The sequence below is a fragment of the Serinus canaria genome, chromosome 4 (assembly GCF_022539315.1).
Source record: "Serinus canaria isolate serCan28SL12 chromosome 4, serCan2020, whole genome shotgun sequence".
NCBI lineage: Eukaryota > Metazoa > Chordata > Aves > Passeriformes > Fringillidae > Serinus > Serinus canaria.
The window spans coordinates 47,711,632-47,772,579 of record NC_066317.1 but is presented as its reverse complement, the minus strand read 5'-3'; the positions used below and the strand labels follow the sequence as shown (position 1 = coordinate 47,772,579).

Below are 60,948 nucleotides of genomic sequence, written 5' to 3'. Positions count from 1 at the left end.
TCTTCTTCTCTGCCAGCCTTCCCTGCTGGGTTCCTGCCTGTACTGCTCCTTCACCCTGTTTGGTTTGCACACAGCCCATCCCTGTTCCCTCCTGCCTCCAGATCTACCCTCAGATGTTTCCAGCCATTGCCCAAAAGTCTGGGAAGTCAAAGTTTTTCAGAGAGAAGCTAATTATAATTGTTTGCAGATGGATTAATACGGGTTTTTAACCTACATTTCTCAGAGTTACCTGAAATTATTTTGGTGGGGAGATGAGTAAATGGTTCTCACTAATTGTGATCTTCACCAAAAAAAAAAAAAAAAAAAAAAAGCTGTAGGCTGAAGCCCCTGTCCTAGAAAATACTTGCCCAACCCCAGGTAATTTTGCAGGATTACAGGGACCCAGAAGCACTGTTTTATGATGGTACTATTTGGTACCATTATAAAATGTGTCCCATTTATACACATGGGACACATTTATCTATATGTGGTTATACTGGTTATTTCCATTCACATGTATCTATACGTGTATATACCATATAGATACATGTGAATGGAAATAACCATTTCAAGTGGCTGACACCAGCTTGTGGGCTGGCCCTGGCTTCACAGCCCAGCAGCAGAGGTTTGTCATGGTGAATGTTTGTCACTGTAATTCCTCTACAAATTATCTGGAGCCAGGATTTTCTAAAGCGTTTAAGAGAACAGGATACATTCAGCCATCACTGGATTCTGAATTAAAATGGGATTTAAACGTCACTGCTTGAAAATCCAGGTTTTAGGATTGCAGATGGGTACTTTCTTTTAATAGTCTTTCTGTTTAACCAGCACATAAATCTATGTGGCTGTACATTGAGGTGAAAATGATTTATATTATATCCATACTTGAATTCGTCATAATCTTTTCCTGTGCCTTCTAGTGCTTCATACCAAACAAGCATTTCATGCAAAAGAAAATGCTCTAGCCCTTTATAGAAATCTAAAACTTTCAGTATATATTTATAGTGAGACCCAGGTATCATGGCTGTCACACTGACACAAGATTGCCTCTAGAGAAAGGAAGAGACAGGTTAACCAGAGACTAACTTTTATTGTGCATTTTTTTATGCAACAGAACAAATGGAACTGGAGGTATGTAGTAATAAAACCAATATTTAAATTAGAATTAACACCTGAAATAGTAAACTGTAGGTAACAAATGTCTTTATAATTAAAAATATTGACTGTTTAAAAAATTCTCTAAGATTTTATATTCTTTAAAAGAAATGTGTGTTGCCACATAGAAAACAATTCACACATCCTATAGAAATCATCACAAAAACCTTACTAGTCTATATTACACTATGCACTTTTCTTTTGTACAATATCTGATAAAGGTCTATCCCTAACCTGTACTTACTCTACACAGTACAATCATCATAAGAAAGTATTCATAGAATTAACTACACCATAACAATAAAAATATCAGGATTAATGTTTTTTTTTTAATCACAGTTTCTCCACAAATATTTGTCATAGAAAATATAGCGAAGGCATGTTGGCACAGATGGGCGTGCGGTGCTGCTACACAAAGTTTGAGAGAAGGCAGATACATAAATGACAGTAAGATTAAAGCCCATGGAAGGATAAGACAAGAATCTCTGTCCTCCTGGGACTTCCTGGAGTGACATGATAGATAGCAGTTCCCTTCTGTTGCTGGGAAGGGATGTGCTGGCTTATAAAGCACACTGCCTAAATATGGATATCTCCCTCTGCAAGGGCTTATGTGCTATCTATTATTTCAGGTCCCATATCTAACATATTGCAGATATTTAGATGCTCCAATGTGTATGAATTTGTAACACCTAATGAACAAATTAACTGGAATAAGTTGTTGTGCAAGGTTTGGGATTTTAAAAATGAAATGTGTGGGTCAAGTGGCCACAATGGCAATTGAAAACAGATAAATCTCAAAAGTTTTGATACTCTATTATTTTAAAACAAACCATGAAAAAAAACATGAGCTGGTGTCTGTTAATGCCTGTCTGCGACCATGATTCATGTCACTGGCCAATGCACATAAGCAATTGAGGCCAAAATTTAGTTCATAAAGAAAGGTCCAAACCTGCAAAGCCATTTCTACAGCCAAAGTGGCTTTCAGGATGAAATTATTCTTTTGGTTATTTTGCACAATGAGAGTAGAGGATTGTGAGTGGCTCCAGGATGCTGGCTATGCTTTTCACACTAAAAATAAAGCTAGGCTTACTAGTTATTTCAGCAAATCTTTCAGTTATTAAGTGAGAGGTCTGTCCAGTCCAGTAATTCTGTTCTGCGACTGTTAAAAAGTGTTTATATCTTAAACATCATACAATTAAGCATCTGAAAGGAAACCATCACAATGTTTACAAAAATACAGCATGATACATATCGCTGTGGACAAATTTACAGTATAATGTTGACTCACACGTTCTGACATGTTTTACCAAATAGTTCTGGCATGTGTCACCACATTAAACATAGACCAGCAAGACTTACACCATCTGAGCAATGTAACATCTTCTATTATAGTTCTTTTTAAAAAAGTGTAAGTTCAACACCGAAAAGCTACTATAGGATATCTGTACTGTGACATTTCTATACACTGAATTTCTCCTCCAGAGGCCACCACGTGGTGTGACCGCTCCAAGAAAGTCACCTCCTGCCTGTAATGAAGGAATGCTGTACTAAACCCCTTGGTCGAGTGAGGTCCTGTGTGGCTAAACTTCTAGTTGACTATAAGAAAATAAAATAATTATTTTGGGGCCAGTGAGTACCTTTCAACCCCCTTTCAAAAAAATCACCAAAATTAAAGTGAGCCGAGAGGTATCGGACATTTGAGGGCCTAAAGCACACGGGGACTGAGCAAGGTCCTCTCTATGGCAGTGCATGGTGAGCCCGTGTCCCGTGCTGCCCCATGGGCCAGGAGAGACCTGTCACAGCCACAGGCAGAGGGGGCAGAGGGCAGGAAGGGGCTCCTGCGTGGGTGAGCTGAACTTGGAGAGATCGCCCCCAGCCCTGCAGCCAGGCTGGGTCTCCAGGAGCACTGCACCCCAGAGAGCCCTTCCTGGTCTCTGAGGAAGGAACCTGGCCTTGCCTGGTGCACGGGGAGAAGGTGGGGAAGGGGAGGAGAAGGGCAAAGGGAGCCATCAGTAGCTATGCTCGTGGCTTGCCCAAGGCGGCGAGGAAAGCTGGGGGCGTATGAGAGACGCGTTCAGGAGAGCCAACGCTGATGAGGTAGCACTAAGGATGGCCAAAAGTGAAGTGAGCTTTCTTCCCAAAAAACAGCTCCCTGTACCTGCCAGTGGGGAAATGTTGCCTCAGGAAGTGCTGGTTCAGGCTGTGGAGGATGCCAACACTGGCCTGAGTGAGCACACAAAGGTAAGGAGATGGAAACACCCTGACAGGGTGGAAAGGAAAGGGCATGGTTTCTTTGGCATTGCATGTTTCTGGTGTGGATCAATTTAGAAGGACAATGGACTCCTAAACCTTTAAAATGAAACATTTTTTGTGGAGTGACTTTTGTTTTTAAAGCTAGTATCTGCTTCCAGTGTTGTGCACCATTGTGAATTCTGCTCCAACAGCTCTTTTCTTACAGCTCTCAGACTGGATCTCATGTCTACCTACTACAGAACACTAAACCAGATTCTTCTAGCCCAAACCCCTCCCTGAATGCAACATTGAACAAAACCAGCACATTGCCTCACCCCTTTCAAGGAATGGATATAAAGCACAAATTAAAGTGAAAACAAGAAAAGGCAATTTAAAGCCTCTAAAGCTGCATAATATGGCTGCAGAATAGGAACAGACAGAGGAAAATCTGTCTTCTGAAATGGCAATTTGTTTTTACCAATCTTGTTTTAATGAAAACTGTCATGATCAACTCTAATCCTCTAAAAATCTAGATAAATATACTGTCTATCTGATATACAATGCAATTTTTATCTGTTAGAAATGCCTGTTATTGTTCTGGGTCTTTGAAGGACTCTGCTGTTGATGAGTGCTGCTGTTTTACTCGGGAAGCTTAATTTCCTGACAGAGTTGGCTAAGGAAGTCCCTGGATTTTCTGTCTTGTGTGGTACTTTAAGGTAGCATTCATAGTTATGTTCTTTTCCGTTAGCAAGTGGGAAACCACTCTGTTTTTTTTGTTTTGTTTTAAGTGTGCAGACTCGTAAAAATCTTCTAGTCAGGGAAAGCAAATAGCACCCAGCTGTTCTGAGTCTGGGCCTGGGATTGTTATCAACTGGCTGAAGAGACAGTAGCTGCTGTTTCTTTTGACACTTCTATAGTTTTTAAATGACCTTTCCTCTACAACTGGATGAAATGGACTGCACGTTCCCTTTGAGTGAGCTATGAAGGAAATAATAGGCACTGAGAAGTCCCATAAAGCAGGTCTTGAAATGGATTTCTTTCTGTTAACTGGGCTATGGTAGGATGGAGAAGCTGAAACGTATACGATATGTGCTCAGACATGCTTTGGACTCCTACATGACAGCAGGGCTCAGTATGTTTAACAAACAGTCTCTCCCAAATTAGGTGGTTGCTACTGTAGCACGATGTGGTTCTCAGTGCCATCAATCTCCGGATCCATCCTGCATACCTCTGTTGAAGACTTCGTCCTGTGAGCCGGGGTGCTCAGTCCCCTCGTAGTAGGAGGTGCCGTTGTGCAGGAAAGTCCCCACGGCGCGGCCCTGGCGCGCGTGTCCCACGGCGTCGCTGAACACCTTGTTAATCTGCTCCTCAGAGGGCATCCACCAGTCCGGGTTGGAGGTACAGTGCATCCTAATGAACTCTGCAGGAAAACAGGCAGGCATTAAAAGCAACTTGTCTTTGCAGCGACTGGTACTGCCCAGGTGTCAAAAGCTCATGGGAAATAAGAAAGGAGGTATCGCTGCTCTGCTTAAGCAGAAGTAAAGCCTTATGGGGGATGCCATGATAATGCCACTTGGACCTATTTTATTTCTGCATAAGTGTGCTTCTCCACATGCAGTGTATGTTGTTACGCCTGAGCTACCTAGGTGACTCGTGGGACCTGCATATAAAATCCTTTCTTGTGGAAATACAAAGAACTAATTCGAAGTGAAGGCTGTGATTCAGCATGTGCAATGTGTGTGGAAGATAACACCAGCCAGGACATATTTCATTAGAAACCTGTTGGCATCTATACCTCAAGGTGATTGCTGTTGGATCTTTCTGACCTCCCTCTGCTGGCTCCTTCAGCACCTGCAACCTGCAGGAGCCCCCAGCCTGCTGGAAAATGTCACTGCCATTATTTCAGTTTGATGCTCCTATCTGTTTGGGAAATCTTTCTTCTAAGTTTTGCTATTTTCATCTCTCTGTATTTTACACCTATTTTTTCAGAGACTAATTTGGCCTTAGAAATAGCTAAATGAGATCAGAGAGCTGATTTGGGGAGCCTTGCAATAGTTTTCAATGCAGGAGAAAATGAATTGTACTGCATGCATTTTAGCTATTTAAATAGCTGCTGCTGCCACATACAGCTATTTGTATGTGATGATTACATTTTTTATAATTTATTTTTCAGATTCTTTGACGTGCTATATGCTAGACTTGCAGAAGGTGCCCTGCCAAGTCTGGAGCTGTAACTGCTAGGCATAGCTCAAATAGGTGTATTTGGATTTTGAAACATCCAAATATGATTTTAAATGTGCAGGCATCTTATTAGAGATACTGGATACACTGTACCTCAGAGAAATGGAGCTGCTTATTTATTCTGTAACATTAGTTATTCCCTCATGCAGCATTGTGTGTCCCAGGATATTTTTAAATTCTATTTTCTACTGTTGACAAGCCAACAGCACAATAAGTGGTGTAAGGTAACTTCATTACTGTCACCACATCTCCAGACAGGGAATGCTGTGCTTTTACATGAGTTCCCGTGCCTGCAAGGTATCTCATCTGTTGGACAATTAGAATGTGATTTTTGCATAGCTCCTCCAGCAGTGTGTCTGCAAAAGTGATAGCAATCTCTGTTTTAAATTCATTTCCCTGGAAATCCACACAGGCATCAGTAATTCCAACCTAGTTATGTTCACATGTGCCCCCACACTCGTCTTTTTCTCAGAGAAATGGTTACCATGTAAAGAAGTAATGCTATAATTTAAGCATGCCAGGATGTTTTAAAACTGGTTCCAGACACCAGTCAGTTGTAGGAATATATTAAAAATGTTTATATATATTTAAACTCTGAGTGCAGACAGAGAAGCAATTTGCAATCTCTCCTATGGTGGAAAGGCATAATTAGCTGGGTTGAGAATTAGTCAGACACTTGTTACCTTGGCTTGTAAATGAGTAGGAGCTAGTGGCCAACTCTCAGCACTGAAGAAAGTTGTCATGTTCCCACCTACACACAAAGGCCCAAGGGGAGAGCTGTCTACTCTGCTTTCTTAGCTGGTCATTACATATTGCTTGTTTTGGCTTCCTCTTCAAGCTTCTGATAATTAAAGAAATTACCCTTTCTCTTTCTCCCAAGGAGAGCTCCCCATGTTCTGTGTGTCCAGGACCTCAAAAGGAGAGTGGCCACAAGCAAAATTCCATGTACAGGTGCATTTACTATTAGTCCTGGGAGGCAGGTGAGGGAAAGGGGAAGAAAAGGGCATCAGCACTGTGCTTGTGCATAAATTATTAGATGATACTTAAAGCAACCTAGTAAATGCTAAAGTACTTGTTTCCAGCCTGCATTTTCCAGAAGAACTTCTGGGCCCCTGCTCTCTCTAGACCTCTGCAGCATGGTGTATTCGATGGATTTGCCCTCCAATTTAGCTCTGGTAGAGTTCTGGTAGAGACTCATACAGCAACTTAAAAGATTATTTTGCAGTACAAAAAGTGCTTGTTTGCCTGATTTGTCTGCATGTTAAATCTGAGCTCATTACCTGGTCACATCAATATTGTACCCTAACCTCAAGCCTTGTCTACTTAGCCTTGTTGGGTTCTACCCTACATGGGAAGAGTCCCATATATGTGATGTGTATAACCACTTTGGACTCCAGCTTGAATGAGTGAAGATATTTTTATCACTGACTGACCACAATATAGCTTTTTACATTGCATTGATTAGTAAAACATTCTTGAGGTTAGTTCAACCAAAATTTCATGTATATGCTCAAAAAATGTTATAAAGCTCACTATGAGTTAATTAAAGAAATAATAAGCATATGCATTTACACAATGCAGGTGTCAAAATTAAAAAATGTATTTTTACTTTGGCTTTAAAAATTCCCATTTTGTATGTTTTATTATAAAGCTTGCTACCAACCTTTTAAAACAATTTTAGGAAACCAAAATACACAACATTCTTTTCAATCTGTATTGTTTCTGTGCAATATCCTCACTCTCTAACATTGTGAAATGCTTGCAAAACTCCCCTCCCTTTTCAGGCTAAACATGGGGGAAGGTTGCTCCTTAACATTTTCAGGTGATGTTGCATCAGTATGTCAAGAAATAATTTAAACTCTGGACAAAATGCTTATGTATACTTTGTAATTAACCTGAAGATATTCTTGATCCTAGAAGATGTTTTCAGATGATCCTAGAAGATGTTTCCTACTCTGAAACTCAGCTTCTAACTCCAATGATGCACTGTGTTCTTGTGAATCATATCCTTATTGGACATTAGACTGTAACTATTCTTTGGTTAGTTTTGCTGTGTATTGCTGTTAACAAATTACCTGAGCTTATTATAAAATAGTGTAATCAGGAATGTCTGGTTTTGCTTCACTGCTTTTTAAAGTGCATTGGTGTCATGTGCCCTTGCATTTGGGTCCTCTCTTAAATAACAGGCCTCCTTTTTTCCCAAAACACATATATTATACATACATACACACCTGTATGTATGTATGAAAAGGAAGTGGAGGGTTTCTGGGTGCTTGTCACCTGCCTGTGAAACCCCTGCTAGTTCTGCAACTGTCAGCCAAAAACGCTTCTACTGAGCCAGAGCCAATGTGGTGAAATGAGATCACATATGGTGGACACTGAGCGAAAGGATGCAGTACCTCTGAGACATGTTACTTTAACTGGATCCAGAGGACGTCTTTCAGGACCTGTCTCTCCTGACTGCACTGACCTTTTCCTTTTCCCAAGGCCGCATGAGTACTTAAGCTCATCGGTTGTGAAAACAAATCTGATGAGATAGCGGAGGAGCCGTCGTCCGTCTTTCTTGGAAGAATTTACAGCCTCATCCCACTGTTTACTAGTGATGTAGACAGGGTAGTTGTTCAGCAACTGCTTACTCCCCTGAAAAAGTGAAATATTTCTGTTGCTTATTTTACAAGGCAAATAAGTTGCAATAAAAGATATGTTTTTAACTATACACGATACTGACAGTGAAACACAACCCAAAGTGAACACCTAATTACTCTTACAAAGAGTGAGTTCTTCTAAAATTACATTTCCCTTTTCTAGAACTCAGATTGCGTGAGGTACAATGAATACATTTTGAGAGGTGTAGCTATTGATAATTTCCACTTTCACAAACAGGTTAAAAAGAGTTAAGAACCAGCAACTGGGCACAGTATTTAAGTGTAATGTTTCTTCTTAATATGGTGAATTGCATAAAAAGGGTCTTTGAAGAGCCTGATCAAATGGATCACTTCATCATAGCTGATAGTTTCCTTCAGAGGCGACTCTTTTGGTCTATTTTTATAATAAATTTATTACTTCTGTAGAACACACCTGAAACTTGACAGCAATTATGTTACTGTGAAAAATGTAAAGAAAATAAGTAAAGCAACTATGAAAACTAAAAGCTTCATTATTATTAATGAATGCTGTATTAACTCAAATTATAGCTTTAGAGAAATGCCACTGTGTCAGCTGGAAAGAAATTTTGCTTTTAACCTTCATAATTTGTGTGCTTCGATATTCCAACATTAAATGAATGCTGTGGGACTGATTATGGGGATTCCTGTAATCCACACACATTTATAAGCCCTCTTAAGTCAATTGTACCTAAATTGTATTTAATTCTTGTTGTCCATAAAAAACGCTATAGTTCAGGATTACCCAATTAATGTAAGATGGTACTGTTAATATACTTGAAATAATTGAACTACACAATAAACTCAAACCACACCCTCCTAGAGACTCATTCACTTTTACAGCTGCACCTCTTTATCTAAACACATAAATCTGGTAGCCCAATTAGTGAACTCTTAGTGTTGCCCTCAGGTTTGACAGGAGCTTGCAGTGAGCTAGAGAAACCCAGGTCTGATGCACAGTGAGGTGCTCAGCCACATGCCACACTTGTGGGCAAGTGCTGCAAAGTTCTCACTTCCAGGCCTTTGATATCTGAAAACTGTTTTAAGGACTACCCTTGCCTTTTTTCACATAGTTATTATAGCATCCTGGGAGACAGCTTGAGAGCATCTTTGAAGGTTTTCCTCAGGTATTTGTTTTTAATTTTTTTGCGAGTTTGATAAATATATGGAAGATTGAATTTAGTGAAGACTGTGCTGAGATTATCATTAGATAATCCCTATGATTTGGAGTCACACCACATCCCAGTGGGGTTAGCATCACTGGGGGCTCAGCCTGTGTGGCTGTCTGCTTCTTGTTTGCCTTGCTATAAGCTGCTGGCAAAGACAGCTACAGACAAACCCAAAGGAAGCCAAAATGTAAGGGAAGAGATGGGCTTTGTCTGTCTGAAGGGCCACTCCTCCCCAAACACCTCAACACTTCATCACTCCCCTGCAGCTGTAAATTCAAGCTCTCACCCCTAAGAGAAAAGCCCTTCCCTTATAGTCCAGCCTGTTAAATTTGGGGCTTTCTCTTTGCACTTCATTTTCTCCTCACGTCACTGCACACAGGTCAGGGTCAATTCCTGCCCCTCCATTCCTGACACAGGCAGCTGCTTTAGTTTTTGCCCAGTACATGATCCCCTAAAAGCCAGTAATATGTCTGAAGAGCTCTGCCATGGAAGAACATTACAGTCCAGCCCAGCTCCCTGTCCTCTTCCAACACTGTGAAGGAGCTGGGGAAGGAAGAAGAGCAGAGGAGCAGCATGGAAAGCTCTTTGGAGGTAATATACTCTTGTGCTGAAGTAATTGTGACCCCTCCGTCCCAGGGGGAGCTGGCACGAGTACTCCCTTGGCTTGTTCCACTACATCAACACAAAGGACTGTGTGATCCTACCTTGGATTTCTGAAACCTATTTTTTTCCTATTAAAAAAACCCTTTAGTGAAGCAATGACCATTCTTACTGATACCACTGCAAAGTATAAGCTGCAGGTGGCTGCAGGTACTGCCTTGCTTTTAAGCCCTGCCAGCCCAATGCCATGCAAGCCCATAATGGCAGGCACAGGGCTGGGCTCCAGGCTTGCTCATGTGCATTAGGGACAGATGCTCACGTGTGGCTTTGCAAAGCAGTGAGTTATCCTAGAAGCAATTCTGTGTTTATATATATAGTACTGATGGAAATAGGGTGCAGAAAGGCCCAACATTGAGATTTCATGAGAGCTCACGTTGCTATTAACTGAGTGAGGAGAGGGTGATAAATTGTGTGTAACTCCTCAGCCTCAATTTTATAACACTTCTCTCTTGTTCCCCCTGAAATGTTGGATATTTTTCCTCATTCTTCTCCAAGGCATGATATAGTGTTATGCTACTCTGTTAAACAATTACTGGATTCCTGCCACAGATACACTCTCAGAGAGTAAAGCACTTCTGGGCAAAACATTATTGGTAAATATATGATGGGGTTTGGTGTGTCCAGCAGTCATTAAACTAAAACAAACACAAAACCTCCCAGCAATGAAAAAAGCAGACTCTGAAGGAAGAACCAAAAATACAAATGCATCTCTGCTTATATTTGTACATGATAAAATTTATGAATAAAAGATTAATATCTGTGTGTTTAATTGAATAAAAAATTCTGACACACTGTGACAAGCTATTCCTTGTGAGACATTACAAAACAGCCTCAGTTTTTACAGTACTTGAAAATTTTAGTTAAGCAAAAGAGCATTAAAAAAAGGAAAATGAATCCTTGGAATATACTTGAATGATAACAGCTAGTGATAAATATAAATATATATATATATATCAATTTGCACAGGATAAAACTGATTGGAGGAACAAAGTGATAGACACCCTGAACTGCTGCATGGCACATGCAGCCACCCTCAGTCACGTAGCTACAGCTGTCACCAGGTAGCCCTAGCCCAAATTCTACCCACAAATGTGGCATTTCTGAAGAAAGAGGAGAGAAAAACTACCCAAAGCAAGGCAAGCACACCTGGTGCTGATGGGGGGAGTTAGGTGCTGCTCAGTAATTCTAGATTATACTAATGATGTGTTTTCCCCATTTAGGGGATTACTGTACTTAAGAATGACAGTTTTTACCTGTTTTTGCTACTAAAGGCCCACTGATTTATCTGCCCACATGTTTGTAATGACTTATCCAGCATAAAGAGATGTAGCTTGTTTTCACTGTACACTACCTCGGTTGGGTGGTCTGTTGGCTGTGGTACCATGAGCTGGTTGTGATGCTGGAGTACAGTCTTCAAATAATCTAAAACCGTCTGGCAGGGCACTGCATGAAGCAAATTGCAATTACTGTACATTAGTTATAAAGCACACAATAGAACAACAACATTAAATCAAGCAGTGTTCCTTAGTATCTCTGTCTGTTAGATTTATTTCAAATAGGAAATACTTCTCATTTTGATTTGTGAAGATATTTCATTTAATAGATGTACAGGTATTGTATTGCCTACACTGAGATCTCTGAAATTACTTTTATTTTTCTGTCCACTAGTTTCCAAAAGGTTTTTTACCCGAGTTAGAAATTCTAGTTACTCCAAATACAAATTAGGCCAGCAGTAATGATAGAAAGAAAAAGAATATTTGTAAATACTGTAAAAATCCCAAACCACACAAAGAAGGAAACATTTATTTGACTTAAATAATGCATTGATTAACACATAAATATGCTTAAATGTTTTTGAAACTACAGTCTGATACTAAAGAGATTCAATGACTCATTTACTCCAATTTCTACCCACTCCCTCCTCCCAAATTTATTATAAAACTAGGTGTTAGGCAAATTGCTTTATTTCTCTTTGCCCTCATCCTCCCCCCTTTCCAGTCCCATCACTCTTATCCATTTCAGTAGTGGTACCAACAACCTATTCCCTTCTGCTGAGGTGATAGGTTAATTAGGGATGATTCAATTATGGGTCTCTCTTAAGCAGATGCTGCCACATCCCTGATTAACTCTGGAGTATTTTTGAAATACAGCTCTTTTCTCCTGAGCCTGAAACACCATAGGAGAATTAAACAGATATTAATCCAACATTACAACTGACTTGTGCAAGACTAAATAAGCATAGTTTTTAAGGTACCTTATGACTTTCACATTTCGAATGGGTTGTTTTTGTAAAGTATTCAGATTTAATCATAGCTTCAGCTCAAAACCCAGAAGAAATATTTACATTCTTTTCTTTATTATTATTCTTACTATTTTTTGGCATTTTATTATTTATTTTCTGAAAAAATGTGGTGTTTTGGGCTTTATCTTAAGCTGGCAATCTGGAAGCAAGCACTGAAATATCTGAGAATGTCTGAAGGTAGGATTTATGGGTATTTTGCCCTCTTTCCTTGGCATTCACACCACACAGCTCACTCTGCCCCTGTCTAGGCAGACAGGGTGCAGAACAAAATTACTCTGTGCAAAACAGACCCTTTACTGTGGGATAAGAGGAGTTACATCCAGCAGTCTGCACAGGGAAGTCATGCAAAGTGCCTGATATGATGAATAAATTTCTGTGTTATTGCACCCTGCATTGACTTCTCTGTAAAGACAACCCATCAGTCTATTTACTCCTGCTTCTGTTTTTTCACACAGTAAGTAATCTCACTGCAGGCTATCCAAGGATGTGTTTACCTATGTACTTCCAAGGGGATGGGGCTCAATTGAGGAGACAACAGGAAATTACTTAGCCTGTTGTGTCCCCAGCAGATGAAGTGCAGCTCTACTTGAACTCTATGCTGCTGATAAAATGCCTTCTCATTACCACTAAAGTACTAAAAGCTGGCTGAAGCTTATAAAAACTTCTATCCTCATAAAAGCAGCAATGTTTTGAGCACAATATTGTTTGATTTTTTTAATCATTGTAGTGACTGGAGGATGCTGATCACTTCTGACTTTAAAGCCATGACACAGCAGAGTTTGCTGTTGGTACAAACAACCTCAGCCTTTCAAACACCAAGTGCTACTTGCAAATCCAGACTTCTTGGGCTGCAATATTAAGTGAAGCCTAGAAGAAACCACAAAGAGGGCAGCACGAGATGGAGAGTCAAAGCTTTGGTTTTTCTGCTGTGTCTCTCTTATGGCTCGGCAAATATTCTCTTTGCTGAGAACTTTTTCCTGAAAGAAATGTAACTTTGTAAGAGCCTGGGGGTCCCAGCTGGGAAGATGAATAATCATTCAAGTCTACTAGTTTATTTATTCTGTTTATCTTTGATGGGGTCTCTACAGGGTTAACAAGATCACAGTCCCATGGACTGATACTCTGCATGCTTATGCAGGTATCCACTATCAGGACATCACCAACAGGGATTTGTTCTTCCTGTAAGGAGTGGGAGAGATACCAACATTGACATAACACTTGTTATGATTTAGTAGAAAGCCTGTGGGGAGGCAGTAATTTTCCTGCCCATTAGGGAAAAAGTTTCCACAGCCTTTACTTTCTGTGCCAGCATCTCAGAATGGACCCTGGAGATGGCAAAGTAGCCTGGCCTGCAGAGAATGAAAGGGCAAGATCTTTGCAGGAGCTAAGGAGCAAGGAGGAACGGGGCTTTCAGGGATCCTGGTGTGCCAGGGAAGGCTGGTCTGGTGAAGATGTTGACCAGGACACATGCAGGAGGTGGCAGGTGTTTGCTGCCATTGATCCAAGTTTAAGATGCAGTTGTTATTCTAGGTATCTGTATGTTGTAACAGGTGCTTATTCAGCACAGCTTGCCACAGCTTTCTTTGCAGAGAATCCTAATTTCTAATGAACAGTTGAACAGTGACTGTGATGGTCATGCACTGTGCCAATGATAAAATCCAGGCTATGATCCCTCAGCCAGAGCTGCCACACAGCACAGTGACTCCCTGCACTAAATCCTCCTTGCAACAGACAGCATCAGTGGGCAAAACACCACAGAACTCAAGGAGTCATCTCCCAGTGATGCAGTTTCTACCCACAGGAACATAAACCTTATTTCAAGTCTGCATTTTGTTTTCCTTCGAACGAGGGTTTACAAAATTTTTTGGAAAAGAAATGGAAAATGCCTGTTACTTGTTACATACTTCGTGGTAAAGTAATTTCTCCATTTTTTCTTTGCTAAGCCCAACACTGACCTCTCAGAGGTGCTGGGCTCCTGCTAAAGCAGAGTCCTTACACCTCCTTACATGTTTGTACAGCTGATGGCTGTGGGTCTTTTGGCCAAGCTGTGCATCAATACCCAGGCAGAAAGTCACCATGACTTCCCAAAGCCTTTCTCAGTGCACTGAAGGCACTCAGTGCCTTTCTCAGTGCATTTCCCAGGGGCTGAAACCAAGCAGAGCCATGTTCTCTGTGCCCAAGTACACAGAGATTGGCCAGGTCTGTCACCTCGCACCTTCCTCTCTCACAGCTACCTCTGCACCTCTTACAAGCTATAAGCAATGTGTGCTCATGGATTAAAGTATTAAAAACATGGGCTGTGAACAGTGTCACAGAAAACATCCCTCCAGAAATTCAGCTGCATCATGGCAGTTTTCCTGAATTTCCCGAACACAAATACATTTGTATTTTTAAATCATGTTTTGTAATTTAAAGTTATGTAACACCCTGAATATCTGCAATACTCATCAGCCAAACTTTTCATCTCATCAAAACCATAATTTGGCAAGATGTAGCCTGGTGCTAATGCCATTATTCTGGTTTAGCACTCGATTAATTGAAGCTGGCATCAGCTGTGCAATTAGTTTGTCTGGGCTCCATATCGGGCCAACGAAATCACCATCATCCAGGACATCTCACATCCTTTTAAAAAAAATGAGATACTATTTCCATCTTCCAGTCTTCTGAAGCATCCAAAATATTACAAAGCATAAGGAAAAATGATGGTCAGAATTGTCTTTTTCATGTTGGGTTTAGCTCCTGAAGTGAGTTGTCCAAACCTCATGGTTTTGAAAACATCTCACTTTGGTAGCAGCTGCCTTGTGCCTTTGGTATTAAGCTGATGTGCACTTAGGGATGAAAAGCTGTGGTGTGCAAGCAGCTACTGCTCTTCAGTGTCCCAGCACTGGGAGGCAGCTGGGACAGGCAGCTGAGGCTGCAGCCCCACATGAAGCTGCTGATGAACGTATGATAACACCCAGAGTTACAATGGAAAGGGAAAATATTTCTACCTGCTTACCATCATCATTGTATTGGTGTGACTGCATCATGCTACCCTTCACAAGTACCGGAACAGAAATATTCAATGAACAGTTCCAAATTATTGATAAATCTATTTCTGTCTGATAATGGCCCAACACTGCTGTTAGCATGTCATATTTTTCCTTTATTTTGCCAGTGAAAAGAAGCCTTCTCTAGACAATGCTCCACATTTAATTTTAATCATTAATTTCCCACTGACCCAACTGTTTTTTACGCATCACCATTAACTTCCCCTTGAATCTATTTGTTATGTTTCTAACTCTTCCTTTACTTTCCCTCTAAACTGGTTGGTTTTGTAACCAACATTATACCTTTCCTCCTAGATAGTCTTTTGGGGGCTTCAATAACACGTTTTTAATGTTTCCCAGTTATCACCCACTCTAGTTTTTTTCTTTTTAAACCTCTGCCTCTGATAATTGTTTCCAAATTTCTACGAAGGGCCAAGAGCATCCCTATTCTTGGTCTGAGCTGGGGTTTTGCTCATTATAAATGTTACCAGGACACAGTCACTTACACTGGTATCTGTCAAAATGAGAACTCTCATTTATCCTCCCAAAAATGCAGCCTCCAGTGTAAAACATTCCAGGGCTGTTTATATTGCCAAAGCACAGCACTGTGAAGAGATGCTTGGGCTTGCTGTAAATACAGCACATCTCCAAGGTAAATAAAGGGTATCTCCAACCTCTCCTGCAGCATCAGACAGTTCCAGTGAGAAGGGATGGCTCACTCTCAGTTTGGCTGCCTCAGCCCCATAAACAGACAGTAAGAAATCTGGTTATCCTGTAATTAATAAGATTTTGTGCTCTGTAGCTGACACTGGCTAGTATTCCTCTTGGTGCTCTGCAGAAGATGAATCCCTTAGCACTCAAGACCATTTACTCCAGACTCACCAGAGGGGAGGAAAATTGGGAAGGGTGTACATCTACACCCACCCTGCTCAGGCCAGCAGCTGTTAGCTAAGACTGGCTCAGCACTGCACTGTGTCCTCCTTCACTTGACCTTGAGCAATGCTTCTCTCCAAGTTCATTGCAGGGCATTTCTAAATTGATGCTCGACTGTCAAAAAGATGTAACAAATGATAGGGAACATGCTGACGAGCCACAGGGCTGTGTGAATTTCTTATAACATTAATGGAGATGCCTTTGCTGCCTGAGATTTGGACAAGTGTGCATGGCTTGGATTATTTTAGCTCATATGGTCATTTATTTCAATAGTCAGCTGAAAGCCAGCAAAAGCTGCATGGATGGTCCATGAAGACGAGTTTGTTTGGAGTGTGATGGGCTGGAAAAACAGCAAAGGGCAAGGAGAGATAAGGGAGGAACTGATCTCAGCGCTCAAGAGCCTGCAAATTTGGGTATTTGTGACTGGATGGTAAGATAAAACCAGCACCCATTTGTAGTGAAAGCATACAGCAGAAATCAAAAGAATTGACACAATGTGTAGGAGGGTGTTAAAGATTTCCTAAACTGACCTACATGCCAGCCGAAAACAGGGAAGGGAGAAAAATTCAAGCAAATATCCCATTGCTTTAAAAATCCCTCTCAGCTGTGTTTTCCAGGCAAATAATTTAATTTCTATAAATCTGCATCTGAAAAGCCATTGTGCTTTTAATTTTCTTTTGCAACAGATTTCTTCCAGAAAAAAGAAAGTTCCCCTCCCATTTGCCCCTGGGATATACACCTCTGCATAAACAACAGATTAAAAGAGATAAAACAAGGCAGCTGTGCATCTCATTTAAGTGATGCTGCCACATGCTCCTGTGGCTTTTATTTTTGTTTGTGCTCTCTCACTTTCCATCTACTCATTAGAAGGAGCCTCTACTTGTGATCCTGTACAGCAGTGAAGTCTTCCCTTTGGAGGGGACATCCTCTGCAAACCCCTCTACTACACATTTCTACTGCTGGTAACTAACAGGGAAACCAGGAAGTCCCCTGTGAGAAGGGACAGCAGTTTGTGTCACTAAAAACCAAATGTTTACTTGCAAAGGCCAAACCAAAGTTGAGACCTGGGAGCTCATACTTCATGGACTGAAATGCAGCTCCCCACAAAACTCTCACCAGCTCAGTTTCCCAAGCTGGCTGAGAAACCGATCTCCCAAATTCTTGTGGGTTTGTATCCAGAAACACAGAGAAAAGAGATAAAGCAAGCCCAGGTCTGCTGCAATTACATGTTTCAGTAAGTTTTTGTAGGCAGCTTGCTTTAGCAAAGTAAGCTGTCACCCCCAGCAGCAAGCAAAGCCGTGCTACAAATTCAAAGGGGTTCTTGTGCCAAGTGCTGGGTGACCGTGCTCGAGGCTCTCTCTTCTCACAGTAACTTCACACTTTGAAGCTGAAGAGCAGAACGAGGCCACAGATCAGACCAAAACATCCAGAGCATCAAGGGAAACCAAAGAAGTGGTTAAATGTGAACATCAAGAAAAAGGACAAAAAAAAAGGACATGAAAAAGTGTTCATCATAACCCTTGATGGCTGCTTTATCTATACTGTGGCTGTGGTAGGCTCTTTGGAAACATGAGGCTCTGAAAGTATAAAGGAGACAGGATTTGTAGGGAAAAGTAATATCTTTTATTATATCCTCCAATTGTCAGGAAGAAGAGTCAAGCCTTGGCCATACAAAACCTCCAGGAAAACTTGTCTGACTTTTCAATTACATTGGTATTACCTTTACCTGCAAATCCCACTTTGCTTTGGCTACTTCCAGCCACCATGAATGCAGCCTCTATAGGTGACCAGGACTCAACATTTGAGGGGGCTTTCCTTCCCCATCTGCAATCTGCAAATAGCAGAGGGGCTAACAAAGTAAGAATAATCATTGTATTTGTCACACACACTTACTAAATAATACCTTTTCACTACTTTCAGACTGGTTTATCCAAAACCAAGTGGCAACGCTGGGAACACCAGGAGACAAACCTTAACTCATGATTAAAGACCTTTGCTTTAATTACCTGGAAATATTTTCTCCCTTTCAGATAGAAAAGTGTGAGAAAATCATGCTGATAATAATGAAGAACTGTTTAATATCCTCATGGTTAACATCTATGTCTTGTATGCAGCTCCACAAATATGTCTTTAGATTCACTCCTGGGAAAGTATCACAGCCACAGTAACTTCTATAAAGAGGAAAGAAACTAGGAGACACTTTTCTTCTCATGTGGATGGATTACCTTGTTTTGTTCTTAATGATCTCAAAACCTTAAAGAGTCAATGATAAGTTTGCCAAACTCCTTCCAGGAACTACCTAAATTTCAATTATTTTTCAGAAGAAAACATAATAACACACTGAATGAAAATGCTTCTCTTCAGTTGAATTGAAAACTGAAAATGCTTGGTTAATATTTTGCCCTAAAAAAATAAATATTGGGAAAACTGGACAAGTTGAAAGAGGTTGCACTGCTTTAAACCCCAAGCACTGAAACACAATTTTTCTTCATTTAGTCTACAGCTGGAACAATTCAGTTTTCACACGAATTTAAGAATTGTTTCAGTCAAATCAAATTGGGGTTTTTTGAGAAAAAAAACCAAACCAATCCAGCAACCAAAATATATGGGATGTTTTATCCATGTAATCTTTTCTCTTCAGTGGTGATCTGCCAAGGAGTGATGCTAGGCTACAGGCAAAAAGATCCTACAGAACTGAAGGGCTCTACAGCAACAGGGCAGAGCCCTGAAAACTGAAAAATCTTATTTTCTGTGTCCAAAAGCTACAGGAGGATATGTCTTCTGTAATATTTGTTAAAAAAGGAAAAAAAAAGTGTCATTGCCTTTACATCTGCAGAGAAAACACTCTTTTTTGTGGTAGCCTGTTTGTGAGCCTTGCCTTGCAAAGCTTGAGGCAGAGATGTATAGCGGCAACTATTTTTAGATCGCAAACTCTCATGGATTTTAAAAGGGCTTTTGCATATGGAAAGTAAAAAAAAGGAATGCAAAGTATTTCAGGAGAAGGATAAAATGATTCATATTATACAGCAGAAGAGAGGGGTTGGTGCTTTTATATTCTGCTGGCAAAGCTGCAAGTGGGATCCTCAGTGACTGTGGGGAGGGCATGGTGCACACTGCCATCACCCCACAGGGTCCCCTGCCAGCCTCAGCCAGCAGCTCTGGACTAGCTCCCCCAAGGATGGGAAGAGAAACCACTAGGTAAAAAAAAACCCTGCCCTTTCAGTGGCTCGATGGAGACAGTGTGGCAACCTTCACACTCATCTAGTTGCCCCCTTGGCTGCCTCTCCACCATGCTCAGTGCCTTCCCCAGTCCATTCCATTGGATGGTCTGCACGAGGTGGATGAATGCTCAGGGAAGAAAGTTTGTGCTCTGAGATTACTTTGATGTATAGATGGTGGCAGACAACACTAACACTCAGCAGAGGGCTTTCTGTCTCCCTCCTAAAGCATGCAACATCTTGATGGGTGGAAAAAAAAAAGAAAAAAGGACAGAGAGCAAGCTCCTGTTTACATAGAGAGCTGGGCATCACAGAAAAACTTCTGCCAGCTTTTTTGGTAGTAGAAGCTCACAAGAGCCAAATGAACACTAGAGACAAAAATAATTAGACATGGCTTTAGTTGATTTTTGAGTAATTTTGCTCAGTGGTGGCTGTGTGACTGCCTGAGGATTTCTGTTCTAGCATGTAGCAAAATCTGAGGGACCTTCTGTGGTTCTTAACACTTCTGCAAACACATGGGTCACTTCAGATCTATTTGGATATGTCACCAGAAAGCAGCAGATGTATCTGATGATGACTTTATGTTGGCAGATGAAATCCTACCTCCTTGCACATCTTTTATGTTTGTCTGCCTCCTTTGATACACTGTAAACAAGGAGTTTCATGACTCCTGGGGGGTGTAAAATGACTATGATTATGCATGTTTATCACTTTTAAAGGGAGATGAAGGGTAAGTGTGATGACCCAGGTAAATACTTGCTGCTTAACCCAGCATTAATCCTAGCAAAATACAATCACAACGGGATTCAAATGACAAAGAACTAAAGCATATGAGTATAATTAATTCCAGTCAAAATGGTCTTATGGAAAGTAGATCTTGCCAGACTAACCTGATTGTCATTCTTTGATGAGCGTAAAGATTCGCCTGAAAAAGCTGGGCTGAGCAATGTAAGATACCCAGACTCCTGAAGGGCATGTCCCTTCCTACCATGAGTTAGCTGATTGCAAAGCAGCAACACTCAACACCAGCAGACCAAACCATATTAGGAACCTGCTATTGACATCTCAAATATTTGACATTGGAGGAATCATCATTAATAGACACGTTTCTAGAAAGGCCCAACAAGGACTAACAATACCTTCAAAACTATTCAACATTCCCAACCAGTATCACAAAGTTAATTTAAAACCAATTTGAAAAAATTCTGGATGATACAGAAACTGACAAATCAGCAAACAGTGGGCAAGTGGGACAGTCAGAGCAATCTGGAACACTTAGTACATGAACACAGACAAATACAAAGTGTACTTTTAGGAAGAAATGTGCACAGAATGAGAAGCTCAGCTGCACAACCCGCTAGGGAAACCATGGGTACAAGTGAAGAGTCTATTCACCTTTGATCAGGCTCATAGGAACATATTGCATGCATTTCCAGTGCCCAGATTTTAAAGAAATTAGCAGAAGGGGAGGAAAACAACTGCAAAGAAGGATTCAAGTAATTTGAGGAGTTTCAAACAGTACTGTTTGCTTTGTTTATTTAAAATGGAAATTAAGTCAGCTTTCAGTCTGTAAGTACCTTCAATCAGAAGAAGTACCAAGACCTATAGAGCACTTCATTTAGTGGAGCAAAGCATAAAAGTCAATGGCTAAAAGCTGATTTCAGGCAGTCAGGCAGGGAACAAGGCACATATTCACCAGTGTAATTAAGCCCTGGAACCAAATGTCAGGTAAGAGATATGGCCACTGCTCACCAGAGACTGGAGCCTTCTGAGATACTACCTGAGTCAAATACAAGTTATGCATTAGTGAAAGTCAAAAAAATTTACTGTGTTCAGTACAGGTGACTGAATGAAAGCTGTCATTGGGTTACAAACCCTACAGGATCACTTCTGGTCTTACACCTGAAGGTAGGACTCCACAGGAGCTGAAGTCCACACAATTCCCTTTGTCATGCAGTACCAGGTGATGTACTAACCCCTGCTGAAACCAGTGAGAGTGCATGACTTATGGAAACTATATTTTTGGGAGAGGTGAGGGAGTTACTCTATATTTTGGGGTTTTTTTTGCACTGAATAACGCTGCTTATGGGATTTGCCAGTACCCCTATGGACCAATGCACAAAAGGAAAACATGGTGTGATATAAATAATGCATGGTACACCACTGATACCTGGGGAGAAGAATTATGAAGACTAATGCTTGCATTTGCTCAGATTTTGCAACTGCCTCTACATGTTGGGGCAGTAGTTGGTTATTGCCTTCTTCCTTTCTGCAGTTAGCATCTTTGAAGTACTTTCTCTCTTGCAGCTCATGCTGTACTAGACATGCTTTTCTGCCATTCAGAGATCAGTTCAATTAACTTTTCATGGATCTACCCTAAGTGCCTCAAATTCAGGTAAAAAAGGTGCAGTTCCCTAGTGTTTATACATGTCAAAAGCATGTTGCATGCTTCTTTCTTTGCTACATTCCAATTTGCTTTTAGCATTACTATCTGAGGTGCATTTTTGCCTGTGCTGAAAGTTTAGAAAATACAGGCCCAAGAAACTTTGCTCTAATCCCATACCACTCTTCAAGTATCTTGGCTCACCTGAACAGTGAGAGGTCCTGGGTTTAGAGCAAGAGGAGCTTTTCACAGAGGAGGTTTCTATTTGATTTCTTTCTCTCTCACAGTGGCTTCTAGGTATTGCTGAACTGGAAAAGTTGGTTTTAGGTTTTTGTTGGGTTTTTTTTTTCCCCCCAAGATTTATTTGAAGATGAATGGGAGGAGACATAGTAATGCTTCTCACTAAGCTAGCAGCAATTTAAGAGAAACTGTTCAAAGTAAAGCCAAAATTATTTCAGGTAAAACCATGGATTTAACTTTGAACAGTTTCCTTAAGTAACCAAAAAAAGGAGCCCCAAAAGGGAATTAAGTTTATAAGATACAATGCCAATTAAAGAACAAGACAGATAAAGAGTTATGAAATCATATGTTTGAAATTACTATGACAAACCACCTGATATTTGGAATTTGGGATTACATGTACATCCCCACCTGAACACACCTTACTAGTGTAGGACTCAATCTTCATAGAGATGAGTATCAGCAGGTAATTTTCCACTGGGCACAGCTATAGGAATTTTGGCTGGAGACAAATCCCAGTGTTTGATTATTATGACTGCAACCTTTAAAAAACACTGGAACTTGAAATAAAACCATTACCCACATTATTTTTATCCCTCAATGGCAACATTTCATGGCAGGAGACTATTTACCTGGAATGCTCTCCAACTTTCTACGAAGCTCTTCATTTTCTTGTTGCAATGAAATTACCTCCTGCTCTAGCTCTTGACACCGAGGGCAGTAACCTTCTTCCTCTTCCTCCTCTTCCTCCTCTGGAAGTGTAGAAGATGATGGATGACCATGAGATTCCGATGTTGCTGGAGATGTCCATCCACCTAAAGTGTGTACTGGAGAGGCTGAAAGTGGATCCACATCTGCCAAATGGCTAAAATCATTTATTGATGAGGTGTTCTGAGAAGGGAAGCTCCCAGAAAGCAAATAGTTCTGAAGGGAATCAGTAAAAACTCTCAGAAAGGCTGAGGTTTGTTGTTTCTTTTGCATATACTGCATCTCTATGTCTAAAATGTCTGATGTCTGACTATGGACCATTTTCCCGAGCTGACATTGCTCTTGTCTTTCACTATAATTTGGGTTTTCCTGCTTTATACAAGAAATCATGGACTGAGAGTGATTGTTGTCCAGCAGTTTTCCACCACAATTTAAGAGACTTAGAACCCGGCTGCATTGTTGAGCAAAGGCATCCAGAATCATTCGACTCTCTGCAACAAAAGAAAAGATGAATCACAGAAACCTAATGCAAGAGGTTATGCCAGGCAGTAGCAGCTAGATGAATGTACACAACTGTTTACAGTAGCATGCATTTTATTTCTGAACATTTTAAAATTATGGCTTCTGCTTTAATACTTGTGCAACACTGTGATTTAAAACAATCCTGACTCTGTTTCTATTTTGAGAGTGCCCTTGTGACCTTGCTGTTAATCAGAAATGCATTGTGATGATAGACACTGCTTACTGACATCTTCTTTCAGAGGGATTAAGTCAGGAAAATGGGGAAGAAAACACAAATTACATCCAATTTGCTACAACTTCAACTAAGCACTGCCCTGAAAGCCTATTTCAATCTGTTGGAGGGCATAAACTGTACATATTTGTAGGACTTTGCACCATACCTTTGTCCTCTCCCTAGTTCCTCTCCAACAAGGCTTCCAAGCTTTGTTATTTCTCCTTTTTCTCTTTGATGCACTTATCTAACATTGGGCACAGGACATTCCACACAAGTGACCCTCAATTCAATGGACTTTGCTTCTGTTCCTCTTGCTCTAGGTTCCAAATATGTCCAGGAACTACTCAGAGTGATAAGCACAAACCCCTCTCCTTAAACCAAGCAAAGGCATCCTGCAGGTTTGCAGGCAGGCCAGTATGGCACAGTGGAGAGTGGAGCTCTTCAAGATGCTCAGCCTACAATCAGGAGACTCTACATAGGATTGTGCAGCAATTTCTGGAGACAGCAGCTCAGCTCTGGATTTAGGATAGGGATGCCGTGCTGCACCTAGTCAGCTTTCCTCTCATGACAGGAGGTGTCATGTCTCAGGGAGCAATAGCAGCTACAAGCTAAACCTACAGAGCAGGATGGCTCATTTCTGCAATGTCTACATGTATAGCTCAAGCTGCTACAATACTTCCTGGACCCAGACAGAAAATTACCAAGATATTTATGACACAACCTCTTGGGCTCCCCAGCAAAAACAGTGCCTTTTAAATATTTTTTACTCTATTCAAAGCTAAGTACCTCTAGGTATCTAAACAGATGTAACTAACATTTTGCAAAAGAAAAAAAAGACCGGTAGGTTAAAGCACTGCCAATTTTGGAGAGCACTTCTCAGGCAGGCTTGACTTTTATAAAGTGACAAACGTATTCACTTTTGAAAAGGCAACCTGCTACAGATCCATGAGACTAAGCACCCCAGACCTTCATTTACCATAGCTTCATCAGTAGCCTCATCACACTCGTAACACATAAAGAACAGAAATGTTCAGAATTCAGGTCTTTAAGGGGTGGCACTTTGTCACCATCATATTTTCTGAAAAATTCCTTCACCAGGATATCTCCTGGGAAGCTGAGAAGCCTCAGAGAAAAAAGAAAACAATAACTATCTGATTTTCTCCTCCTGTGTTTTGCTGCTTTGGAATGTGGTTTGGACATTGCTTACCAACTGGTCATTGTTTCACTGGTTTCATGCTAATTGTTTTAACTTAATGACCAATCACTGTCAGGCTGTGTCAGACTCTGAGGAGAGAGTCACGAGTTTTTCATTATTCTTCTTTTAGCCTTCTGTCTGTATCCTTTCTCTATTCTTTAGTATAGTTTTAGTATGGTATTCTTTAATATAATATAAGATCATAAAATAATAAATTAGTCTTCTAAGAACATGGAGTCAGATTCATCATTTCCTCCCTACGACAGGGGACCCCAAAAATACCACAGCATTTTTCACAGCACTTCTTCAAGATCTACCACTGTCTGGCAGAAAATCTACTTTACACTGAGGTCAGTACAGCTGACCTGAAGAATATCTGAAACAACACTAATTTGCATTTGTACCATCCTCCAGATCTCTGCAAAGAGGGCAGGGCTGAAGCAGCATACAAATACTTTCAGTCTCGAATGCAGCCAGAGGAGACCTCCCTGGCACAGAACCTGAGGATGTGATATCCTGAGGATTGAAAAAACAGGAATCTGAGGTGGGCAGAGCAAGCCCAAGGCCGGTGCTGGGTCATGAGGCTGCCTGGAGCCATGCAGGGATTGCCCAGGGGCTCCATGGGAAGGACTGGAGTGGCCTTAAGACCACTGCAAGCATCCTCACCATCAGCCTCCCGTGTTTATGAGCCGTATCACAATCCTGGAGATGGGTTCAGACTCATGAGGGCAGATTTCTACCACACCTCTTAGATCCAAAGCATTATGCAATGCCCTTTGTCCACAGTACAGCTGCACAGGGCAGAAATGCACAGGCACTGCTGTCCCCTCTGCAAGTGGGTGCCAATGAGGTGCCAGGTCCATCACCCTCTGCCTCTCCTTCTCCTTTTCTACACTAACCTAAGGCCAGCTGTCCTTAACCCTTACAATAAATGCAACTGCAAAACAACACAAGAGATGTAATATGAATTAAAAGAACAGAATCCTGATGACATGGCAGCTTTCCAGCTGAGACCTGATAAACCAAAAGGAAATCAGGAAATTCAAGAATCACTAACAACCCCAAGACGTGCTTTCTTTGTTTTACTTCTTTCCACGTTTCCCCTTTAAAACTATTACTGGATGATATTGAGTGCAACTTTGCAATCCTACTACAGAATTGTTTTTTCATTCATTTTAATCCTATAATCTGATTCCAGACCTGAAGTCATCTATACTGTTTGTATTTTAATCATTATTGTCTCTGTTCACAAAACAGTTACGTATTCTTTGCATACCCTTGTTGCATGGGGACAAGATATGAATGAAACAACTGAAAAAGGGATTGGACTCTTATAAGAGATGTTACTCCAATATTATGGTTTATTCTAAAAACAGCAAAAAGTAACCTGACATTCAAATTACTAGTTTTGAAGAATACCAAAATACACATTAACATCAGTAAAGATTAAATTAATTATTAGTTTTGTTTAAAATCTAATGCATTAGGCATATTCACTGTGATAACGGCTTAAAATGTAACTGAAATTTTATACAGAAATGACTATTGATTTAATCTTCAGTATCAGATCTATTACAAAGACACAATAACAGCAATTACTGGTTTTTTTCTTAACTTCAAGCCATACTCAAAGACATAAAAATGAGCCATGACAAAGCAGGGCTCATTTGAAAGGCTAACCCAGAGATGCACAAATGCTTTTTTTCTGGGTACTGCTGGACAGCAATAGTGAGGGATGCCCTCAGCACATACTCTGGAAATATCTGTCTCTGTGCTGAAGTAGGTTCTACTTTGAAGAGACTTCTACACCAGTAATGGTGCACACACCCACAGTCTGAACAACCCTAAATGAGAATGATAACTGCAGTTATTTCTTATGATGGAGGAAAAAAAATGTTGCCCATTTAGCATATATTGTAGAAATTGGGATTTCAGCTTTTACAGACTGTCTATAATTAGAAATGCAAGCACTGTGCAATGTCTAATCACTTAAGAAATGACAAAAAGTTGTTTTTATGTGATTACTACTGAATAAACACCAATCTATGATTCTTAATTGATTTAATATAATGTATGTATTTTCTAGGAAAGTAGGATTCCAGTGAAATCACTGCACTGGACTAAAACAGGGTAAGCAGTTTATTAAAGTCTTATTGTGATATTCCTTTTTCTTATTACCTTGCTCACCCACCATGTAATTCTAATGTGTCAGGCCCCAGAGTCTTTAGTCTTACAGAACTTCTATTGACTTTAACTAGACATTTGCCTGGAGGTGGACTTGCTGCCTAAGACTCATAAAGTGCTAAGAGAACAGGATTAAACTGCTAAAAGCCTAAGTATTCCTAACTAGATTGTTTAGAGAGACTGCAAGCAACCAGAAGATACCATCATATGGCAGATCAGGTACCAACTCCCAGATACAGCATTCATCTTTGCATCATTTTCTCACTGACTCTGGGACTAGGGGAGGTTCTTAGCTATTCAACTGCCAGACTGAAAACAGGGTTTAGTAAGAGGGAATGTCTGAAACTCAGCCTGATAACTTACACTAACTAATGCATCAAGAAAGATGTCTGGAAAATTTGGCAGGTGTAACTTCAGCTGTTCCCACACCTAAGGATCTTCTCAATACTTAGATCAGACAGCTTTATTAATAAGCATTGTGTTGGGTCTCAGTGGCTCTGGATTCAGGTTGTGGCTCTTCCAAAGTTTGCTTTGTATACTTGGGCAGCTGGTTTAAAAAGCCATCTTTATAAGTATTGAGTGGGTCTGAATACCACACATTCTCCCCTGCAGGGAATGTATTCATTGGTATTTAATTTTCAGCAAGATTGTGACGTTCAGGTTCCTTAGCAATTCCAATCATCTCACTCTTCACCTTGCAGTGACTCAGCCCTCTCACCTGATTATTTGTATTTCTTGATTTGTTTATTACAATATTTTTATTAATTGAGATCCTGGGGCAGCAGCCTTGTACCCCTCAAACTGGCCTTTATCCAAACATAGAGACTTGGTCAATTACATTTTTAGATATAACCACTGCTGTAAATATCGTGCTTAGGTCACAAAATTGAGAGCATGTGACACCTCCTATGACTACACAATGTTTTCTTGGGCATTTTGCATACAGATCATCCAGACAGTCCAGTGGATTAAGACTACAAGTGTCTGGCCATTTCAGCACTTATCTGAGAGATCTGCTTCCAGATGAGGGCTCACAATTTCTAAGGTAAGGTCAAAACACTGATCTTCATCGTCACTGTTCACTGAACAGTTATTCTGTCTTCTGGGCATCAAGGAGCTTTATTAACTGGTCATTTTAAATATGCCATGTTTTTGGCACTGCCAACAGGTGTTACCAGCTCTGCTCTTCTTCCTCTGCTTTCCATGAAAGCCCACCCTAAATTTTAAACTACACTGTGAGGTCTACATCATGCTTTCCTCAGGAAAAGGACTTTCTTTGGTGGCTTATGGTACTGTTCAATGCACAGACTACCAAAGACTGATAGTTTTTATGCCAGGAAAATAATAATCTGAATAGATTGATAAAGAATTTATATTTTACAGAGGAAAACAGGTATCTGCTGGTGCTTTGAATGAATCCATCCGTGGGGCTCACAGCAGTCAGAGTAACCTCTAGAGGAGAGAAGGATTGTGTTGCAGTGCAGCTTCACATTTCTCATTGTAAGATGACATTTCTCTTGCAGGATCTTTCCCTGCATGGGGGGATTTCAAGATAAATTTTTTATTCACCATGGCACTGGGTGGAGAATTCCTGTTTTTCTTCTTTTCCCTAGCCTGTCTTCCTGCAATTATGCTGGAGTCTGGAGGTAAGAGTGGTCTCTTAGAGAGCAACTGAGGGGAAATCTGGTTACCCTTGGAAAGAGTTCTAACCATTAGAAAAAGCTGCAAAAATATCTTTAGTCATCACTGTGTTTGAGGTGCCCACTTTCAAAAGCAAACTTGGAGCTGTGAATTCCAAGGGGCCAGAAATGTCATGCCTGAAGTTTAAGAACCAACTACATTAAGTGTTTAAGTTGCTGGCACAGAGTTAGGCATCCCAGGAGTGGTGTTTTACTAGCTATTTGCTCACTGTTGCCTGCACAAGTGAAAAGGCAGCTGCAAAAAAGGCAGCTGCAACAAGATATCTGCAAAAAAAGATATCTCTGAACTCAGGAAGTGGGTATCCCTATAAAACCACCCTACAGCACTTCACCCCTTTATTCAAGTAAGCACCTGCCAAACGCTGAGGATAAACCAAGTGGGAAAACTGGGCACATCATGGATGGTGACTCCTTGTGGAGAATGCACATGCAGCTGGACACCTACTAAGGGGATGATCTGTCCCTTCCTACAACACCCACCAGTTGAGATGAACCTCTGGCTAAGAGGTGCTCTGGGCCTGTTCCCCTTGCTGCTGTGGGGAGCACAGAGACCCCACAGCTGCTGGCCAGAGTACAGGGTGACTATGCATGGAGAACATGTAAATGCTCTCACTTTCCAGGGGCAAAACCCCAACTCTGCTTCCCCAGAGATGGCCTGTGCTATTAAACTGGCTCTTAAATTAGTTAAGAGGATTTCAAGCCTCTTGGCAATGGGACTTCTTCACATACATACAGCACTGGGGTCCCAGCTAGCTTCTGCTCATCTTAGCAGTGCTACAGCTCCCAAGAACAAGCTGCATGGTGTTACTCCATCACCAAGCAGGAGGGATGGGCACATAGCTCAGCAAAGCATCCCTACCTATGGGACTAAAATACCCAGGAGATCTAAGCCTTGCCTACTGCTTTAGAGAATCACAGAATGTGATTCTATGGAAGGGACCTTAAAGCACATCTAGTTCTGCACCCCTTGCTGTGGGCAGAGATACCTTCCACTAGACCAAGTTACTCAAAGACCCATCCAACCTGGCCTTAAGCACTGCCAGGGATGGGGCATCCACAGCTTCTCTGGGCAAGCTTCTTCCAGTGCCTCATCAGCCTCACAGTAAATTTTTTTTCCACACATCTAACCTAAATTTCCCATCTTTCAATTTGAACTCATTACTCCTTGTCCTGATTCAGTTCCTCTTGAAGAGTTTTTCTACAGCTTCCTTGTGGGCCTTCCTAAGACACTGGAAGGTTGCTATGAGGTCTCCAAGCAGCCTTCTCTTATCCAGGCTGAACAGCCTCCACTTTCTCAGCCTGTCTTGACAGCGACCTGCCCCAGTCCCCTTTCCAGCTTTGTGGGCCATCTCTGGTAACAACTTGAGCAAAATACTACTTGTACACACTGTAGCAAGTTTCTGGTTTGTTTTCTCCTGTTCTGTTTCTCTTGTCACTTACCCGAGCAAAGGGTGAGTTGGGACCCACATAGGAACGGAAAATAAAGCCTGAATGTGTTGTTGAAGGGACAGGGACTTCAAAGAACTTTGGTGCATGAATGGCAGTTCCTTCACTCTCTTTAGCATAGAACTAAATCAAAGACAAGCTCTGAAGCCTGCTCTAAGAGCCTGGTTGGCACAATGTAGTCAGGAAAAAGAAAGTCCAAACTTCTCATTGAAGCCCAGAGGGCTTTGCTGTGAATATGGCCTCATATATCATCTACCAGACAGCTGAATGTTTTCCATGGCGTAATCTGCTTCTGTAAAGAAATGTAGGTGTCACATTTATCATCAGTGTTTTGATTGTGGGCCACAAAGAATACTTAAATACCACCATTTGGGCATTTCATATAAGAAGCAATTTCATGAAGAAAGATGACCTTCTGCCACAGATCACAGAACTATGCCCCAGAGATGAGAATTCTCTGGCTAATCTATTCAAGTGTTAAACTTTTTGGGTAAAGTAGTTGAATTATTTGCAACAAGACATGCTAAATTCATCCACTACAAGGCTACTTCTAGGCAAAAACAGGCATCAGAACACAGCCATACATCCTATTAACTAGAGTATCTCCCTGTTTAGTAAGGAAATGTCATCACATTTGTTACAAAGGCAAACAGCAACATACCAAAACAGGATCCAATTTTTCTAAATAAATAAATCAATGATGTGTCAAAAATTAACAGATGAGTTAATATACCCGATGTTATCAAAACCAGATGGTACTTCATAATATTCATCCTGTTCAGTCAAACCCTGAATATATTCTGGACCATCAGTATATAAAATAGGATGCTGCTATTTGTGATGGCAAACAAAAGCAATCATGCCTGCCAAGCACATACTATAACAGGCAGCATTTCAGCTCTGCTAGACAGAAAGTAATTAGAATGCTTTTAATGTCCAAAAGAATGATGCTGATAGGCTGCCACAGATGTGTAGATTTATGAATATTTATATGGTGGTTTATAGCTGACACTTTTATCAGTTGAAGAAGATAAAATATCTGCCTGACTCAAAAGCTTGACAGTCAGGTTAATAAAATCTCATTAAAGAGAATGACCTATGCAATTATATAGGATTTATTGTAATTCATTTTTGATTGTACTCTGCTTAAAGATGCAATTTCCCATTTCCTGATGCCAAATTTAGGTTGCATATCAAGATCTACGTGGTTTTTTAACTCCAAGCCATCACTAGAGGAAAGATATGCGTTCAGCATCTCGGTATCTTACACCTTTAAAGAAAAAAAAAAAATAATTTGATCTCCTGTTTGTCACTGCATCTTATGAAAACGGTGCAGGCAAGCAGCCGATCTATTTTCTTTCTGTAAAAATCACCACCTCTCTATCAGCAGCCTCTCCATTACCAGCAGCTCCTCCGGTAGCCGGCCCCAGCCTGCCGCCCTCCCCGGCGGAGCGGAGCGGTGCGGGGCTGAGTGGAGCAGAGCGGAGCGGCCGGCCCGGGGCTCCCCCCGCCCGCCCCCGCCCCGCCGCCGCCGGCAGCGGCAGCGGCAGCAGCAGCAGCAGCTCGCTCGCTCCCTCCCGTAGGTGCGCACCGGCCGGCGGCGCCTGCCCCGCCAAGTCCTGCGCGGCTGCCGGCACAGCCCCCGCCGCCGCGACCCCTGCCCACCGCCCCGGGGCGACGCCAGCCGGGCAGCGGCCCCGCCCGCCGCGGGAACTTCAGCGGTGCCCGACCACCGGACAGACCCAGCCGCCCGCCCCGTCCCCGCCCGCCTGCAGCCCCGGGGCGCGGGGCGCCGCCAGCCCCGAGCGGGGGCACCCCGCGGGCGTCGCGCCCTTCGCCAGCGCCCGGGAGAGGGGTGCGCGCCTCGGCCCCCATCCCGCTCCCGCCTGCTGCAAAGTGCCCCGCGAAGTTGCGCGGAGGAGAGAGAGGAGTTGCGGGTACCTGCGCTCAGCTCCGCGCCGCCGCCCCCCGCCACCGCCGGGCAGGGGCCGTAGCGGCCCGAGGAGCTCGGGGCCGGCGGCGGCGGGCGGGGGTGGCCCTGGGCAGCGCCGGGGGCAGCGCCGGGGCGGACGGGCCCGTTGGGGAAGGGGCCGTGCGGCGCGTAGGGCAGCGGCTCGGCGGCGTGCGGGAAGGGCTGCCCCGCTCCGCGCCCGCGGGGCACCTCCACCATGGTGGGTCTCTCATAGCGCTTGGCCAGCGCCGCCCGCTTCCCGGGGAAGGTCTTCAGGACGCTGTAGGGGCCCCGCTGCTTGTAGATTTTGGGGGTGCTGGGCCCCTCCTCCGCCGGCTGCATCTCCTCCTCCATCCTCCGCCGCCTCCCCTGGCGCGGCGCGGCGCGGCCCCGCTCCGGGGCTGTGTCTGCCGCCGCCGCGGCTCGTCTCTGTGGCACGGCGGAGCCCCGGCGCGGCGGGGCGCCGGCCTGATTGACAGGCGGCCGCGCCAATGCCTGGAGGGAGACGGGCGGCGACCGGCAAGTGTTTAGGGTAATCTCTGCTAATGGCAGCGGGGCGCGGAGGCGGGCGCTGGCGGGGCCGCCGCCGCCCCCGGCACCCCCCGCGGGAGCAGGTGAGCTGCGGGCGGGGGACGAGCGGCTCCGGGCCCTCCCGCCTCCGCCCGGCCCCGCCCGGCCCGAGGGGGCAGCGGGCTGCCAGACCGGCCCGCCCCGCCGAGCGGCGGCCGCCGCGAAAACTTTGTGTCCCCTCGGCCGGGCGCGGAGCCCCGCCGCCCGCCGGGCATCTCTCCCTCCCTCCCTCTCTCCCTCCCTCCTCTCCCCGCACGGAGCGAGCCGCGGGCCCGCCTCCCCGGTTATTAGGGGTGAAATAAATAATGCCATAAATAAAAGTATTTGGGAGTCCGGGACCTGTCAGAGTTGATTAGGGCACAGAGGACATTTTCTTTCTCATTATGCAAAAGCATTTCACAGCGAAATAAAAGAGGTTTCGCTGTAACTCATGCATGTCAGATTTCCAGGAATCCGGGAGATTAATTACATTTAACATTATTTGGAACGCCCCCCGCCCGCTTTTTGCAAACTGCTTAAATGCGGCGGACGCGTGGGGCGCGGGCTGGTCCCGCGTCCCCTGCTCACTTTCCCCCCGTCGCCCGCTCGGGCCCTTTCAGGGACAGTTAAGAAATAATGAAACGATGGTGAAAGACAGGAGGAGAATGAGATGCCATCGAAAGACGTTTTTGAGAAATGGTGGAGATCTGGGTGAGATGGGAGACAGCTGAAACCGAATGATATGTTGAAGAAAAATAAATGATAACAAACTGCTCGCTTGCTCTCTCGATTCTTTTCTGCATTACCCTTATATTGTGCATTACCATTTCCCTTCTTCTGCCCCACTTCTCGCCTGCTTCTGTTGCTATAATTTATCAGGATTACAATAAACCCTCTGGCTTGTGGAAGTAAAATTGCAGAATACCTTAGCTGTATTTAAGTGTTGGCAGTGGGAAATCAGGAAATCATTCCTCTTATCACGTGGAATTTTGGCCACTTATTGTGGTCATCACTCTGCCATTCCAGATTTTTTTATTTAGTCAGAGTTGGGCTCACTGGTAATGAAATGCAACCCTTTGCTGATGGTAATTAACTCCTGCCCATCTACTGCAGAAAAGTGGAGTTTAGTTCTGCAAGCTAGGCGTTCTTTTCATGCAGGGTGTACCAGGAGCTGGGCTGGTTTTGGTTTTGATTTTTATGACAAGTAGAGTAAATCGATTCCTTGTAGCAGCCAAAAGCATCAAGTATAGGCTAGTGTGATAGAAATCGCTGTTTTACCTAAGCAAAATCAATCATAAGTCTCTTTGTTTCCTGCCTGAGTCTGATCACTTGTGCTTTAAAAAAAAAAAAATAAAAAAGAAAATTGTACTCGAATGCAAAATAAAGACTGGAAATATGTGTGAGAGAAACTGTTCCTACTCAAAAATTAAATATGTCCTCTACCTTGTCTCATCTGACTGGCCTCTGCCATAGCAGCTATTGGAGGTCAGTACTAAAATTGTATAAGGTTAGTATTAGGTTCCTAAAAGTTACATTCAAATAAACAGCCCAAAATTACTTTCTCAGGTGTCAACTACATTCATAGAGTTCACTGCTCTCTGGTGTAGATGCCTACCCCTGAGCTGCTCATGGAAGAAACAATCCTTGCCAAACAGGAACCTTGTACAGACAGAGAAAAGCAGGGCTGACAGGTCATGCCCTCCAAGCTGCCCTCTCTACCAGGGGCCAGGCAGATCCCTGGGCACATGCTGGCTCTCTATGGACAGGAAGAGAGAAGCAGGTTTGGAGTTAATGGGGCTCAAAGCCACTGAAATGATGTGGGGACCTCATCGGTGAGGAAAATGGAATATGCACTGAATTTCTTTCTGGTGTGGTTTTTGACAGTGCCCATCACCACCAAAATATCACTTCAGTTACTTTTAGGAAAGCTTGGCTTTTTCCCTAGTTTGCACTCAGTGATTCTTTTGGGTACTTACACCTAAAAAATCTGTGGATGTCTCCCCACCTTTCCTTTTGTGTTTCCCCCAGAGTTTCAGATGGGGGACTCTGGTGTTGTGGCCAAAAGTCTGTGTTTTGTGCCTAATCTGATGGCTTTCTGCAGGTCAGTCCTGTGATATAAAAGCGTTTAACCCTGGTGATCCCACCTCTTCCTTTGTGGAATGCCCTTTTATAAGGAAACCCCATTTTGCTCCTGAGGTCTGTGCAGGTGTGCAGCCACTCTTGCACGAGGACTACGTGCCTTTGGAAGGGAGGAGCGTGGCACTAGACTGGCAAAGAGGCAGGCTGGGTGAAGTGATGGTCTCCAAGTATGGGAAGATGCTGCTGGATCTGCTGTGAGCAGTTTTGGGCTGTCCTTTTCTATGGCTGTTCCCTGTGGTACAGTCTACTGCTCCCCTGTGGTCTCAGCATGTAGTCATGAAATTATTATTAACTGAACTTGTAACTCTGAATTACAGACCCAGATTGGCTGCAAGCTGGATGAAAACAGCTAACACATAATTTTTACCTTGATAAACTGAAAAAAAGCAAAAACCAACCCTTAGCTGAAACCAGCAGCTCATTTCCAGAAAGCCAAACACCTTCATTTCCCTTAGACTGTGCCGTGACTTGGGAGCTGACCCTGAAGAGAAGGTTGTGTCTTACCCTACCTGTTTACTGATTCAAGTTTTCACTGTTTCACTGAGACTAAGGGCTGGAGATCTGTAACAGGATTATTGCAGAGCACTCTAAGTGGAAAAATGATGGGGAGTAACTGACCCTCGGTGAAAAACCTAATCAAAACAAAGACAACGGGCACAATGAAAAATAAGAAACCGAACCTTGCTGCAATATACCCTCCTCTGCTCCTAGAAATCATGACAAAGAGAATATTTGTCAGTATATAGAAAAATACCCAATCTAGACACAGGCCATCAATCACTGAACATGTCTGTGTTGAAGGTACTGTAAGGTACTCAAAGAATAAAAGTGTGATTCATCCCTATCTTCTGAGCAGGGGCTAAATCTTGCTCCACTTATTCATGGGAGCAGTGCTCCTGTGATAGCTAAAGCATGCAGGATTTGGCCATGAACTGCCAATATTGCTCTGCACATTTGGAGTGTATGATGAGAGCTGAGATTGGCAACTCTCCTCTGTAATCTAAACCACTCTGCAGGCAGGCTAGCCATAATTTGCTGCCCTAAACATTTAACCCCGGCTAGTTAATTTAAGCTTAGCTCAGTTGCTCATGTTTATGGATAAAGAAACAAAAGGGAAAGCATCAAAAGGAAAAGATGACTGTGGAATTCAATATTTCGGCAGCTGTTGATAGGTAAATCTTATTGAAGTGTAGCATTCAAAACCAAAGGCCCGCATTTATGATAATGAGCCTAACAAGGAAATGAGATTGACACAGCAATTCTCTGTTTTTGTTGTCCCCTGAGGTTAGAGATTATGCAGTGCACGGTGCTGTTTTTAGCCTCTTTGGTGATTCCAACTGTGAGAGACAACGCTGTGCATATTTGTCAAGGTTGCACTTTAATCAGGTGACTCAGGGGCTTTTTGAGGGAGAATGTGAACTGCTGGTCTCACTTAAACCTTAATCCACATCCTATGTCAGAGATTCATCAGCCAAGCAGTGCAGCTTTCAGCCCCTTCTTTTCCCTTATGCTTACTCAGTGCTCTGCCAACATGCTTTGAAATAATTGAAATGTATCTATCATGCTTACATTGTATTTTGAGAATTACTGGAATGTTTCTCAGTGACATTAATTGGTTTTAAAATATTTTTGTCTTTCTAATTAGTAAAAGATTGATGAGCAGTGGAAAGGGCATTTAGACACAGGCAGACACATATTTCCATGCTACATTTGTGTCTTAATAAAATGGTTGCTGACTGGTTACTTAAGCCTAGTAAACACTGGAAAGATAGAAAATGTCCTATAACTTGAGGAAGAGGAAAGAACCTCTGTTTTAAATGGGATCACATGGTGTAAAAGAAAACCCAAGTCTCCCTGAGGGCTGGAAAATGGATAAATGAATTATTTAAATATGGTTAAAGGATACACAGGAAAAAGTAATGGCTCTGATACCCAATGCAGAGAAAAATATTAATATTTTAAGGAATCAATTGTGGACACATGAAAAAGCTTGTTTTAATTAAAGATGGCTTACATAAAGCAGTTTCAAGCAGGGAGAAACAGTATAGGATACTTGTTGCTGGGCATTTTTTAGAAATACATCATGAATAAAAGGAATGACATAACACAGTCCAAACTTCCATCTGCCCTAAAATATCTTCACTGTCTGTGTTGGAGCATTTTAGAATAGCTTTACCTCTCTGGAGCATGAGCTCTTTCCCTAGCCCTTGCCCAAGCTTGCTGGTGCTTTCTCTTGGTCTTGGCCATCACCATATAACGTAGAGTTGCTCTATATTGCATAGCTGCTCTTTGTAATGCTTAGATTTGCAATGCTTCTCATTTTGCACACTTGGCATTTTGAGACCAGCACCTTGAGAGGTCTGCTGGCTGTGCACCTCAAGGCAGAGCTGCTGTTCCACGGGCTGGGACCCAGCTTCTTGACTAAACCTGAGCCACTCTCACTGGTCCTGCTGGTCCCTGCCCTTCATGTGCTTTCCAATCTCTGTTGTCCAGGCTTGCAAAAAGGTGGTCCTTGCAGGTCAGAAGTCACCCTGAGCTAGAACTCAGAGTAGAAAATGCAGATTTCCCCCAGCAGAGACTTCACTGATATTTTGCACTGAAGTGTTGCACTTAGGTCCAGCACTCACACAGTTTGGTGGCTGTTCAAAAATATGGTCAGATTTTGTCAAGCAAGCTGTGCACATCAGTTACAACGAAATCACAGATGGGATGGACAGAGGAAAACAGCTGGAAGGAGAATCTTCCTTAAACGGATCAAGATGTGGTTTAAGTGCAAGGATACACATGATCAGCCTCGTGGTGTCTACTGAGCAGAGAGTCAGCTCAGCTTAATCTGACAAAAAACATGGGTCTGAAGATACCAACAGCGATGGAGACATGGGAATGACACATGATTCTTTGCTGAAATAAGGCTTCAGCCCATATTAGATGTCTTTTCCAGCTTTAAAGAGAGCCTAGGAACAGAAGGCTACAAATTCTTCCCTGCATTTCCCTTCATCACTGTCCCATTCTGAGGCAGCCCCTAAAATTTGCACGAAATAATGACAATAGCTTCTCTGCATCCTTAAATGCAGAGCTCAACCAGTTCATGGAACTGAAATGAAGCTCTTCCTCTGCATTAGTAATCATGTAGAAGCAGCACTAGTAATCCTGTGGGAGGTCCTAAAAAGCTGGGGGCAAAATAATTTCTTAGAAGCCCAGAAAAGAAGAAAGTGATGGGCAAAACCTGGAGTTTCCTGTGACCTCAATTGCACACTGACTGGTGCACCACAAAATGGCTCAGTTGGGAGAGGTTCCAAAAACTCTGAAGCATAAACTGAATTGAATTCCACAATAACAGAAATGGGGGAAAAAAAGGCAACAGCACATGCAGGCAAAATTTCCTGGAAGTAGAGCCAGGAGACTGCTGCAGTTTCAGGTGAGAAGGAATTCCATCACCGTGCAAGCCTTTTTGTGTGGGAAGGTGTCCACAACAAGCTACATTTGCTTAGGAAAAAAATAGGTGAAACCATATTTGCTGGAGGGTAAATGCACAGATGCTGTATTTGCAGAGGCTGGAGTTCTTCTGAGGCATCACCACACCTGTCTCTCCAGACAGATCAGGTGCTACCAAAAGTCATCCAGAGGTGATCTCAGAACAGCACTTCAAATAAGTAACCTTCTATGAAAATGTATGCTTTTACTTGTCTAAATGTAAAGGGCCTGGGGAAAAAACAATTGATGAGATGTGTGAGGTTGTCTCAGAAAATAATATGAGAATAACCTGAGTGTCCATCAACTTTACTTTTGTCATTACTCTGTCATGAGAATCTCTTTATATCCTGAGCATCCTCATTATTATATTCTAGTTTCTTTGCTGTGTGGCAGTGAGTTTGTGGCCTACAACAGAAGACCTTGCCCACTGACACCGACAGAGAGGTGAGAGTTAATTTTAGCTAATGCTCTTTCTCTGAATCCTAATTTAAAACTGAGGAAGCCTTCTATCAGCCTCTCTCCTTGAAAGTATCTGCTGGGTTTGATGCTGGTTCTGCCCTCCTTAGGTAGATTAGATGAGATCAGAATTTAGATAATTTACATTATTTTGATTTGGAATAATGTTTAAAAATTTATTAAAATCTTCCAAGCTGGTAGAAGAGTGTCTCTTCAAGGAAGCATTTCTTGCTGTCCCTCTACAAACAACCATTTCACTTATGTAGAATTTAGCTTGTAAAGAAAAAAAAAAGCTGGTGGGTTTTTACTTCTTTTTTTTTCTTTTTTTTTTTTTTTTTTGTCTCTGTACTTCTTCAATCACTTTTATATTTTAATACTATGGTTACTGTAATTTTCTTTTGCTGGGAAAAAATCCTGTCTGGTCAGCTCTATTAATGATGGAGTAGACCAAGATTTCCAAAGAAATTGTTGTTTTCTAGCCATATATATGTATGAAAGCAAGATACTGTGGCTCCTGGAAAACCCAAGTATCAAAAAAGGCAGCTGTATTGCCCCAGTACATCTAACCAAAGCATGAGCACAGACATAGCTTTTCTTTCTTTACAATTGCAGACTTGCAGACGTATACACCTGCCTCCAGAAAACTGGGAAGCTAAATATTAAAACCTGACACACATTTAAGATTTCACATGTTCACTTACATAGATTAAAAATGCAAATGAAGCTGGCTTCAATGAGATGCTGACCTGAGATCAAGCTTTCTGAAGACAGGCTCTTTCCACTTTCTTCAGAAGAAAGAAGAAAAGAGCTGAGAGTTTTTATTCACCTGGATGAAGCAAACAAAAAAAAAAGTGTAAGAATTATTTATAAATATGTATGAATAAATATTTTAATTATATATGTGCTGAATGGTTTAGCTGTTGTTCAGCAAATACATAATTTGTTAATTTTGCCTTCTTCCACTGAATAATTTATTCATCAGATCAGCTCCTTTAATATTCACTAGATGATCGGCTGATCAAATCCTGTTAGCTGAATATGTTATCTGATTTTTTTTTTGCCCTTTTCAAAAATCACTTAGTCTATTGGAAGAACATTGCTGTGATTTATTAGTGGTATATTCCATCCAGTCCATGGTGACATTCTTCAAGAGTAACCTCCAAAGACAGAAGATATCTTGCTCTTGTCATATGATATTAAACTTTTGTAATCCTGACATGTATTAGGTGTCTTTGACCAGGGAAATGACACCCTGTTTCCAATGGTACACTTTCATGTCACAAATTCATGACAATACATGTATGGTATGTTTTAGTTTTTATTTGATGATGGAATATTGAATTATTTAGATGAGCTACATCAATCATTCCTATATTCTGGTTTATCCAAGTGTATACCCTGCAGTTTTTTCAGTACTCTGTCTTTGCAAAGGATTTCTTGTGACCTCTAAAATTGCCACATAGCTTCAGAGATACCCTGACATTACGGTGTGCAACAAGATGGAGAAAGGACAGTGTCTAATCCTTTACAAGTCAGCCTTGAAGTCAGTCATCTTATAGCCCTTTGTAGCTAGAAAAGGACTTCTTACACTTACCACTTGAAAGGGGAAATTCTTAGCCTTCGATTGTACTGTCTTCATACCCAGGGAGGTCTGCAGAGATCAGGAAGTAAAGCCATGGTGTCATTCTGTTTGGAAAATTATTTTATGTTTTTATACTATTCTCTGACATTTCCATAATTATTAAAGGTTCTGAGGACATACTTTTTCTCTTAAGCTGCTAAAGCCTAAATATTCAAATAAGGCTAGCTTTGTGAAAAGGAGGTTGTTAAAAGTATCATCAATCCATTAAAAAAAAATATTTCTCAAGCTAATTCTCTGTAACACTCCTGTGTAAGAATTACAGAAATACCAAATAAACAACAGGGCAGTGACAATCAAAAATATTGAGACCACCACTCTGAAATGACCTGTGTAATTTTGAGCTGGTGCCAGTCAAGACTAGTGCTGACATCTAGTACACAGATGTGTGTGCCACAGTCTGTGTGCCACAGCCTAATGTATTCCAGATTTCAAGATGCATGCATATGTAATAGCCTATATAATATTCCATACAAAAATTGCATTAAGAAAATGTTAAAGTTGCCTAGTTCGGCATTTAAAAGTCAGGAAATAAAATTAAGGTTGTACATGCAACATTAACTCTGTTCCCTAGAGCATTTGCCTATGATACAGTCTAATTACATGATCAAATATTATTTCTCAGATTATACAGTATAATATCTGCATTTTTTTTTATTTTTCAAAGTGTGAGGTGCATTAGGGAGGCTTCAGCTTCACCTTCATACAAAAAGGCTTCAAATAAACACGGACTTGTCAGTCTGGAGAAGGGATACCAGGAAAGAGTTATAACAAGGGGTTATAAAAGAATGAGTGGTGTAGGGAAGGTGGGTGAAGAATGATGATTCAGTACTCCTTCAAATGTGAAAGCTGAGGACATTCATTCACCTAGCAAGTTTAAAACACATTTATTTTACATGCTATGCACATGGACTCAGCAGTGGACTCTGAGAAGATCCAAACTACAGCGCATCCAAAAGGGAAATATATAGACCATAGGGCTGTGGCTGACTGTTACATGTGAGCTAGAGGCACACTGCCCATGCCAAGAAGTCATTAATTGTTGGTGACCAGAGTCTGGGAGGATCTACCTGTGAAGGGCTCATTTAAGTTTTCTTCTGTTCTTTCTCCAAACAACTGCTAGCCACTCTTTCAAAGCACCACAGTGTTTGCCCACAAACTAACGAGGACAACGATGCCAGTAATACCCAACATTTGGGATCCCTGCCAAAGAGAAGGAGAGGTGAGTGTGACTCCTTGGTCTGTTTACCAGCTGCAAACCCCATCCTCAGAACTGCTCCTTACTGGAGATGCTTCTGTGCACAACAATAACCCAGCCTAAAATTTTTGCAGGACTATCCCTGTAAGATTCCATTCCTGTTCACCGCTCCACACTCAAGCAGGAGCTTACCTTAGAACTGTGGAACTGGGTGTTTGAAGCACCAAGCAGAGGACAGCTGAATCCTCCATGATGTTTTTCAGCTGTTTGAGGCATACATATCTGCACCTCAGAGTCTTCTCTCCCTGACTCTAGTGACAGGTACTGATTGTGAGATTGTAACAGTCCATGCTGGCTGCCCTTGGGCCAGGCAGTGGCAGTGAGCAACCCTGGGTGCTCTGGAGCAGAGATGCCCAAAGGGACACAGGAGTTGACACACTCTCCAGGTACAGGCTGTGCTCCCACATGAAGCACTAAACTGAAATGGGGCCGTTTTCCTATGACATGGAAGTGTATGTCAGACAGAAATCAGGTGGAGATGACAGCCATGTGATCGACCACATTCACAATCTATTCCATTTGCCTTGCATGTATTATCTGCTTCCTTCACCTGCACTGTGACTGCTAATTCATTTTTACCAAGAGCCTTTTTCTTATGCTAACGAGGTTCTTTAAACAATTGTTGCTAAAAACTCACTGGGTTACAAAAGAAATAGTCCTTTCTTTTCCCAAAGTGCAGAGCAGACCTTCCTTTACTCCCTGACAGGCCTGAAATGAGAGTGTTGCTCCACTAAAGATTTAAGGTCTGTTATTTCACTCTTCGTTGGGTCTAGAAGTCAGTATTTTACATAATTGAAGATCATGAAATATTAGTTCTGGGAATTAGATTCTGATGAAATCTTGACAGATAGCAAGGTATTATGTATAATTAACACCAAACAATCTACAATTAAAAGATTTAGCATATACAAATGTTATTTTTAGGAAACTAATGATACTTTACCAAACATGTGAATGATGATTTTTACACCCTCTGAAGTCTAAGGCTCTCCATGCCTTTGCAGATAAAGCGACATAAAGACAGCACCAATTTTCACTTTGAAAGACCTGAATTCTTCATTTTGTATTTTTTAAAATGTAACTTTCTGTAATGCAGATCTATATATAACACCTCCAGATTATATGTGGGTGAGGCAAAATAAAAAAAAAGCTGTTCAGCTTTTATTGGGGGAGGAGCTTTGTGTATGTGGGGAAAACCAAGCTTGATGTTTACATCTGCCATGTGACTCTGACTCATACAGTAGGATTTTCAACAGAGAGGGGAAAGGCAAGTGGGAGAGGAATTACAGTCTCATTATAAGGTCATAATCTAAAGGGCTGACCATATACAGCTGTCCCCTTACTTACCTTATTCTGAAAAAAGGTCATTACTTATTGGGGAGGGGGTTGTTTTGCCATTTACGTGTGGGGGTATAAAATACAAGCATTGTATAAACATTCTGCACTGCAACAAATCACTGCACAATGCCCTCAGCACTGGGGAAGGGATCTCTTCTCATTGCACATCTTTAAGGCAGAGATTGTAAACAACCCTTGTCTCTCTGTTTAATTTTCTACGATATTGCTTTTTTTTTCTTCCAAACTGGGAACTGTCTATTGTTCTAATGGATAGAGAAGAAGCCATCAATCTTTCATCTCTGTGAGAGACCCAGCTACCAGCAGCTACTGTCTCTGGAGAGCGTGGCAGCCTTGCTCTGCTCACAGTCCATCCATGGGGACCTGTACCAGTCCTCTATGGACTCTTCCCATCTCGTAAAGAGAATTTCTTTCCAAAATAATCCTGGAGGTATTAAAAACTCATCTCTGCTGGCTGATATTCCATCCAGGGCCAGATTTGTGGAGGACAGCTGTTCTGAAGGGCTGACATGGTTGCAAGCAGCTCTGTTTTCCCAGATGTGTCTCCAGTGCCTGCCCCCATTACACTTGTGCATGTGCAGGATTGTGTACCTGCCTTGCAAATGAAAAAAAATCACAGGAATACAGCACAAAGACATTTGGGCTACAAGAGTTGCTCTGATGGCAAATCTATGGGTGGAGCAAGCTTAAAGGCAGCTACAGAGGGAATCTTTCACAGCTGTGTGACTTCCCATTACTTTGAAAAGTCTACACACTTGAGCCAGCTGTCTGATGGGGTAAGGCAGCTTCTTTTCAGAGTTACTGGTGGAAGATGTGGTACAGGCAATATGATGACTCCTTGGCCATGCTTGGGCACAGATAGAAGAGCACTGGAGATGTGTTTTGAACCTTCTTATTGAAGTGTCAGGGTTTTTTTAGATGGTAAACCACTTTTAGGTCAGCAAGTCTGCAAAAAACCTGTCCAAAAAAACCCTGAAAAAGAAGATATTTAAATGCCTGAGACCTCACAATCTCCCAGCTGCAGGAAAAAGCAACCAGACATTGCTTCTTTTGAATATCTGTGGGAAAAAAATAAGATATTTAAAGAGGCACAAGCTTATAGATTCACTTTTTCAGATTCATAGAAGCCATTAAATATTGGCAAAGCAGTTTTTTTCTGTAACATTAGATTTAATGGGAATAAATCAGCTGAAAGTCATGATTGCAAGAATGGTAACAGGAGGATTCTGTATGAACTTTGAGTTTAGGGAGTGTTTTTTCTACTCTTCCATAAAGGAAAAAGCTCCTAATATATAACTTCTAAGGCATTGTAAGCAAATAAAAGGTGACATAATTCTTTGCCATTAAAACTGACATAAGTTAGATGCACAGATACAAATGAGATAACTCTGAACTATGGCATTCTTCAGGGTTGACAAAATTCTTGTAAACTTAGACTTTTTAAATCAACAGAATGAACCTCGTTGTAACAAGTTAGCAGAGGTTACATGACCTGAATTCTGATTTAAATTGATCAAATGTTGGTAATGGGTAAGAGAATATAAAAATATGCTATGGAGAGAATATTAATAAGACATTCACAGGAAGAACCATGTGAAACTGTATGCAAACTTTAAAGGGAACATTAGGGTTGTGGGATAGTTGTCAAAACTGATACTCAGTGAGGCATTGTGACTTCATGTGAGAGGGCAAACATCTCAGACCCTAAGTGCTAAAGATCCCCATCAGAACATACACTGACATGCAGCTCCATGCTGTAATGCAAATAGAATTGCTCTGATGCTTGGTCCTTCAATGTTGCATTTCTAAATGTGCTGCGTTAAATAGACTCCTGCTATTCCTAAGAACAGATCTCAATCCTACTACAGCAAAGAAACAGCAGAAGAGACATGATTTCAAAAGCCCTATCTGATCTTGTGTAGGCAATAAATGTTGTGGGCTCATACAGTGCTCAGCTCTTCCAAAAAGTAAGGTTTAGAGGTTTGCCCCAGACCACATAATAAAGCTGGCAGAGCAGAATATGATTTAGGATCAATCACCTGCCATATGGCACTTACTTCTTCATCCTATGCTGCTTCTCGATCGAGCTAAGTTAGTCACAGCTCCAGCAGCAGAAATAGGAGGAGTTGTTTATTATCCTCAGCACAGTAATGATACCTCAGGCCACAGTGATAAGTAATTGAAACAACAGGGGTCTTAGAGAGACTTAAAAACAGAGATCTTAAAATACACAGAAACTGGTGTATTAAATGGAATGTGTAACTAATAAATTGCCAGCTACTTGCAGTATAATGCAGCATCCCAAATTCAGGCATTCTAGAGACTTCGACTTCCAGAATGCCACTTGATACTCTTCAGAATGTAAAACCCCATCAAGATGAGGCTAAAATAATAGCAATAATAATAATCATAATAACAACAAAACCAAAAATAACAATGTTATTCACACTTCCTTTTGTTCAAAGGGATTTCCACTTGTAAATGCAGGGAGATAATAAGTAATTTTAACACCCAGGTGTGACAACAATCACGTGCAATTAAGGACCCAGTGTTATGCAGTGCTGAATATCTATGATCTAAAGCTGATAAGGATTTAATGGAGTAAATAACAATATTTATAAATATTGTTGGCTTACTGTAGCATATTCTTCTGGCCTGAAAATATGTTATGTCATGCTGACTACAGATTTTGGTATCAAAAACAAAACAAAGTGATTTCTCTTCAGTTGTACTTGCCCTAAACAGATATCATGGAGCCCTCCTCTGAGGATGGAAGGATACAACCCTCAAAACACGTCTTATGTCATCAGACCTACTGATATGTATTTCTCTGTGTTCTTTATTAAATGAAATTGCATTTGATATCTGTCATTTGTCTTTATGATCTATTAATAACACTTTACCCACCCATCACTCTGTATTTTCTGCATCATTTTATCTAGTTCTTCTGCTTTTAAGATGGTCCTAGAATTTTTAGTGCTATTCCATGTACTGTATGAATTTTGGGCATATACTTTATGCAGCTGAGATATATCATACTTAAAAGAAAGTTTTCCAAAACCATTGTCTCACACTGTAATGAGATACAGAGAGATTAAGGATAGTTTATACTTTGGTTACTGGATGGCACATGAAGGGCAATATGATTAACTGCAAGATAAAACTGTGAGCTGAGTGATAAAAGCAGACAAGTACATGAAAGATTCTTCTGTCAGAGGTTTTTCTTATTTGTCATGTAAATATTGCCTGAATGTACTATTACTGAATCTAAAGTTTGTAATTTTGCAGCTAGTAATTTTCCATTAGCGGTACTGTTTCATTTATCACTGCTGGGTTGTCTTTGGAAGACTAGGAAATAAGACAGTCATACAACAGTAATCTCCCTCAACCTGTGCAGCTAACCTGGCTGTACTGTTTAGTTCTAGTAGAGTGCATCATTTGCCAGGGGTGGCATCCACAAAGGTACTGCAAGTGTGGCTTTGCAATGTATAAAATCAGCAGCTGGCTCCTACAAGACGCTCCCAAGAAAAGGAAGCAAAGAAAGAAAATCATACTTCCAGGCTCTCTAGATCTTCAGGGCAGTCATATGTACATTTGCTGTGTGGGTAATGTGCAGAGCAGGCAAGCACCAAGGCTCAGGATATGCTGGCATTGTTGTGAGGGGTTTCTGCCATTGAAGTAGGGACAAGTGGAGGAGAAATGAGTGTGACACCCCAGCATCTCAGCTGACCTCTCTCAGGAACCAAGGGGGTATCTGCTTTGGAAAGGTGCCAGCTGTCTCAGCCCAGCTTTGGGGTTCCTGGGGAATGCAGTGGCTTAGGTTTCACCAACTTCAGCTCACTGCCCCAGAGCTGCTGGGGAAATGACCCCGATTTGGGGGAGTCAGTGTGTAAGGAATGGGGATGTTAAGAGTTCGAGTTGTCTCTTGGTAACAGCATTCACACCAGGAAACAGAGGAGAACACTTGTCCAGCAATAATCCTGTTCCATTTTTATATCATGGAGAAGTTCAGTCCAATCCAGGCTTTTGGGATGTGGCTGGAGCACCTAGGCATCACACCACCAGTGCACACTGGTTCTAGCAAGGGCCAGGTTATCCAGTAGTTTAGAGAGGTTGCTGGTGCCTGTCACTGAAGGCTTGTGGAGCCTGCCTGCTGATGCAGCTTTGAAGGAAGACAGGGCTCACCATAAGCTACTTCAGAAAATTGTAGGCTCTATGTAAGTTGCACAAATTACTGGCCAAAGATTTCAAACAATGAACACATTTGCTCTCAAACTATTTATGAACAGGAAGAAAACAAACCTCACAGTAAGACAGTGATGTGTTGAATATGCTTTGTTTGCCTGGCATTAATGGATAGCTGAAGGAGCTGGGTTGTATGACTCATTCAGTCAAGCTGTAGAGATAATCAAAGGGGTGAGAAATACTTCCAAAGGATCCCCTTTTGCATTCTTCAGACATTCTCTCAAACTCCCAATGAATTCAGTACAGAAAAATTAAGATGAGGCTTACATCCTTGCAGGTCTCCTGTCACCCTGTGCAGCTGAACTGAGACCAAACTATCTCCCAGAGCTCATATGGGAGCAGCACAATTGTCCCTTTCTGTATGCCATTAGTCACATGTACTTTCAGTCCCTGGGGTGGATCTCTGCAGGCTGCATGTGACCTGCTCCCTGTCCCCTGCCACACTCTTTCCACAAGGCCCTCCCTGTCACCTGGGGATGGAGATGTGCTGTGCAGTCCCAAGTGTCTTGGTAATAAGATATCTGGCAGCTCTTGGTGAAGTTCTGGGGTCCCTCATGGATATGTGACACCCAGGAGTAAAGGAGAATTATCACTATAAAAAAAATCGGATCTTTTCATGTCTATAATTTGTTCCTGTGTTTGTGTTTTACTGCATTGCATTAAGCTCTCTCTAAAAACAAAAAACTGCAGTTCATAACCAGAGAGGGGGGAGAGACAGAGAAAAAGAGAGACAGAGAGAAAGACTAATGCTGGGAATCCCAGATTGCTGAAAAGGAGAGTAAAAAACCAACACAAAATTGCTGCCTGAGATGATTAAAGACACTTCAACATTTTATAGGGAACAGCCTCCAAAACTGCTACAGAAAATGGTGGGAGATAAGGCAGCAAAGGAGATCATTATCAGAGCAAGAAGTTGGCGATCTTTTTTGAAAAATAGTCACTACATGAAGAAATCCTCTCTTGTCTCAAAAAAAAAAAAAAAGCCAAGAGCAGATATAACGAAGGAACATATAGATGATCAGTGTCCCATGCTTCATTCAATCAGGCAATCAAGATAATTAGAAAGTATGGGGAAGATTGATTAATGGCCAAGACAGACATTGAGTTGACCTTTTCTTTATTACTACAGCAGTACATTTAAATACTCTCCACTTAGTAAGGTTTAAAATGGAAAAGGGAGCTGTTACAGATATAGTAAATGTGTAACTAAGAATGCAAGATCTAATACCCCTATTCTGTAGCCTGCTTTCCACCTTTAGTCTCCTCACTAAATTCACCTGAACATGAACATGAATTAGTTTCATTTCTTGAATCCATGCTCAAGCAGTTACACTAGTTAGTGTAACTAGTGAAGTTAAAGAGAAACCAATGTATTTAATGGTAGTAAAATAGATACAGTTTAAATGTTTTTAAATTGAAAGTATGAAAATATAGAGGTCAGTGCTACTTTGTGAATTAGCATCAGCTTTGTTATGCACAGGAGCAGGCCAAGGGAAGCTCAACCAGACTCCTAGTGCTGGATCCCCAGATTCAGTGGTAAGTGAGGGAACATATCCAGGACCTCTTTGTGGTACCTTCTGCTTGGGAGAGCCTGACATGTCCACAGCAGGGTAACCTGGGCTTCTCCTTCATTATGTCTGAGATTTTGGCTCAGTAACCCAAGCTGGAGCCAGTGGAGCTGCCACAGCACCAGTGCCAGCAGAAGTGTCAGAGCACAGAGTGCAGACAGGAGCCTCAGAGGGAGAGGAACTTTGTGAAGGCATCTCTACAGCTATTAGCCAGTCTCCTTGATGTGAGGGGAGGGCTACCAAGCAGGCTACAAGGCAGGCACAGCACAAAGAGCACATCATGCAGGAGAGGCTTGCAAGGATTTCTGGTACCCATAAAAAGGGATTCTGAGCCAAAATGTGCAGCTTGCAATGCTCACATGAGAGGGGTTGAAAACATAAACACAGGTCCCAAGTTTCAGGAGCTGGCTGACTTGCCTCTGGGCTAATGGTGTGGAGCAGACTTCAGGGCACAGGAGTGCTGCCTGGGTCATGCAAGAAATGTGGGTGTGTCCAGGGAATATCCCTTTGAGGAGAAGGGTTTAATTTCCCATTTTATATAAAATATTCTTCTCTCTGGTGAGAAATAGAGTGCGTGATGCTCTATAAGGTGACCCTAATAGCAAATGTAAATGAGAAGCAGAGGTAGGTACAGACACTTCTCAGCAGCAGAGTGTGGGAGAAAATGATGCAGGATTTTGCCTGGAGGCAACTCAGGGCAGAAACGTTGTCAGATCTCGAACAAAGACAATGCACTGTGTATCCTGCCATCAACAAGGGCTGGACCACAAGCAGGGTGGGCCTGAGCACAGCTGAGCCTGCTGTGGAGGGGCCAGCTTCCCACCGAGGTTCAGTGATAGCTGCTAAGGAGTCTCAGCATTCCTCAGCTGCTGAGCTGAAGAGTGGCGTGTACTGCTCAAGGCTGTTTGCTGAACAGTGCTTTTCCTCACAGGCAAATCTGCAGGGGAAAGGGAGAGAAGTTAATTAGTAAAACTGGAAGGCATTTAGAAAAATAAGTATGTATTTGGAAGAAAATTCACACCAACCTATTTGGTATAATGCAGGTGAAATCAATGGATTCCTACAAAGAGTGACTTTGCAGAAGTTTACAAAATCTACAGGGAAATTATGACATTAAGCAATGTTTACAACTACAGAGTAGTGTTTCAGGCAAAAAATGTTATATGTTGTTCATTTGCAGCAGTCAACTCCCCTCCAACTACAGAGTTAGCCTTTTAATTTTGTAGAGTTGAAAACAATTGACATATTGTATGAAAAGTTTTCTTCTGTGAAAAGAAGAAATAATCTTGATTGCCAGCACTGGGTCAGGCATTCAGCTCATGTAACCCAGCAGAACTCCTCTGGTGTCAATAAAACCACCTTGATTTACAGTAGCAGAAGATCTGAGCAGTGCATAGCTTTGAAAAATTGAGGTGTAGGTTTATTCATTATTTCAAAGGTAGAGGCTTGATCTGCTCTGCTGAGACATAACCTTGCTGTGCCAGACAGCTACGCTGAGGTCTCCACAGGCTCAGGAGGACCAGGGTTTGCTCTCAGACTGTACTTTGCAGGAACAGTTCCTCGTTGAGTAGGAGCAAGTCCAGCACTCCCTGAGGAACGCCTCTTTACCCTAGCTCATCAAAAACACACTTGCAATGGCAATTAATTGGTTCTGGGATACCCTCCAATGCAAATGGCCACATCCAAAGCCCTCTATTTTGCTGCCTTCAAAGGGCACCAGCTCAGTCTCAAGGGTGTCAGTTTTGAGAGTGGTACTTTATATGCATCTAGGTCAGATTTCATCTGTGACCAAACACGTGAACAGTGGTCCTGTGCTGATCTTGAAATGGCTTTAGGGCCATGTGGGGGCTTTTGTAAGGCCACTGCTCCACTTGCTGCAGTGTGGGTGTGAGAGTGGTGAGGGTCCCTGGGAGCACATGGAGGTGCTGGTGCCTGTCTGCCTTTGCTGGGCTGAGCCTTCATAGTTCTGCTCCCAGAGCACTCACAGGGAGGTGAGGCTCCAGAGCTGGTCTTACTGACAGTGTTGCTCCAATTTGAATAAAAAATATTTTTAAAAAGACTAATAAGAAAACCTCAAAATATTAAAATGTAGCTGCATTTGAAACAAGAGGGCAACAAACAACTGCTGTGAAAAGTGCAGAAGGTACCAATGGGTTAGAGGCAGGTTTGGTTTAGTGTTTATACTGCATTAAATGCCATAGAGCTGGGAATTCAGTGTAGTGAGATGCAGAATACTTCTATCTAGTGCTGAGCATTTTTCTACTCTCATTTGACTTCACTGGAGGAAACTCAGGGAGCTCTATACCTCAGAAGGTGACTGCAAGCTCTGACATTTGAATCACACTAATAAAGTAGTTTCTCTTGGTGGGATGTGCATTCCCCCTCCCAGTAAGTTTCAAATAATACTGCTCCTTAAAGTAGGAACAAACATTTTACTTATGGCTAGAATGCATTTATTGGTAATTTTCACATAAATCAACTTATATGAAAATGTATTCATAATCCAAGCCTTCTCTATAGTGATAAAATGTTTCTGCTTCTGTGGTAGAAAATAGCTTATTATGCAAACAGCATTGCTAGTGTTACATTATGCATGGGAGTCACCTGGAGAACATCACAAAAGCTTCAACCAAAAGGAAAAAAAAGAGGGGAGAAAATCGGGTGTTCCATTTACTGCACCACTTGCCTATTATAATTAGCTGTAAATGAGCTGATATCTGTACTTTGAAATGTATTTCATATATGCCTCGGTAACATTATACAAATAAGAAAAGCTGAAGAGAATGAAAGGATATGAAACTCACCCAGAAATGGCCTTGCAAAATGTCACCTCAATTAAAAAAGCAAAAGCCAGTTGCCATTTTTAAACTGGTTAGTTGTATTTACTTTGAGAATACCTTGGTTATATTTATATTCCACTTGATTTAATTCAGGATGCTGCAAGTTCCCACTGGACTGTCATCATTGTGAATGACATTGTTGAGAAGTCTGATTAAATAAGATCTGCTCAGGCTAAAACCCATATTACCTCAGATATGTTTAAAATAATCATGGGGAAAAAATAAAAAAAAAAAAGAAAGACTTAGTCCCAGCACAATCATTCAAGGCCTATTGTCTCATGTGGCCTTTCTTATTGAGGAATAAAATAATGGTTTTAAAAAACAGTGGAAGAATGAGAGCAGCCCTGTGGGGAAGGGTTTGGGGGTGATGGTTGATGAAAAACAACACGAGCAGGCAATGTCAGAAAGCCTATGGATCCTGGGCTGCAGCAAAGCAGCGTGGCCAGCAAGTTAAAGGAGGGGATTCTACCCCTCTACTCTGCTCTGTGAGACCCCACCTGGAGTACTGGGTACAGTTCTGGTGTCCCCAACAAAAGAGGGACATGAACAGTTGGAGCAAGTCCAGAGGAGGCCACAAAGTTGGTAAGAGGACCGGAGACATGACTGGGAAAAGGTGAAAAATATCACAGAAGAAAAATTTGTTGCTAACATTGCATGATATATTATACATGAACATATGTATATGTATATGTATGTTCATATATGTATAGAAATGCAAGCATATGTGTATGTGTACCTATCTTTATCTATAAATCCAAGACTCAAAAGAGGAACATGGTCCGTGATGCACTTAAGGCCAACAATCCTGAGGTCCAAATTCTTTAATAAGGGACAAGATCATGACAAGAATCTGGGGCAAAATGCTCACAGGAGTGTTTGAGAAGTTAGAATTAAGCTGTGACAAAAAATAATATTTCTGGAAGTGGCAACTGAAGGTGCATTTTTTTCTCATGAGGCTACATGAGATGACACTGTGGCTGCTAAGGGAAGTACAGAATGTTAGAGGAAAAGAGAGTGACAGAAAGTCCTGGTCAACAAAAATAATGTATAGACATGCTGTGAAAACCACTGCAAGCAATAATACTACCTGATATTTGGGAAGAAATGCAAAGTCAAAATGGATTGTGTTACTTTGCATAATGCACATGCCAGCAGAGTGTGCAGAGACAAAGCAGGGACAAAGAAGATGACACCAACATCACCAACTCAGAAAAATTCCCTCTGACTAACAGACAGTGCTGCAGAAGATGAATGGAATATTAGATTGAAATCAAATGGAACTTCTATGAATTTTAAGTTGGACACAGGTAGACAAGCTGGTGTGAAGACAGAAACACAGATATTCTCATGGACATAACAGCTGCAGACAGTGGGGTACTGGAAGTGTTGGGGCTTACAGTGGGAAACCTATCTCTGCTAAGAGGGTGTGTGAACTAAATGCATAAGCAAATGCTAAATTAATAAAAAAAGGACCTGCAGATTTGCCAAAGATGAGGGGATCTATTTTTGACTTTAAACTCCAATGTAATGAAGAAACTATGGTTATTACAATGAAAAAAAAATACTAAATATATTTGATAAGAACTTAAGAGGATTTTTCAGACGACAGGCAAGGAGGGAAAAATGTCCAGACTAAATCTGAATAAACTCTTTATCCTCCATCTAACACTTCCAAATCAGGTTTTTATCTCATCCTAGACCAGAAGGCAAAAGCTCAACTAGTGAAGTCATTGCTACTGAATCACAGGGTAAATGAAGTGTCCCTCTAGAGTTTACCCTCTAGAGTTTCTGGTCACTGCAGGGGAAAAGAGAACCTGTGGTTATTTATTGGTGTATTAAATAAGGATGTGGGAGCTGAAGTCAGCTACTCAGAGAGAGAGGGCTCTGGAAATGCAGACCTTGCCAAAGATACTGTAATGTGCCAGTGCTGCCCAGCCTTTGTGAAGAAGTGTTTGCTCACCCCACACAGTGCCTTTCTGAGGAGCTGCTGGCTGTACCAGATCATTACAAATGCCCACAGGTTCAAGTTATGTTCCTGATGAGAGTTTAGCAAAACCCTCACCATCCTGCACCCTTGTCTTTCTCAACCAAGACAAGGTTTTCCCTTGTCTTGGTTGAGAAATTTGTCTCCATTTTCTCAAGCATTTCATCCTCTCTCTACCTGGTTTTTGATACTACCTCTCTTACAGTACTGATGAGTTGGTTTTTTTTCTCTTTCTTTCCAGTATTCAATAAATTACCTAATGAAAAGGTAATTGATGCCAGAATACTTTGAGGCTGTGCTACTCTTCAAGCTTTGGGAGGCTGTGAGTGCTGCTGGTTCATGCTGCAGTCTGGGTTACAGACCTCTCCCAACTCCATGGTGCTCTTGGCTTGTCTCAGGACAGAGATCTGTGTGGTTCTCCAAAGATTATGGAGAAATCTTGTCTCAGGAGGAATTCATTTTTCCATTCATGTGTTCACCCCTTCAGGATTGGTGATGGGTTGCACTAGCTCTTAGTGATAAATCTGCAGAAAATGATTGAATAATATTAACTGAAAACTCACCCTGCCCCTTAATCAGCATCACAAGTGCTCTCCCTGGCTTTCTGAATGAAATGACAGGCTGGTGTGAAAAACAGCAGCAAGTATCAGGCAGTATGCAGATGGCAATAACAAACACTCAGTTACAGGATGCTGAAGGTCCTGCTGCTTTCTGAGTCCAGCATAAGGAAGATGATTTTTTCCTGAAACACAAATGGTGATGAGCATCTATTGGAGAGGTCATTTGACTAGATGATTTTTAAAGGTTCCTTCCAACCCAAACTTTTCTATAATTGTATGATCTGTGTGATGCCCAGCTGACTTTGCTTTAGCATGAAAATTTGTCATGTGTTCATATTCCATCAGTCACAAATTTTGTCTAGACTTTCTCAGAAGATTTTATCTCATAAATTATAAAAGTGAAAAGTCCTTTAACATTCAATATACTCAGCTTAGTTTAATTAAAAAATAGAAAAAAATGGGTTTGAGGCAAACTAGAGAGGCAGAGACAATTCAGTGGAATGACTCTAAAGTTGTGACATCTTTGGTAATTGATTACTTCTGGAGAGAGACAGTAGCTGAACTGGAAAAGGCAGAGTCACTGCATCCTTGAACCACCCTTCAGAGAGATGCTACAGTGTAAGCCCCACTGCAGGCCAGACATGGAGGCCAGAGGGATCACAGTTTTTATGATTCAAGCTCATTTTCCTGCTTTTTGTTAAAAATTCACAATATTTTTCTGTTTTTCTAAGGAAAAGGATGGGTGTGAAAAGAAATGGTCAGGTACTGACATGAGTTATGGTGAGGTACAGGACAGCTGGACAGCAAGAAGTGGCTTCAGGGACTGGAGACTTCCTGTGACAGCTTCCCAGGGAGCTAACTGAGATTTTATGATGCTGACTGAGAGTCAGAGACCAGCAGGAGTTACCGGGCAGGGATGGAGGAAGGTGGAAAGAAGCCTGTAGAACCATGGTATATGGTGTCTTTTCAGGCTGTTAGATGAGAGAGAACAGGGCTGTTTCAGACACAAGGCTGGGCTCATAGGGTAATAGCTTGCTATAGTCAGACTGCAGCACGGCATTATTATGGCTTTGGAGAAGAGCTATCAACTATTGTTCAGGTGATTGATCACTTTTATCATTTTGGTTATGGAAGGAGTTTCACAATCAGAGCTAATCATGGGGCATTGCAGTGCCCCTGACTGCCTAAATGCTGAAATCCAGAGATAGATGGTGAGATGATTACAAAAATTGCAAGACTGTCATTTCCATATTGAACATGGACTGGGCAAAAATCATCACACGTGTATTGCTGAGACACCACACACAGGGGGAAACACTTAGGAAACTTGCTTGCAGCTGCCTCCAGAGAGGGAAACAAACAAGCTTGCTAACTGTTCTGTTTAACTTCTCCAACACACAAAGTTTCTGCAGTTTTAAGGTTGAGCTGCTATGCAACTCCCATGGTGTCTAGATGTTTGGTTCTTTGGCCCAGACTTCTGCTACTGCCTGTAAGATTCACTGAGGTTTGATCAGGGAAAGCTCAGAGAAAGATTTCCCTGTGCCTGTGTTTGAAGTAAGGGGCAATAAAAACTCACCTCACATACAGAGGAATGGAATCATGTTCAGTGTTGCAGGGGCAAAAAGATGCTTTCAGTTGTCTCCAGAGCAGCAAGATACTTTCCAAGAGTACAGATTTCCATCTTACTTTCTTGCATTGGTGTTTTATGGCCTTTTAAGAAGGTTTCATCTGAGAATACTATCTGATGAAAAAAGAAAAATCCATGTTAGTTAAAAATCGAACAGGTTTTCAGAAAACTAGTTGGATCAGACATTTAAGTTCTAGGCATGGAAATCTGATCAGAAACAAAAGAACTAATCCATGACACACTGCAGAAACACATGGCTGATCCTACATTAAGATTTGAGATGCCCAGAACATATCAAATTATTCACATCTATATCTTGATGTTCTCACTAGTGGTGGGTAAGAGTAATAAATTGTAACTGTTGCCCATACAGCTCAGCATCAGGAGGGTGGCATGAAGGAAGCAGCTCTTTCTGTGCTTTTTCAAGGCTCACTTTCTCTTCTTGGGAATACCATGAAGATCTGAAAACAAAAATAATGGCTCTCCACCATAAGCAATACAATCATCAGTTCCTGGTAGGAAGTGCATGTTCAACTTAACCTTGCAGAATTTTTGTTTTGAATAGTAAACACAATAGAAATAATAGGCAAGAGACTGGATCAGAACTGGACAGAATGGGAAAATACCAATGACGCAGGCAGGGCAAGTCAGGTTTTGATTGCTTAGTACAAATGGTGCAATTAGAATTCTGCAACTAAGCAATGTATTATGGTGTGCAATATTAATAACATGCCAAAATAGCAGTGCATGTATTCACCAGGGTGGTCTCCTGAAATGCTGTTTTCTATGATGACTGACTGCTACAGGAAGAAAGACATCTCCCAGTGCAGCTAGTCTGCATCACAGACCTCATGCAAAGAAACCTTTACCTGTCACTGCTATGCTTGTTTAGACTCTATTAAATAGAGACCTCTGACAGATCCTACCTCACATCTTTCCTAGTATTTTTCCATTTTCTTACTAGGAACACAGTCTCTTCTGTCCTTATACTCCAGTGTTTGCAGGATGTGTTTTTCTGCACAGCAGACCTAGTTCTGCCTTGAAAATAAATACCACCAGCATAATCCATAAATGGGAACATGAGTAAAAATGTAAGCACTGCGTGGTCTTCTTGGAGCAGTGGGTTCCAGTTCAAGTCCATATACATGAAGTTTCCCCAAGACATTAATGTGGGTTCTCTTTGTGCTCCTTTGACATGGATGACCATCAACCAGAATTTAACCCATCAATTCATGGGTCATAACATAATCATCTTTCACTGATGCAAAAAAAGTCCTGTTCATAAACGTTATACCAGTGGATAGAGAGATATGTACATAAGATGAATTTGGGGTTATTTTCTGACTAAATATATCTGCCTTGGGAGAAGATAATTTTACAGGGAATGGAGAGTCAGTGTCAGCTGGTGTGCCCAGATTACAGCCTGCTTCCTGAGCAGAGAGGAGAACCAGCTCTAAAGTCTGTGAATGTGCATGCTAGCTAGATTAGATTTGTACTGATAGCTTTTGTTTCTGTTCCCTTCTCTCTTGCCTGGTTTAATATGCAAAGCTATATATGGAGAAAATGTGTCTCTGTGCTGGCATAGCAAAGATAACCTTGAAGAGTATAAATGAATGTACGTATTGATGGAGCAATTTGTGTTTTTATTGATTTCTTGCTGTGTCTCGCTGAATTTCTAGTATGTAGCATAGGCTGTAACTATTTTGTTATGAAGAATGCTACAGAATGTATTTTCCCACACCAATTCTTAAGGGATATGGGCAATTTATACATGAAAATATGAAAGAAAGCATACAGTTTATATTGATTATCATTATTCATTACTATAAGTAGGGTTTAGGGCTGCAGCTAGAGATACTTGAGATCAAAATAGGGTGACATACTTTCTATATAGGAAGGCTGAGCTTATAACATACCAAGATTTTAAGCCTAAAATATATAGTTTTTGCCAATGTAGAAAAAGTTGAAGGCGAAATGGTCACACCTATTGAGGAGATAGGATATTTTTGTAGATTGATGATGCCAAGATGATTAATGATGCCAAAGTGCAAATAGGTGGCTATTAAAAAAAGTCTGGGCTGGCTCTCCTCTGTGCCAGGGACTGGGTTGCACTGTAGGACTCTTTCCAGTGCAAGGTGAAGTGGGGCAAGGTGTCACCAAGATGAGGATCTTGGTCCTGAGGCAGGAACCTCTCTAGGCCCTGATCCTGCATGTTTCTGCATCTGTGTTCCTTTCTTGAAACCAGTTATATTCAGTTATCTACACAGGAGTCTGTAAATCAGGGATCTGGTCTGCATTGGTCGTACCGTGATTAGCAGCTGAAGACTGTGGATGTCTGTATGTGCATCTTGGTTGGATTTTCTTCCACTGATCTGTGTTTTGCAATTCCTGCTCCTGCCACACACTCTTCCTTCCCTGAGTAGAGAAGAAAAGCAGAGAAATGTGTTGAGTACTAGTTCTATGCAGCCTTGTGGGCTTTGAGAGTGGGCACTGCCAAGGAAACTCTATTTGAACTGTGTCTCCCTTCAGCTCAAAGAGTAAGAATTCTTGTCTGGTGGCTCATGAACAAGTGTGTCCATCCTGCTCTGGAAATGAATGATATCACAGACACCAGGCTGGGAAGAGAGCACCTGCGCTTGCTCCACTATTTACTCTCTGAAAGTACCAGAAGTGGAAGCCCAAGGAACACAAATAACAGTGCACATGCAGCACGAGCCTTCCTCTTCGATCCTGAAGGACTTTCTAAGCCAGAGGTTGCCTCTGAACCCATGTTTAGTAGGCAGCAGTAGCACCACTGTCCATGAATGTATCTGATCTCTTCTGAGCTCATTTTACTCAGCCTTTGTAACATACTCTGGCATTAAATAGCACAATTTAATTACACTTTCTTTTGTAGATCTGGGCCTCTTGGTTGTAAATGAGCTTAGATGGCAATTAAGAAGGCTTTTAACATGGAGAGGGGAAGTCATGAAGCTGCTCAGACAGATTGGATGTGTGAGGGTGAACACGGAAATGTTGTGCAATGCCAAAGGCCTGAGTAACTGAAGGTTATGACTGCCAAAATGGAATAGCAGTAATTTCCCAGTTTTTTCAGGATTTTCACTTACAAGAAACAGAGAGATTAATTATGTGACAATATGAGAATGTCAGAACAATGATTTATTGCATGATGTACATTATCAATGAAGTTTTGGGTCATCATGCAGGTAACTGTTAAGATGATTGCCTGTAAATGAAGATGGTTTTACCATATTACCTTTCCATTCATCTCCTTACTTGAAGGCTTGAACTGAACAGTCTTCCAAATTTGTGTATATCACGGGTTTGTACCGCTGTACTGTGGTAGAATATGTTTCTATTTATTCTCAGCCCTTTGTCATTGTTTCTTTCTATAAATTACATTCCTAAGACAACTACAGAGCCTTATTTTTGAAGAGTGACAATCTAAACCTAGGGCAGCTTTATAGGGTGGTTTTTAGGCATAGGTGAGCTGTGGAGCTGTAGGTATGTCAAGACAGCTCATCAAGGGGATCACCACTGGACAGAACTGGTGATCCTTGTTGTAACCTGGTGAGAAAAACATGCTGGCACATCTCCTGCAGGAGAGCAGCAATGCTGCTAACCTCCCCTGAGCAAGTGCCAAGGGGGGCTCCTGCTTAGGCCTGGCACCTCTCTTGTCAGCTTGCTTGATTTTTAACATTGTTTTGTTAAAACAACCTGTTAGAGTCTAAAAACTGTTCATTTCCTTGACTCCCTTTCTCCTGGCTTAGTGTCCTACAGGGGTGGCATCAGTTTCACCGAGGGAGGGTCTCCACTTGGTGGCAGAGGCTGGGGAGGACCCAGGGGCTGGGATCCCTTGCTCTGCCTCTGGCTGTGCCACAGATCCCAGCTCTCTGAGCACTTGGAGCACTTTAGAAAGGCAGATTCTGCTTCACAGCACTCATGTGGAGACAAACTGGAGAGAGGTGAACAGGGCCACAGCAAATTTGATTATGTGGAAAAGCCTTATTTTCAGTATTCTGTTTTGGGAAAGAGCTCATGGATCTCAATCCAAAGGAGAGGCAGAGCACCCTTCTGACACGCTTCTGGGCTGGTCTAAACGCCTCCTCCTCTCCATCCTCACTGACTCAGCTGGAATGGACTCCAGAGCCCTCCTGCACTTGCTCATGGGCTCTGCCAGGCTGAGCTGATGGGCTCAACTGGGCTGGCATCCAAAGATAATCTTCTTTCAGGTGTCTCTGTGTGGGGAGCTGGAGGCAACCTTGGAGCCAACCCTGTCCTGAAACTCTGAAACCTGGAAACTTTCTGATAAACTGCTGCCCTAAATTCAAATCTATCCATCTTGGAGACATCACATCTTTATTAACACTGCTACTGAAGGGAGCAGAGAGGTGATGCTAAGGAGCTTGGGACAGCAAATTCCCTCAGAGTTGACAGTAGGACTGCTGTTTTAATGAGAGCTGTGCACAGAGTCCTGTTTCTGTGGGAAATTCTAGTGGCAGTTCCATTCTGTGGAAGACACAGAAAAAAACCAAAATCCTGTGGAAAAAGATAGTTGAATGTTCTGATTGGCAAGAATTACATTTACAATTTTATTTTTGATTTAAAATTTCTTGAGTATGAAACCAAGTTAATCTAGATCAAATATGTTGCAACAGATGTTGTAATTTTTGAAAATGTTTTACTAACTGAAGCAAAATGTTATAGAAAATTTTCCTGCAAGACATTTCAGTATTGAGTGGGGAATTTTTCTAGTTGAAACATATTCTGACAGAATGCTTTAAGCACACTCTGTATTTGTTCTGAATGCTCTCTTTAAGGGGTTTTAATGCACTTTTATAATTTCAAAGAAAATGAAAAAAGAATAATAAAGATAAAACTAACTCTTTCTGGGATTGGGAGTATTTAGCAAAAATGGGCAACACAAACCCAGAAAGCCTTTAAGCATTTTTAAAATGCCCTGTATGCTCTTACTGTTTCACTCTGAAAAGTAACTGCTTTTGAAAACTACCACCCTTCTTTTCTATAATGATCAGATGTTACAGTGCTTTCAATAATTGATGCTGGCAACAGTGCAAGACACCCCTCCAGAAGTACACAGGAGGGGGAAGTTTCCTGGGAATTTTTCA

At 41.8% G+C, this 60,948-nt stretch overlaps 1 protein-coding gene across 1 annotated transcript; it reads right to left on the bottom strand.

The window, feature by feature from the left end:
• Positions 1–1,016: 1,016 nt before the first annotated feature.
• Positions 1,017–32,478, bottom strand: BEND4 (BEN domain containing 4). Its single transcript, XM_030239540.2, has 5 exons — positions 32,115–32,478; positions 22,837–23,403; positions 11,451–11,542; positions 8,007–8,247; positions 1,017–4,786 (listed from the first exon to the last, which is right to left on the bottom strand). Exons 1-5 carry the CDS (start codon positions 32,476–32,478, stop codon positions 4,569–4,571), a joined length of 1,482 nt encoding a protein of 493 aa, XP_030095400.1. The 3' UTR covers positions 1,017–4,568.
• Positions 32,479–60,948: the final 28,470 nt, after the last annotated feature.

Coding starts and splice junctions, on each gene's coding strand:
- BEND4 (XM_030239540.2), bottom strand. CDS start 32,478: ATGGAGGAGGAGATGCAGCCGGCGGAGGAGGGGCCCAGCACCCCCAAA. Junction 11,543..22,836: donor AAAGTTGGAGAGCATTCCAG/GTAAATAGTCTC, acceptor TGCTTCATGCAG/TGCCCTGCCAGACGGTTTTA. Junction 8,248..11,450: donor CAACAGACCACCCAACCGAG/GTAGTGTACAGT, acceptor TCACTTTTTCAG/GGGAGTAAGCAGTTGCTGAA.